The sequence below is a fragment of the Eschrichtius robustus genome, chromosome 8 (assembly GCF_028021215.1).
Source record: "Eschrichtius robustus isolate mEscRob2 chromosome 8, mEscRob2.pri, whole genome shotgun sequence".
In the NCBI taxonomy this organism is placed as follows: domain Eukaryota; kingdom Metazoa; phylum Chordata; class Mammalia; order Artiodactyla; family Eschrichtiidae; genus Eschrichtius; species Eschrichtius robustus.
In genome coordinates, this window is record NC_090831.1 from 103432763 (window position 1) to 103504851 (window position 72089).

Sequence of the window (72089 nt, forward strand, 5' to 3'; positions counted from 1 at the left end):
GTGTAGTGCTTAGTATAGTGTCTAATATAAATGGATACAGCATAACTGCTAATTAACTTTCTGCACCCTAAATTGCTTTTAAGTAATGGTGAATCAACCTCTTTACTGTTCCCCTTTTACAGATTCCAATCTATATGATCACATAACTAACCCAAACAGGGATTAAAATCGGAGCTTCATTAGCAGATTTGGTATAAATGGACACAAGAATTTCAGACCTCCAAGAATCTAAACCTTTTCTTAAAGGGAAGATGGATAAACTATCTCTTTGAGCAGAATAGGAGAAAACTTGATATGCTTATATTAATAAACAAGGCCTCAAACAAGGAGTCTGATGAGATTGCATTTAATAAAGGAAGAACACTTTCTTATGACTCAGTAAATGTGAACACTACCAGGTAAGTCTATTGCTTTTCTAACCACTCTCCTAAGGGGCTAACACTTTTCTAGTGGCCTTAGAAGTAAGAAATCATGGGCGATAATGAATGACCTCAGTGGGAGAAACCAATTTTTCCCCAATCATTCATTGTGACTATAGCTGTCCTGGGAGATGACAGGATGACTTCCTTATTGCTCACATATGCAGCGCTAAATAGAAGACATTAAAGTCAGACAGGCTGGAGCGTCCATAATGCCTTCAGTACTTTCTCTCCTAATAGGAAATTCAAGACCTTTTCGGCTAACAGATAAATCCTAGGGAAGGATTGTTTAAATTATTAAAGTTTTTTCTTTTTCCTGGTGTTTTTAAAGGAAGCTTTACTCGGTGGATTGAATGAACTGGGAGTTATATTCACTCCTACTAATTCTATTATTTCAATTATGAAAAGTAGTGGCTTTCTCTCTGCCTACTATATGAAAGTGTCTAAGACTTTTATTCATAGGGCTCCACATTTAAACCAAGAATTTTGGAATTCAATGTAAAAACATACAAATATGTGAGACCAAATTTTTCAATGGTCTCAGTTAAACTTTAGGTATTGGTTTTCCACCTGCCATACTGACAGCTAAGATTATAACAGCTAATTGTGGACAGATCTAGCTAATTGCCAGACACAGTAAAATGGCAAGTGATCATTTAGTACCTTCATTTTTATAATATAAATAATTGTTTGTATAACAAGAAGGCACCTTGGTAGCTGGCCTATAAATTATCTTGCTTCCCAGAAAGAAACAGTATATATGAAACAGAGCATTGATATTGAGTTACAATCCAATTGATGTCTTCATATCACAAAGAGAAAAATGTCATAATAAGAATTATTGGAGCATTACTATGTTCCTAGCACTGTCCAGTGCTCTTTAGATGTCTTAATTTACTTCATCCTCACAACACTGTATTGTATCAAATTAAGTTTAAGCACAGAGAAATAAAATAATTTGTGTGAGGTCACACAGCCAGAAGTTGTAAAGCCAAGATTCAAATCTAGACTTTCTGAATCCAGAAGCTATATATTTTATCCATTCATTCATCCATCCATTTATTTATTTACACATGGATGTAGGTCTTTGTATTGCATTATAATTTACATACAGTGAAATACACGGATATTAAGTATGCATTTAAATGAGTATTGAAAAATGTGTACACCTGGGCCACCACCTGCCCAATCAAGGTAAAGAATATTTCCATTACCCCCAGAAAGTTCCTTTGTATCCGTTGCTTATTATTTCCATACCACCACCCCCCACCAGAGGCAATTACTATTCTAATTTCTAACACCATAGATTAGTCTTGCATGTTTGTAATCTTCATGTCAATGGAATGTTATAGTATGCGCTATTTTGTTTCTGGCTTCTGTAACTCAACAAAACCTCTGTGCGATCCATCCGTGTAGTAGTCTCCTGTTCTTTCTATTGCTGTATAGTATTCTGTTGTATGGTTATATCTCAATTTGTTTGTCTATTTGCTTGTTTCTTTTTATTGCTGAGTAGTAGTCTATTATATAGATATACCTCAGTTTGTTTGTTGATGACAATTTGGGCTGTTTTCTGGTTTTATTGTTAAAAAGAAAGCTCTCAACATTCTTGCACAATTTTTTTGACATATTTCCTTGTATGTTAAGTAAATTTTTGTACGTGGAGTAGAATTGCTGGGTACTATATGTTTAACTTCATGAAGCTATTGTCCGAAGTGGCAGTACCACTTTACACTCCCAGTAGCAGCATGTATGAGTTCTAGTTGCTTCATATCCTCAATAATTTTGATGTTGCAGAGATTGCACTGCTGCAAATTGATTCTGCTGAAAACATGAGATGACATTATGCATGAACATATAAAAATTATGTCAGGGAATAATCATCTGGTGAAAATCGCTGTGGCCACTTAGGCTTTATTTAATATCCTAATTCCAAACCTTTGACATCTATTGCTTAGTCATCCACAAATTGATTTCTTATCCCCATCTATCTTTAAAAACTCTAGACAAAGAATAGAAAAAGAATAAAACTTGGGACCAAGTTATGGAGCACAATTTAGGAGTTATTTCAAAGCTACTGACTTGAAGGTGTACAGGGAGCATTTTTACCTTAACACTTTTTGCACAATTATAAAATGAAGCTCAAATCAACTCATTGTACTAAATTCCAGAGTAGATAATCAACCAATAGAGCATAAAGATATAGGTGGTAAAAATACACATTTGAAAACTTTTGCTTCAGAAGGAGATATATGAATACTGATTATATAAGCAGTTTGTCTAGTAAATATACTTGACATAAGGACAAAACTATGTGGGTGTTCAGATTCCCATGGGGCTCCTGGTCATGGGTAATAAATATAATTGTCTCAAACTAGTGTTCGCTTTGAATACACCTAAATTTGGCTAAAACATATACTTTTGCAATTATTTCAGAAAGGAAATAACTAATAAATGAAATTTTTTCCTTAAGTCGACCAAATCTACCCTGAAAGAATGATACATAGGTTGATATAAAAGGTTTTCTAATTATGTCAGAAAACCACTATGACTTTTCATTCCGAGGTTCAAAAGAATATAATTCAGTCTGGCAGCTAAAATTTTGAAGTCAATTTGCAAAAGGCATTTAACTAGCAGTTAATAATCACTGACAGGATCTTTGAATCTTCATGATATCAGTAATAAAATTTTTTTTCTCTTACTTGACCATATTATAACATCTTCCTTTTTATAGAAAACAGTAACATTTTAATGATCTTGTTAAAAATGATGTTTTAATGTTACACACACCAAAACTTCCAAAAGAAATGAACAAGTTTTAATGCATTAGATATACTCTCCCTGTCATTTGCTGCAAATTCTTGAGTACTAAGGGAATAAAAATAATAGTTTGCTATAATCTAATATTCTAGAATATGTCAATTTATATGTTCACATAAATAAGTTTTAGTACTTATTAATGGTGTTTTAACAATTGACAGTTTAATTAGCAAAATAATGCTTCCGATCAGCCAAAAAGAAATCCTATTTTAAGTATCTAACTTGCCTTTTAAATTAGAAAACATTATTATATTTTCAGTATCCTGGGGCACAGACTGCATCAACAGCACCCTATGGACCTTGCTAATTAGCCCCTAAAGGTTATAGTGATTGACTCCACAACTGCTTCCTCAGATGGAACTCCCATTCATTATCTTTCTCATTTTCTTTCAACTATTCATGCTCTACTATGGCCTTATTGATGCTGATGGTTTCTATGCAGCCATGGTTAGCATATATCATGGCACATGAATGCAGAAAGCTTTTCTTTTTAGAATGATCATATCCTATATACGTTTGTGTGAATGAAATACGTATTATGAAAGGATGATGACACAGACATTAACCTACCTTTGTGTTACCTTTCAGTTAACTTGGTCATCCTTACAGAGTGTAGCTGCTAAGTGGGTCGGTTATATTTCTATTTAATTGCTGAAGAGTCCTTAAAGATACCCCACTTTGAGCATTAATGGAGAGTTAAAAAAAATAAGACCTATATAATTTTCACCTATCTTTCCCATACTAAAAATTCTACATTTTTAAAAACACACTGAAACAAGTGAGGATTTTGTTGGTTTGCATGCTGGTTTTTCTAGAGACAGGAAAGGATGATTGGCAGGGAATTGCTTTAGCAATCTGTGACAGTGGATTGAATGAGCCTAGTGTCCTGTCTCTTCCAGGATGTAACTAGTGGTTCATTGATTAAATTAACCACCACCTGAAGGTTTTGTGTAAAGATAGGTTTCTGATAGCCCTCTCCCATGATTTTGATTCTGTATGACTGAAGTGAGACCCAGGAATCTGCATTTTTAACAATCTCCCGGGTGACTATAATCAGGGTGGTTCACAGCCATATTTGAAAACACTGATTTTATCTGTAGTATTGGCACACACAAGATAGAGTAACCGTATGAACTAACTGGCTAGAGAGAGATACAAGGGGATGAGGAGAGAGGTTACTGTGATGTCCAGGACACCATTCTGGATTCTTCCTGCCCTCTATTTCTGGCTCACTTTCCCTTTGCCATTCTTAAAATTCACGATTCTCTTGTGTCTTAAGTAGGGGGGTGGGAGTAAATGGTAAATGTCTCAGGACAAGTGCTAAGTGGTGAAGTTAGGAAATAGAAAAAAAGAAGCACCCATTTTGTGATAAGGAAGTGGTTATGGCTATTGGTGGATACACAGATACATATGCAGGTTGGGGGAGAGGTGCTGAAGATGCAAGAGAGGGCAACAAACACCCCAGCCGGGACTCGTCCGAATGGAAAGGGCGGGAAGGCAGGGGGTATCAGCAAGGGGAATCCAGTAGCTGTGACTCCTAAAATTGGGTCTCTACTCTGCACAAGTAAACAGAAAAATACCATACAAAAGGGACGAGTTATATTTCTACTTCTCATCACAGTTAGCATTTGACCACAATTTGATTTCTCCCAGAGCTCACCGGAATTTCAGGTCTTGTGACTGCAAAAGGATGTAAATATACACCATTAAAATGGACTAGTAAATTCATAAAGTGACCCTTTGGCCTTCTAGCTGAGTCTGTAACCACCATCCCCTTGATTTTCTTACTCCCAAGTTAATGCATCTGCCATCCAATTAACACCTCATTTAACTATACACCTGAGGCTTTTGCTTCAGAACTCTATTTTGAAACAATTAGCTGTCTACTGCATAGTGTAGTGTGCTTATAATTAGGTGGGAGACAAAGAACAGTGTGACTAAGCCTTTGTGAAAATTCCCTTAATGCAAGTGGGGGTCACAATAAAGAGAAACAAATGAAGTTAGGATAAAGGCAACTTGCTTTTAAACTGTGAGATGTTCCATACACAATATTACTTACCTTACTTATATTACCAACACATAGAAAAATAAATTTCCTTATATATCACCTCCCAAGCACGAGGACCTTTAATGTTTTGTTTGAAATTATTATCATATATTTTGGTCAAATGAAAACCTGTAAATAGTGCTACCTCTGAATTTCAGTTTTCCCTGGAGACAGTTGGGATTATCTGTAATGAAAATACGGTGGTTTTATAAAACTGAGCGATTTTTACATGTGAACATAAATCTAATTTCCCTGTAAGTTTTGGAAATTAACCAATCAAAAACATGTATTTATATTTTCACACCTATATGGATATTTTATTCTAGTCTTTTTTCGTATTAATCCTTTCTACAGCAGTGTTTCTCAAACTTTAGTGTGCATAAGAATTGTTTGGGGATGTTTTTAAAATGCAGAAGCTGATTTATTAGCCTTTAACTTTGCATTTCTAACAAGCTCCTGAGTGATGCACATGTTGCTAGTTCAAGGACCACGCTGAGTAGCAAGGCTTTGTCTGGAATATACCTCTTAAGTAGCCAAGATAGGTTTTCATCGAAGAGAAATATTTTAGTTTAAATTTTATATTTATGAATTATGAATTATCATTGGAACAGAATTGACGTTACAGTAACATAGCAGAAATAGATACATTAGAGACCTTTGAAAGTATCTAAACTTTACAACACATGGTATCATCAACTGAGTTCAAATTTTTCTCATACTGTACATGAAAAAGCTTATCACTCTTGCTATTTCAGATGAGATGTTTAATTAGAATTAAAGAAATACAAATAACTTGACCATTCATCCTCTCACTTCCAAGCTGTAATCATCTTAACAGCAAAACCCATAAAATATTTATTTGGTCACTGAGATGTAGGAACGAGTGAGGAAAGACCCTTTCTATGCCCTTAAATTTGCTAGTAGTCATTACACAAATATGTCTTCTCTAGGGAAGAAACGGCTCACATGTGCTGATTTGTAAAGGGTAAGACACTTGGTTAACTGGCCAATACAGAAAATGAATAGCAAGAGAGAGAAAAGAGAGAGATAACCCACACATGGTCATAAAAACGCAGGGAGAAAAAAAAAAAAAAGGAAGTGTGAATAAGAGGAAGCCAAAAGTGAGAGCCAGTGAAACAGAAGACACTGGGGGTTTCTAATCCCATGGGTCCCGCATAGATGTACATGTAGGAAGTGTGGGGATTTCAGAACTTACTTATTCTCCTTTCTCTATCCTGGAGAAATAAAAAACCAAGGGGACGAAAACTGGTTTCTTCAGTGACCAGGAGAGTTTAGGGGAAGAGCTTAAATTTGGTTTGGAGGTAAAACAAAGAGGATCTGAGAAAACATAGTTCAAAGAAAACCAAGAAAACATGGGACTTCAGCTGGAGTGAGGCAAGACTTCAGCGTCTGGGCAGAGACTTCCCAAGCCTAAGAGTAAGAAGGAGGAATCACCCTGTGCTGGCCATCCCTGGACCATGTCGACCCTGTATCAGTGTGCGTTACGTAATCAATTCCTCGAAAATTACGTCACTGTTTATATATACTTTTATAGGGTGGACACTTTGTGCAGGAAGAGACATTCAGAATCACCCAGTCCAGTTCTTCCAGGCTGTAATTTAGTGAATTAGTTCCCCAAAAGGCTAGATGACTGGTCCAAGGTCATATTTAAGGCAGAGCTAATTCTGAAACCCAGTTTTCCACACTGCTAGTCTCAGCTTGTGCTACGACATCAAAAACCTCTGAACTGTGCTCCACTCAAGCATGAGATGAGACAGAGGAAAGATGAAGAAGAGAGAACCACATTTACAGGAAACCCCTCAAATTCCCCCCTGTCCTGCCCTGTGTCTTAGAAATGGACCATACAAGACGGCATGAGCTGGCTTGTCATCTTCGTATGGCCTTCAGTGCTTACAAGGAAACTGTAATTAAAGAGATAGAGATACAATAGTTAAGATGAGCTTCTATCATTCTCTTTTTCACCAAGATCTCAGTCAGATTTTAAATCATTTTACGTACTTGCAAGAGTTAGATGTGAATATATACATGTAAACTTTTGCTATTATTAAGGGTACATTTTTCCTTTACAAAGACTTTTTTTAACAGTATGATCAACACTTTCAGTAGTAAAGATATATGTTTCATTTCACAGAACATTCTTATTTTCAGAACACATCTTAATATATGTGCAACTTAGGAGAGTTCTAGTCAACAATTCAAAAAGCAAACCTTTGTTCCAATATGATGTAAGACATCGTGTATTAATGACGGGCATATTTGTTGGTTCCAATACTTGCTTCCCCCAAACAATACAAAGCTGTATTCATTTTGAACACAATTATAAAAAATGAGAAAGGCTAAATTACAGATGAGGAAAAATTGTGGCAATTTTTTTCCCAAAAGACAAAAGTAATTGTTCTACCAATAGCAATTAATGAAGAGCATATAAATTCAGATATTAAACTTTACATTGTAGGCTACATTTTCTATTCAATTTATGGGATAACTGACTAGGCTTAAAGAAACTTCAGACTTTAAAACTGCTATTATTTAACATATTCAGGGTTTAACAGAAAAGTTGTAGTTAGGATATCTCTCCGCTTAGGTACTTAATATGTGTACCTCTTCTTTTTATAAAATTATTTCATATACTTTTTCCTCCAGTAAATCCTCTAAATAGCAGAACCCTCTGAGGCAGAGATTATTCATCAACATTTAGCCTTAGAAAGTTCAAGTGGCCTAAGATGACAGAATTATCCTGGACATCTCCTCACTATACTCGTTTGTGAAAACTGATACATATACCAGGATATTCAGAACAGCTGGCTCTCACAAATGTCAAGTTTTCTTTCCGTATTAACAGGCAGAAATCTAACATTTAGATTTTTTCCGTGGAATAGCCAGCTTTTTGGAAAGGTAAAAGGAAGATACCAATGTTAACAGGTAGGAGAGCATTTGTAAAAACTAGAAAAAAACCACACAAGTTTAAAAGGAACCAGATATATTGAACATCACCCACAAGAACACAGAAGAATCACGTCAATTATATTAACCATATTCTGATGCAGAGTTCAATAGGGCATCAGCACTGGAAAAGAAATAGTTATCCATTTGTGAAAATCTAGTAACTATGAGACATAACCTAGCTTAAGGGGTAAAGATGTGCATTCTGGAATGAAACCTCTAGTTTAAATCCTGGTGTTGTCACTCTCTATGTGACTGTGAACAAGTTACTATGCAGAAAATAATAGCACATACCTTGATAGCAGAATAATGTCTCCCTAGAAGATGGGAAGATGTGAAGATGGAAGCAGAGGTCAGAGTGATGCAGGTTCATGAGCCTAGAAATGTGGCTTATGAGACAGAAAAAAAGTCAAGCCTCCAGAAACAGAAAAAAGGCAAGGAAATGGATTCTCCCCTAGGGCTTCTAGAAGATACACAGTCCTGTTGACACCTTGATTTTAGCCTAGTGAAACTGATTCTGACCTCCAAAACTGTAAGATAATAAGCTGTGTTTGTTTTCCTTTATCATCTTTATTGGAGTATACTTGCTTTACAATGGTGTGTTAGTTTCTGCTGTATGACAAAGTGAATCAGCTATACATATACATATATCCCCATTTCTCCTCCCTCTTGCGTCTCCCTCCCCCCCTCCCTATCCCACCCCTCTAGGTGGTCACAAAGCACTGAGCTGATCTCCCTGTGCTATGCGGCTGCTTCCCACTAGCTATCTGTTTTACATTTGGTAGTGTATATATGTACATGCCACTCTCTCACTTCGTCCCAGCTTACCCTTCCCCCTCCCCGTGTCCTCAAGTCCATTCCCTACGTCTGCGTCTTTATTCCTGTCCTGCCCCTAGGTTCTTCAGAACCTTTTTTTTTTTTTTTTTAATTCCATATATATGTGTTAGGATACGGTATTTGTTTTTCTCTTTCTGACTTACTTCACTCTGTATGACAGTCTCTAGGTCCATCCACCTCACTACAAATAACTCAGTTTCGTTTCTTTTTATGGCTGAGTCATATTCCATTGTATATATGTGCCACATCTTCTTTATCCGTTCATCTGTCAATGGATACTTAGGTTGCTTCCATGTCCTGGCTATTGTAAATAGTGCTGCAATGAACATTGTGGTACATGTCTCTTTTTGAATTATGGTTTTTCTCAGGGCATATGCCCAGCAGTGGGATTGCTGGGTTGTATGGTAGTTCTATTTTTAGTTTTTTAAGGAACCTCCATACTGTTCTCCATAGTGGCTGTATCAATTTAGTAATTTGTTACAGCAGCAATAGGAAAATAATATACTACCTTATAGGGTTATGGATGTAGTAAATATATATAAAAATTAAGCACTTAGAATGGTGCCTAGAATATGCTAGGTGCTGTGTAGCATCAGCTATTTTTAACATAAATCAAATTTTTAACTTCTCTGCTTAAAAATCTGCTGTCTTCCCTATACCCTGTGAATGAAATTAATTTGCTGAATTATGTCCTCTGAAGTGTTTGTATGCTTTAGTTCTTGCTGATCTCTCGAAACCTTTCACTGCCACCTTCTACCTCACTCACTACTGGCCAGCCACACTAACCTTCTTTCAGTTCCTCCAAAAATCTAGTGCCTTTGAACCTCAGGATCTTTGTAACAGCTGTGCTCCCAGCATGAGGAGTTCTTTCTGTCATCCTCATTCCAGCTAAATCCTACTTACATTTCAAATTTATTAAAATAACTTGTCCTCAGAAAGGCCTTCCCTGAAAATAAATATTCTCAGAATATACTATTCTTAATGCCCAATAAGCAAATGAAGAGATGCTCAATATTATTAGTCACCAGGGAAATGCAAACCAAAACCACAATTAGACCCCACTGTATACCAACTGGGAAGGTTAAAATATAAAACAGACCATAACAAGTGAAAGCGAGGATGTAGAGAAGTTGGAACCCTTATATACTATTGGTGGGATTGAATATGGTGCAGCCACTTTGGAAAACAGTTTGGCAGTTTTTCAAAACGTTAAACTTAGAGTTATCATATGATCTAGCAATTCCACTCCTAGGTATAAGCACAAGAGAAATGAAAAATATATGTGCACACAAAAACCTGTACATGAATGTTCATAGCAGCATTATTCACAACAGCCAAAAATTGTTAACAACCCAAACGTGTATCAACTGATGAATGGTTAAACAAAATGTAGTATATCCATACAATGGAATATTATGCAGCAATAAGAAGGAATAAAGTACTGATACATGCTACAATATAAATTAACCTTGAAAACATCATACTAAATGAGAAAAGCCAGTCACAAAGGCAACATAGAGTATGGTTCCATTTATATGAAACGTCTAGAGTAGACAAATCCATAGAAGCACAAAGAGGATTAGTGGTTGCCTGGGGATAAGGGGCGTAAGGACTGAGTGACCGGGTGCTGGAGTTTTTGGGGGATGTCAACAATAGTCTCAAATTCTGGAAATGGTTGCATAACTCTGCGACTATACTAAAAAAACACTGAAATGTATACTTCAAAATAGTCAACTTCATAGTATGGGAATTATGTCTCAATAAAGCTGGTTTTTTTCTTAAAGATTAAAAAAAATGCCCCATTCTGTATCATAGTAGCAATTTGTAATCACTTGTAAGGTCCAAAAGGCCAGGACCATGTCTGATTTTTCTTCATTGCTATGTTGTATTGCCTCTGCCTCTTATCATGCCAAATGTGTAGTAAATGCTCAATGTTCGCTAAAGAAATTGAAAGGGTTCTGATTGGTATGTGTAAATGACAATGATGATGATTATGATGTTAGGAAAGCAGCCATTAGCTGTTTGTGACTAAGTGAGGAAACTGAAGGTAACCTTGAAAGCCAACTCTGTTTCTACTTGTTTCAAAATCTAATTCATTTGGCGTTATCTGACTCCTATCCACAATGTTCATTTCTGAACTAGTTTCAGAGAAGCATAGAATGTTCTTTACGGTCAGAGAGTAATTTCAGGCATCATCGTCCCCATGACCCTATTGACAAGGATGTTTAGAGCCTCAATCTTCAGGCAGGGTTTTGGCTTACAGAACAGACCCAGAATAGCTGGGTCTTGGCTGTCTATCAAAGTATTCTTTGTTCTTTCACATATTTATTCATTCAACATTTATTGCATACACCCTTTCCCCAGGTGATAAAAATATGAAAATTAAAATCACCATATGTGCCCTCAAGAAACCAAAACATGTCCTAGGAAGACAGATAAAGGATTGAGATCAGTTTTGTAATAGAGTTTCCTGTGGGAGTGTAGAGGGAAACACTTTTAAAGAAATGCCTTAGTAGTTTTGCCACATCTGCCACGCACTTCCAACCAGGCATAGTATGAAGTACCATTCATTTATGATTTAAGACATTTTATTAAAGGCCTACCATGTGCCAGCCACTGTCCTGCTGGAGCTACAGCAACAAAGGAAAATGACTGAAATTCCTGCCCTCATTGAGCTAACACTGCAGTGGTGGAGAGTGAGTCCAAAAGTTAATAAGGAAAAATATGCAGTATTCCAGATCGTGATAAAAGTTGAGAAAATGAAGCAGGAGAGGGAGGTAGGGAGAGTGGCAGGGGCTGGGGGCAAATTTAAATGATGGTCAGGGAAGCCTTTAATGAGAGGGAGATATTTGATCAAAGACCTGAAGAAAGTGAGCTAGCGAGCCTGGTGAACTACATAGGGGAACGCATTCCAGGCAGAAAGCAAGAGAACAAGGGCAAAAACTCAGAGGCAGAAGTGTTCTGGAATGTTAGAGGAACATCAAGGAGGCTGGTGTAAAATGAACAAGGGAGAGATTAGTAGGAGAAAAGAATCAAAAAGTTAAGGAGGGGGATCCAATCCCACAGGCCATTACATGGACACCGGCTTTTACTTTGAAGAAGGCAGGAAGCACTGGAACACTTTAATCGGTGATTAGCTTCATCTTACTTTTTTAAAAACTCACTTTGTTGGGGCTTCCCTGGTGGTGCAGTGGTTGAGAATCTGCCTGCTAATGCAGGGAACACGGGTTCGAGCCCTGGTCTGGGAAGATCCCACATGCCGCGAAGCAACTAAGCCCGTGAGCCACAACTACTGCGCCTGCGCGTCTGCAGCCTATGCTCCGCAACAAGAGAGGCCGCGGTAGTGAGAGGCCCGCGCACCGCGATGAAGAGTGGCCCCCGCTCGCCGCAACTAGAGAAAGCCCTCGCACAGAAACGAGGACCCAACACAACCAAAAATAAATAATAAATAAGTAATAAATAAATCTAAAAAAAAAAAAAAAAATCACTTTGTTGTATTGAAAACAGGTGTTGTAGGGAGGGGCTATAATGGGAGGTTGAAGCAGGGAGACATGTTAGGAGGCTATTGCAGTAATCCAGGTGGTTTATAATCCAGGTGACCTGACCAGGGTGATAGCAATAGAAGTGATATAAAGTCATGAGATTTCGGATACACTGTGAGGCTGGATCCAACGGGATTTGCTCACTGAGTGGATGGGGAGGTTATTGGTGACCATAACAAGAAAATTTTTAGTGGCATGGAAGGAACAAATGCCTATTTATAGTGGGTTTAAGAGAACTGGGGAGGAAATGAATTAGACACAGATTATAGACAACGCTTCTGAAAAATTTTGCTTTAGAAACACAGTAGATGGAGAGGAAGTGAGGTCAAGGGAAGGTTGTTTGTTTTAACAAGGAGAAACAACAACATTTTTTATATTTATGGGAATGATATCACAAAGAGGGGAAACTGATGGGAGAGAGAGGACATGATAGCCAAAGCAACTGACTAGATGAGAGAGGATGGGAGCTAGTGCTCAACAAAAACAGCTGTTCAATTAGGAGCCAAGACAGTGGATCCATAGTGATGATGGGAAGACAAAGGATCTAGGCTGTGATGATGTAGATGAGCAGGAGTCGTGTAGTTTTGGAAAATTGCCTTCATGTTAACTCACGAAATAGGAATCAAGGTTTTCATTGGAGAGTGAGGGTAGTGGAAACAGAGTTGGCCATGTGAAGAAAGAGGTTAGGGTAAGAGGTAGTTATCTACGAGAGAGAGAGAGAGAGAAAAAAAACTCAATATCCAGGTGTAAGTATGGGAGTAGGTGACTGAGGTTGTATGAGGGACATTATTGATAGATAGTCAAGGAAATTAGAGTCCAGAATGTCATGTCCGGTTATATTGAGATCAGTCAACAAGCATCATAATACAAAGAGTATTATTAAAGACAGTAAGCCAGAGCTAAAATCTTCAAGTTTTGCTATAACTGTTTGATTTGATTTTAAACTTCTGTTTTTATTTTTATTGAACACTCAATCACAATTTCGAAAATGTTTATCTTTTTCCAGTTATTGTCTCGCTTTCTTTTGTAGTCCTTTAAACAATTAAGAATGGGGCTTTACTGGGACGAAGTGAGAGAGTGGCATGGACATATATACACTACCAAATGTAAAATAGATAGCTTGTGGGAAGCAGCCGCATGGCACAGGGAGATCAGCTCGGTGCTTTGTGTCCACCTAGAGGGGTGGGATAGGGAGGGTGGGAGGGAGACACAAGAGGGAGAGGATATGGGGATATATGTATATGTATAGCTGATTCACTTCGTTATAAAGCAGAAACTAACACATCATTGTAAAGCAATTATACTCCAATAAAGATGTCAAAAAAAAAAAAAGAATGGGGCTTTATGACTAGCCTGTGCCTAGTATGTTAGATGAATTCGTTGAATTATAAAGCATACCCTAGAATGAATCCAAACTTGAAACTGGCACCCAGCGATTTACACCTGCAAAAGAACAATTTCTATAGGCTAGATGAGGAAAAAAAACAGTTTTATTTCTCTGATTTAGAGGAAAGAAAGTTTTAAAACGATATGGCGGTAAATGTGTGCAAATTTAAAATGTTGCATTGAATGAGTTCAGTGACTCCAGCTGGTGAATTTCCAGCTAGAGAAGAATGTTAAGTGAAGTAGTCAAAAAACAGTCATAAGTGAAATCCATCACAAACCCATCATTTCACATTGGGCCATTAATCTTCAGCAAGATGCCAACTGTGAATCACATGAATATTTGGATGTGAGAGGGCATCATCTATAACACCCAGTGTTAATAGAAAACTGTCAGGCCTACGCTCAATTGCCCACTGGTGATGGTCATTGATCTGCTCTTATGGCAAGACAAAGACTTATGAATTCTGGACACCGTTTTGAAGCTGGTCTCTACTTACTGACCCTTCAGACACCTGCAGGATATTAATCAATTGATAGCTATTTTTAGTTTCAGATGGTTTAGTCCTTTCCAAATTGGATACTGGGGAAGGGATATATAAGATTAATGAGGGACCTCAGTCGATACTGAAGTGCTGAAAGCTAAACAGCAGAACAGAGATAAAATTACTTTGGGCTCTATCTGATGTCTGATCCCTAAAGTGAGAAATACAAACCAAATATAGTAAGATTTATTGATAGTTGAGGACCCCATGGACCAATAGAACTCAAATATCTTCTTTGTGAGGGATCTCAATCTCAACTTAAAGCATGGGGAATTACATATACTGTGAAATTTCTAGAATTAATCTTTAGTCCATACATGGCAATGACTAATTTTGTTTAAAGTAAGCATTTTCATTTGCTATTTTTAGAAAAAGAAATTTAATGTGAAAGAAACTCAGGACAATTTTACACACTAAAATTAGTGTACACACTAAGAGAATCAAACAAAAATTCACCACGTTAGAGGAAAACATAAGAGATTTGGGGAAAGGGAAGTTTGATGAACACTACAAACCTGTGTGCATGGGTGGAGACAGGCATAGAGTGGTTTACAAAGCTTGGAACACATGGCCCACTACCCATTATTTCCATCTGCACTGTAGAAAAAACTCCAAAAATAAAATCACCTGTTGTTCTAACAAAATCTCACTAAAATTGATATGGTAAATAAAATGACCATCATGAATAGCTTTTCTCCAGTTGTGTATGAGGAGACTGACATTATCTCATGAATATTATATGATGTTATACATTTGTGGTGAAGCAGCCTTAGTCAGGTCTGGCTGCCAGAACAAATCATCATAGACTGGGTGGCTTAAACAGCAAAGGTCCATTTCTCACGGTTCTGGAGGTTGTAAGTCTGAGATCCCGGTGGCAGCATGGTCAGGTTCTCACGAGAGTGCTCACCTGCACTGCAGATGGCTGACTTCTCATTGTATCCTCACATGGTAGAAAGATGAGTGAGCTAGCTCTTCGGCCTCTTCTTATAAGGGCACTAATTCCATTCATGAGAACTTCACGCTCATGACCTCTAACTAGCTCTTGAAGCCCCCCACCTTCAAACACCATCACGCTGGGGATTAGATTCCAACATATGGATGCAAATATTTAGTCTATATCATAGCTGCTGATCCGTAAGAGAAACAGAGACAAAAATGTATTAGAACCAAAGGGAAAATCAGAGGGAAAAATGTGAATTGGAACAAAGCCGCTGGAACAAGAATGTTGATGTTTGTTCCTACATGCAGAGGGTAAGGGGGAATTGAGTCAACCAGGAAGCAGCTGCTAGAGGAATGGCTTCTGGATTTTGACCCTGGGTTGAAGGACAAGGAAGAAACTGATTGGGAAGGCTCTTCATGTAAAATTAAGGGTGAGGAGCACCTAGTTCAGTTTTGTTTTGTTTTGCTTTTCACTGAAGCTGAGCTTGTAGGTGCAGAAATAGTAGTGTTATTTCAGGTTAGTTGTTGCACTGGGAACCCAGTCAGAAAAGGGCCTTTGTTTTCCACCAAACACTGGTAGCTAAGGGAAGCAGACTAGTGGGGCAGAGAATGAGATACATAACAACCAAGAATTCAGAAATCTAGTTTAATCTTTGCAACAATACTATCAAGCTATGCTCTTGCCTACCTGCATATACTTTGAATACCAACATTCCCCCACTTATTCTCCCCTATTCATGAAAAGCTAAGTATATGATATTCCAAAAATACTCCTGGGAGTCAGTGAGAGGAGGTTGAGGTTAGATATGGAAAACTACTATCGTGTTACTTCTCAAAATTTCCTATCTTCATTCTGGATACACAGGGTAATTACACTTCCTTGCCTCCTTAAGTTTAGAAATAACCATATGACTTTTTTTTTGAAAATAGAACGTGAGTACAGGTGATGTGTGTCTCCTCTGGGCAGATGCATTTATTTGCCTTTGGAGACTTTTCAGAACTCTCTTCCTGGCTACTGCAATCATGGAAGCATGTCTTGATATGGAGATGCAAAGCTGAGCCATCACATGGAGGACAGGAGCCTGGGGGTGGGGAGCGGTCACTAGACGTACAGTACACTTTGAACAAGATTTAAACCTTTGTTTTAAGGCCACCGACATTTGGAAATTGTTTATTGCTGCACCATAACCTAGTCTAGCCTGACTAATACAAGCTCCAACCTCTCTGAAGACTTGGAAGAAACAAAAGAAATGTCTTAATTCTTTGGCATCAAAATTAGGGGACAGTTATGTTGACAGGGAGCTCTATGTTAGAATAAAGCAATTTGCAACTTTATCACCAAAGCTTACAGTTTTTTATTAGTTTAATATTTTTTAGTAAAGCATAGCACTCAGTGCAACTATTTACTGAAAGTCGTGTGTCCAGTAAGGTTAGTTAAAAAGCAACGCTCTACTGACTGCATCATGTCATATACTCACCCACCTCTACTTACCAGGTTTTCTTTGAATTGCAAGTCCTTCAAAGGAATGCCAAGTTAGCCTATGACCCTAGGAAAATTTCTTCCCTACCTTTTAATTCAGATGTAAAATAGGACTGCATCTGCATCTTCTGCCTTGAATTCATTTCATAGGACTTCTTTTGAAATACTTCTGCTATAGATCTAGGGTCAAGAGGAAAAGTGGGCAAGATAGTAAATATTTTCTTTGTGGGTCATATGATCTCTGTTGCGACTCCTCAATTCTGTTGTAGCAGGAAAGCTTCCATAGACAATACACAAACCAATAACTATGTCTCTTTACAAAAATAAGCAGCAGGCTGATTTTGACCCATGGGCCATAATTTGCCAAATCTTGCTTTAGTCATTATTTCCAGTTTAACTCACAACCATATAATTCCATATTATCAGCTATCATTACAGCATATTTGGGGACTATATTAATTAAATCGGCATTCCATCTGACGATTTATCTGATGCTCTCCACAATCATGAAACAAAATACATACGTTATTGATGCTCTGGGCTTAATATTCTTTTTTAAAAAATAATTTCTCACAATACTAGTTCTGTAGGGCTAGATGTAAAAGAAAAAAGAAGAAACTAAAATAAATGTTATATCTTTGTAGGATATTCAAAAGCCCATTTTTCCCTGATGTTATAGTTTAAATGGACTTTTTAAAAATGGAAACATATTTATTTTTGGTTCCTTACAAATACCAAAAGATAAAAATCTTAGTGAGGTAAAGGAAAGAAAAAGATGATAGTAGCCACTGCAGAACAGAAGTAGATCTGTAAAATTGTTTTTCAGAAAATGAAATCATGACTGACATGATCTAACATCTCTCCACCGGGTAAACACTAGCCCCTGCCAAATTTGGTCTTTGTTTATTAGTTCAAAATAAAATGTCACTAAAATGCCACATATACAGCAGACTGTTGGAAAGAAAAGGAAGGGAAAGAAAAAAAATACATGCATGAATACCTGCATCTCCTAGAAGGAAAACAAAACAATTTTATCTTTTAAATTTCAGTCTCAAATTAATTTCTTTTAATGCAATATATTTTGAATTACTGGGGCAAAGAAGCAAACAAGGAAGGCAGCTATGGCAAATGGATTCAAGCACATAGTAAAATAAGGAAATGAATTATGAGAAGACCGAAGCCTATCTTTGTTTCCTGCTTTAAATAGCATGTGTGTGGAGGGGGAGATATATGTATCATACAATAGTAGAGTGTCTCAGTGAGCACATCTAGCCCACTAATTAAAATCAATTTTATTGGCTTATAAGAGAGGTATGTATGAACTTTGTCTTTTAATGGACTTGGTTAGTTTTTTCCTGTATATACTTCTGAATATACTGGTCAGTTGGTTTCTAAAGAAAGTGGGATAAGTTCTCCTCTTGACTGTTTCATTGCTCACTCGGGATGTATAACCAAGGACAAGACCTTATTGAAAGGGAGGAAAATTGATTGATGCTGACTGAAATGGTTCAGGCATGAAATAGATTGTAGTGTGTCCCTGTGTCCCACCAGAAGGCGGAAGTGCTTCTGTGTTCAAGTGGTTTTGACTGCGGTATAACTGCCAGGTAACTGGAGCTGTCACTGAGACACTGGACAGAACTCAACACTGAAAGTCAAGTGGCCAAGAGAAGGTGCATATGGACAGCCTTCGGATTAAAGCTGGCTCTGCCACTGCAATCCATATGAGCTTGTACAAATTATTTACTCTTTCAAAGTTTTGGCTTTCTCAACTCTTAGGCTGAGCTATATGAAACTGCCAATATTTGACTGTTTTCGTCTATGAAATTGACAATTTCATGACTCATCATCTGTGGCTACATCATTCTATGGTTGTGATTAAATGAAATGTTTCTATAAACTTATAGGTACAGTATAAGTGCATTTATAATTTTTTTACTTCCTCCGAGTAGAATTATTGATTAAAAGGTATTATTTAATGATAGTTGCAATTAATCACTTTATTGATTTATATAGACAAATTGATAACTGATAATTTAACATTTGTCATTAAAGAAATACAAATTGCACTATAGAATAATCTATTCAGTTGTGTGTATGTACTGTGTGATCCTGGGATCCTAAAGTTTACTTCATCACTGGTAGAGCATTTGCCCATTGTCATACCATCAGGTTGGACAAGTTCTGGCCCAGCAATTATGCTCCACTGATACATACTCTTAGTGCACATATTTGATACCTGTATTATTCCAGGTTGCCTTGCATTTATAAAATTAATTTAATGATACTGGCAAATTCTGTCAAGATGTTCCAACAATCTCCTTGTGACCTCCATCTCCGTAAGCAAGTCTCCAGGTGTAGAGCAGAGCTCCACTATTACTTGGAATGGGATCTGTATCTTACACGTGCACGCAGCGCCAGTAAAACCCAGCAGTGCAGCTCTGAAATACCCAAAAGATGCTTGCTTAAAACATACACATCCATAAAGTTATTTAACTCTTAAACTGAGTGTGTATTTTTACAATATTACAAAACCTGAGGATTTTGATCAATTATTCATTTGATTTGTCTTAAGACTGAATAAACCCAGGGTGAGAATTGAGTGTTTACATGGGGAGAGGACAGAAGCCTAACAGCAGAAAACGGTCACTGAGTCTCTAACTGTTATTAAGTTTATTAAGAAGCCTCTAATGGGTAGTTTTAGAACTGAAGAAACAAAGCATACTTCATAATTCATAATGAGATGTGACAGATTTGCTGATAACATTTATAATTACTATTAAACTACTTAAGCAATCAGCTTCCGTTGGAATGGGGCAAGTGTATTTGAGTATGTAGCTGCAGTGCACCTCCTACTCAGATGTCTCAAAATGTTTTTTAGATACTTTATTAAATTAAGAACACTCAAGAAAACCAGTTAAAGTTGGGAAGTACACTTGACCCTTCTCTTTCATATGTGGAGTTGACCGAAGGTGACATCATCGAGAGAGGCTATAAACCTCAACAGTTTCAATCATACACTGATTACAAACTAGACCGTGCTATATATTTTATTGCTCTTTCATTCTCATCTGTTCCATAGACTGCAGATTGTTCTCCTGGAAATAACCGGAGGTGTAACCTGAACCTTGGTAGATTTTCTGAAGCTTTGAGATCCACTGGAAACTATGCCAAGACCAAAAATCTTGACAAACTTTCAAGAGAAGACAAATGTTCATGGACACAATTTCCCTCCAGACAGCCTCTTCTTGTCTTGCAGTGAACATCGCCTACCCTTTAGAGTCCCGGTTCCAGTTCTTTCTTGCTCCTTAAGCAGCCATTGTCCTGAATGGGTCTTTGGTATCTATTTTTACTTTTACCCATTATTTCACAATTATTTCATTGTTTAAAATAATGGTAGCTAATAGAATAAAGCGCACCTCTCTTGGTAATAATTACATTGTATCTTCAGAAGAAAGTCCAAAAGAGTGACTAATGATGTAAATTTTAAGTACCTTAGTAAACTGATAGGACAAGATATTTACAGGTAGATATCTTGAGGAATTTTCAAGGTACCCTATTGACATGGTCCCATATTTCTGCTTTACGTAAGGTCACTCCTCTTACAAATCAGTCAAGAAGCATTTATTCCATGACCAGTACTAAGCTAGGTGCTGTGGAGCATTACAGTATAAGATAAAGCTCTGCCGAAAAAAAATTCTAACTTTCTTTGACCCTTCTAGATATCACAGTGTCATTTGGGAATGCCCATCTGTTGGAAGAAAATTGCCCAGAAGCCAAAACTTGCAGCTTGAAAAAATCTAAGCAGAGTACAGTGGGAGCCTTTGGTGTTTATCACTGTATAAAAATCCAGCAGAGATTTCATTCAAAAAGCAGAAGTAGTCCAGAATAGCTTCACAGAGAGAAGCTCAACAAAGAAGGAAGGAAGGAGATGTCACAGAAGAAAAACCTGAACATCATAATGTGTCTCTTACCCCAATTCTCAACTCACAAGTATTTTGTGGAAGGAGCATTTGAAGAGATTTGGGGGGTGGGGGGAGAATTGTGTTTTCCTCCTTTTTCCAAGAACCACGTGCGGCCACCCTCTGCAGCCTGAGTTTCTGGAGGTAGTTTAGCTTCATAGTCTAAGCCTGAGGAATAGGTACAGCAGTGTGAGTCACTGCCTGAGAAAAATTCTCCCCAGGGCTCCTCTTACCTTCTCCCTGACACCTCCCCTCTATAATTAAATTCATGCTAATATGAATAGCAAGGAATGGCAGCATGAGGGGGAAAATAATGTAGAAAATGCAGCAACCCGTGGAGTGCACAACTGTGAGCAAAGAGAAGTTATTTACCGACAATGAGGTTATGAGCTGATAACCTTTCTTGGAACAGAAATGGCAAACAGACCACCATGGGACAAATTTAATCAACAAATGGGTTTTATTTGGCCTGCACAGTGTTAGATGACAAAGTATTTTTTTAACTTTTTGAATTCACTGCAAACTAACTTCACCTAAAAATCAGGATTTCTAGTTCTTTCGAAAATCAAGTGGTCTGACCACCCTACGCCTGCATTTCCCCTCCCACTACGTTGGCTGGAACAGAGTATCAGGTGCCCTCTTGGATCAAGCACATCCTCCCCAAATTGCTGCCAACCCATCCTTCTTATTGGCTCCGTAACCATGCACCACTTTTCTAGCACTTGTACGTATATGAGATTAAGCCTCTCAGCTGGACCCTTATATGCCTTTGCGTATCATCCAGTGAACCAGCTACTGTCTTGCTTGGGTGTCTCCAAAGGAACTCTGGCTCTAAACCTATAGTCACTGCCTACCTAGGCTAGCCTGCCCATTGGTGGAGCTTGTCCTAGTCTAGGCACTGGCTTGGGAAGGAACAAGAGAGACAATTTTTGGTGTTTCTGCACTTGGAGTGCTTAGCTGGTTGGCTTACTACCTGACAACTCTGAATGTGCAGGAGTACATGCATCGGCCTCCTGTGGGGTATATCTTTCTCCCATACAGAAAACCTGATTAATGTTATTGATTTTTCTTGAACTGTATGTTTGATGTGTCAGGCATTGACTGTTGGGTTTTACTTAAGTGATGATTATAATAATAACAACTTTTTGAGCACTATGTCACAGCCATCTCATACGTCTTATCTAATTTAATTTCCCCCAACAAACCTGAAAGGTAACATAGAGAACGTCTGTTGTTTTTAGCTGCCCAGGGTCCTTCTGCCTTCTCTTGGTAAGAATATCCCTGCTTCCCTTGAGAGAATCTCCCACCACTTTCCAAACCCTATTATGGCAACCGTGGGGGGCTGCAATCACAGTACTCTCCCGTAAGCCACAGGGTGGGCACATGACCCAACCAGGGCCAGTGAAGCTCTGTTGAGATTTGAATCTTAGAAAAGTGGTGCTAGTGCAGAAAAGAGTTTGGTCAGATTCATCTCCATGGTGCTTCCCAGAAAAGACCATTAGTTCCTAATCTGGATCCCAGAGCTACCGTGGTTCCTGTATTTTCAGATATAAGCACCCTTATCCTTTCAATAAATTTGTCACTTAAATTAGCTGGAGAATCTTTCCATTGCTGTAACTCCTTGTGTTATTATGAGATAACTGACTTGAAAAAATCAACTGCATTCTTCAGAAGGGCAAATCCATTACATAGTTAGAAAGGCACACAATATGGGATTAGAACTGTCAATAGTTGAATCCCAAATTGAGCCACTTACTAGCTGTTTTAATCTCGAACAAGTTATTTCATTTTCCCTGAAGCTCAGTTTTGTTAGTTGTAAAATGGGGATAGTAATACTATAATGCTCACCTTTCACGATTGTTGTAAAAAATGATTTATACAATACACAAATGATAAGTATTTTTAAATGACTGTAGTGTTAGTTGTAGTTATTTTCGTTTATGTTCTTATCATTACTTTCATTATTTGAAGATTCATCTAAATAGGGTCAAGCCCTAGCAAGCTTTTCACACAACGCAGAGTACTAACAACTATATAATCACGGCAGGCTTTTCGAAAGGATTTAAACTAGTGTTTACTACTCAGTTTTCATTATATATTTCCCTCCTTGAGTGACAGGAAACTTTTTTTCCTCATTTCTAATTTTCCTGGCCATGGATTTTTACATCTGCCATGGATAAAGAACTGAGCCAGTAAGTATATGACCTGAGAGAATGGTTTATTGAGAGTAGGGCAGTGTTATAATTTCATAAAGAAATTGATAGGCTAAATTAGCATAAATTTTGTCCTAAATTTGATTATGAAGAACATTTGGAGGAGAAAATAATGCTTGTTCACATTCTAAACTCAGGGAACAATAAATAAAGAGGAAAGGAAGGGAGGGAGGGAGGGAGGGAGCAAGAAAGGAGAAGAGAAAAAAAAATAAAATAGGAAAGAAATTACTCAAGCTGGAACTTTCACAACAGAATAAAATATCAGATTTAGTTAGCAACGTACCCAGTTTAAGATAATAGTGTGATTTACTTTTAAAAGGTAGTTACTTTAGGCTACACCATCTAAGGTATAATACGTGAATAAGAAGGCTCACAATTTATTTTATTCTTTTCTACAACCTGGCCTGAAACATTGGGATATTGTGTTCACTTTGGGATATCACATTTTAAGTACACTGATAAGTCAGAGTCTATCCATAGGGATTTTAAAAGAAAATGAGGGTATTTAAATAAAGAAAAGAAGGATTCAGTGACAGAATTTAAGTGTATAAAGAGCTGTCATGTAATACACTGTTTATACTATTCATGTGCAGAGAGTAAGGTTAGAGCAAATGAATGGGCTGCTTTAAAGCAGATTTAGACTTTCTGTGACAAAGTGATTTAGTGATTAGAGCTGCCTTTCTACAGGATGCAAAAGAGTGTATTTTCCAAAATGACCACAGTAATATTAATATCTGTGGTCCCATATACTCCCCAAACCCATATTCTGGTCCAAAACTGCCACTCCCCATCAGGAGGTGGAATCTATTTCCCCAATCCTTGAATCTGGGCAGGCTTGTGACTGCTCCAACCCATAAAGTAACACTATATGATTTCTGAGGCTAGATTATAAAAAAGATGTAGCTTCCATCTGGCTCTACTCGGGGTACTGACCCTCAGAACCCAGCCTCCCCACTGTGAGAAGCTCAGGTCACATAAAGAGGTCACAAGTAGGTGTTCAGCCCATAGCCCTAGCTGATGTCTTTGCCAACAGCCAGCATCAACCACCAGATGTGTGAATGAGTGATCCTCCAGATCACTTCTGCCCCCCACCCTTTGAGTCTTCCAACTGAAGCTACAGACATCCTGGCACAGAGACAAGCCACGTTAAAAGAATGCAGAGAAAGAAATATCAACATTACAGTGAGCCCTGATAGTAAGGCTTCAGAAGCATTAAGTTCCTCAGATTTGCAATTCTTTTCCTTTTCCTTTTCTGTACCCATTTCAAACATAAATTTATCCTGACACCCTCCATTGCAGCTGCCTGAAGAAATAACAGGAATGCTGGAAAATGAATGAAGAATTGGATACTACACATTGAAGCTCATTGCCTCTATGAGCTCCACATGGGGTTCTGCAGGGCCAGGAGCTTTTTGGGGAGCGATTACTCAAGAAGCGAAATTTTAGGGCATCCAGTAAAGAAGTCTCCTTTTGGCTCCCTGACAAGAGTATTTCTAGAGAATTAGGACAAAAAGGAACTCTTTTACACAATTTCAATTTGATTTTAAATTTACCCAAACTTAATAAAAATTCTATATTGAGATTGCCCTGCTGCACCTCTTTTTTTTTTTTTAAAGCAACACATTGAATTCCAATGGAAAAGATATTTTTATTCAGTTTGAGAGGTTTGGTGTTTATTCTCTTCTATGTAACTGATATTGACTATTGTGGCAAGGTTTACTTTCTTGTTGATAAATCAATACAAAATTTTTCTCAGACATTTAATTAAAAGCAGACATAGTATTCTAAGAGAACATAAAAAAAAATGTATCCTCCTGGACAACTGATTCTAGGCTTAAATGCCTGCCTTTGCAGTCATTATTTTCATAATATTTATTTTTAAACCATCGTATCTTTAACTTATTCTTATGAGGGAAAAAGCATGAATTTTAAAATATTAAGTGTTAAAACCTAGTTTACCTCTAAGCATTATATGACTTCAATCTTTTGAAAATTTTGTTTGAATCACATGGTAAGACTCCTGCCAGTAGAACTTTTGATAATTTTTTTAAATCTTCCTCAGCCAGCTTGGAAAAAAGTCAATATTATATTATAAGTAGTAAAAATAGTTTAAAATCAAGTTTAATATCACAGTCAACAGAAAAGTATTAGGGATCATAGATGAAGAGATAATTTGTGTGAGGAAACAAAAACTACAGAAACTAATGAGTAGTTTTTTTGCAATATTTTACTAGTGTGTTTCTGAAATATGTTGGAGATGATTATACACTTTTATTATTAAAGATTTTTAAAATACCTGCACTTCTACTTTACTCTTTTAAATATATGATTACAATTTCTATTCTCTTACTTGATTTAAAACATTTGAAAACCAGTGATCTCTGATGTTAATAATAATCCTGGACTTCCCTGGTGGCTCAGTGGTTAAGAATCCGCCTGCCAATGCAGGGGACACAGGTTCGATCCCTAGTCCAGGAAGATCCCACATGCTGTGGAGCAACTAAGCCCGTGCGCCACAACTACTGAGACTGCGCTCTAGAGCCCGTGAGCCACAACTACTGAGCCTGCAAGCCACAACTACTGAAGGTCTTATGCTCTAGAGCCCACGCTCCGCAACAAGAGAAGCCACCGCAGTGAGAAGCCCTCGCACCACAACCAAGAGTAGCTCCTGCTCGCTCCAACTAGAGAAAGCCCGCGCATAGCAACGAAGACCCAATGCAGCCAAAAATAAATAAATTAAATAAATTAATTTTAAAAAAAACCAAAGACCTGTTTTCTAACACTTTATGTTTATTTCCACTTCTGGAATACAGTGAGTACTATAAATATTTGCTGTTACTGATGCTATGTTACCTCTATAATGAGTATCTGCTGTAAATGAGATGGCTCTGAGTTTCTTTCAGCGTAACCCTGAGGTATAAGGAAGACCTTTCTCCTTCTGAAGGTAAAATTAATGTCAACCGTAAATAGGAGGTAACAGATCATTTCTTAGACATGCAGGGACAGTAAACTTGCCTAGAAACAGCATTCGATTTAATGAGTGAAGTGAACACAGAAGTAAATTCTTGCAGCTTCTCTATCACTTTCCAAAAGGAAGAATCCAAGAGACATGGGCATCTCAGTCATGAAAGGACTTTGCCCAGGCATCGCCATGACCTAGGGGGACTAGCCATCCAGACCGGTCATTTCCCTTCACTCACCAAACACCCGCGTGGTGGTTACTAATGTAAAGCCTCAGGTCTTTGATAGCAGGACACAGCACCGTGGAGCAAGTACATACACCCCATAATACACAAACTAATTGATATTCTATCACATCTCAATCAGTGAGTTTGTCAACCCAAGTCACATTGTCCCTGGATTATGCTGAAATAGTTCAAGGACATGAAACAAACTTTAGACTTTAGCAAATTCATCTCTGTAGGATCTCTTACCCGTGGCACTCAAAAAACAGTCTACGATTTGTTAAATAAATTTTGAAGATATAGCCTAACAGTTTCTATGGAAAAGTGTGTATAAAGTTACAAATAACTAATTAAAAAAATAAAAACCCTCTTGGGATAATATCTTTAAAGTCGGGAGTTATCTGTATGTATTCTATAATTTTAGGATTGAATGTTTCTTTTTAAATTCTAATTTTCATGAAACATGGTAAACTATGGGTAGTGGCTATGCCTCTGTATTTTTCAGATTATTTCAGTAATAATAATACATTACGGAGGTTCACAATCTGCTTCATCTGGCACCACTCCATAGCTTCGCTGGGACACTTGGAAATATGGGGGATAGGGATGACAAGAAAGGAGCTTTCTCTAGGACAACTACTCGAAGATATTACTGGTATCTAGGTCCTGGGGGGTCAGGTATACTAAACATGCGGCAATATTAGGAAAGTCACACATAACAAAGAACAAAGAACTGTATTGTCGTAAATGCCAATTGTATTTCTGTAGAGAAACATTGTTCCTAGTCTCTTATGATGTAAGGATTGCTGGAGACTTTCTGAGATTATCATTTAAAACAGACGCTGGAGGTTTAAGTGCATTTACCACAGCTAGATCAGGAAACGGTATGACCAGCTTAACTTTCCATTTCTGTATCATTGTATAGCAGTGTGTGTGTGTGTGTGTGTGTGTGTGTGTGTGTGTGTGTGTGTGTGTGTGTGTGTGTGTGTGTGTGTGTGTGTGTAGCTGGCTTTGTATGAGTTTCTCTACTCTCCAAAAGACTCTAACATAAAATTTACTGTCTCTCCTTTTTCAGTGGCTGGAGCCTGATGACATAGTCCTTGGGTCTGGAGGAAATGAAATAAAGATTCTGTAAACTTTCTAGTTAATTTGAAAAATCGAAGTGGCCGAGTCAGATAGCTCATCTTGGCCACAGGAAGTTGCAGCACTGGAAACAAAGTCACGGTCCTAACTCAACTTCATCTGATCATTCTGTGTTTTTCATAATTCACGTAACACTTCTTTCTACTAGATTTAATCATCCAAAGGTAACAGTATAGGGGAAACCTCTGAACACCCATGCGTTTTCTCAACCAGATTACAAAGCCCAGCATTATATGCATACTTTGCTGATGTAGACATAGGTTGCCTTACAAATACGGGCTGATCAAATATCAGAGGGAGCTGACCATTGACACAAAGGCATTCATTCCCAGACCACTGCAGCTGGATCTCACAGGCCTGCCCTAGACAAAGACTCTTCAGCTAAAATCCTTTATGAGTGAGGTTTAAACAATCACACAATCAGTGGGCATTACAGCATCCCATCTTTTTAAACTCGGTGACCAAAGATCAGTCCCAACCAGTGAACTTTCTAATTGTTGCAAATGCCATGTAAATGCCCGGCTTGTCCTGCCCAAAGGTTTTCAGGAGATAAAAGTTAATTCAGAAACAAAGTTTTATGGAAGTCAATGAAGCCTTGTAAAGAAATACTATTGAGATTTTTTAATCTCTTGCCAAAATGAAAATAAAGAAAAAGTTAAATTTCTGTCCAACAATCTCAAAATCAGCAAGACAAAGAAAAATAATCCACCCCCCAAAGCCAACAAAAGGTCCATTTACTCTCTGACACCCTGGGTGGACTTTCAAGCCACACTTCTCCAACAATCACTGTATTATGCCCATAGAATAATGCCAACCTGTTGATGTGGGGTTTGTGCAATCAATTTGGAATTCAAATCAGAGTAATTCAGGACAGAATGCTACCCCAACACCAAGTCACTAAGGCTAAGCCAAACGTAGAGAAACAAACCAAAAAAGGTCTTCTTTCTAGGAGTAGCGAAAGCAGGAATAAAACTTAATAGAACAAAACCCTGTCCACAATAGCATAACTATCTGGTACAAGAGCATATTTTCAAAATGAAAGAAAACATGGCACACGTGACTTTCAGGGACTTAAGTGTGATTCTTGATGTCCCTCCTGCTCATATACTGGTAATTCACAAAAGAACATATTTGTCTTTATGAACTGTTCTTAAAATCTTTAAACTTGAAATGTCAATGTGATAGAAGCAAGCTGAAGAGTTTTTAAATGTGTCTACATGTTTAAAACATGTTCTTAAAAACACGGGTGTGTTTTTAGAATGACGAAAGCACATAATCATACCTCCCAACATAACTTCCCCATTACCAAAATGCTTCCTGATATAGGTCATTGTTCCATTGTCTTGAAAGCGCTGGTGATCAGAGCCCACTCTTCTTGGTAAACAGAATTAAAAACAATTCAGGAACAAAAGTCATTAGTGAGAGAAGAGGGTCTAAGAAAAAATATGATTATGTCATTTTTATGAACTCTTTTGAAAGCTTCCCTCACACCATCACAATTTCTTCTAGACACCCCAAATGTCCTCTCCTCTCTTCTCTCTCTCTTTCTCTCACTATTTTTCTCTCTCTCTTTCTTTTTCTTCTCAGAGACACTGTTCCCTTAAACTTCCAAATTCTGTCTGTAGCAAACTTTGAAATCTTAGCAAGTTCATCATACTTTATTTGATTAGGGAAAAGAAATTCTGGTAGACCTAAATTTCTAATACATTATCAATACAAATACAAATAAAAGGAATAAAATTACACAAGATTTTTTTCTCTTAAAACTCAGGAAAATAAATATTGATTAGGAAATTTTAAAATGTCTATGGTTATACTTAAATTTGGTGTATATGTAGAGAGTAAAACAAACCAGTCACATCCCTGTCTATACAGGAAGGCATTCAACTCAGAAGGTTTCTATGGATTTCACAGAATGTATTGCATATGAATTATTTATATCTCTTAAAAATTGAAGAAAAATATTGAATTCAGTTTGTGGAATTGACAACAGTTGGACTAACAGGAAATGAAAGTGTTTCATTTAACAGCCATGCAACTGATTAAAGTATTAGTAGTTCAAGAGAATGATCACTTTGAGATTGATTACTATAACTATTTTTTAAATCAATCTTTAAATTCTGAGCACTGGAAGCAAAAGACTGCTAATCCTCTACAAATTTGCAAATGCAATGGACAATTGATTTAGCACCAGAGTTCTAGGAATCAAAGGTCTCATAACTTGATAGTAAATAATTATCTTCTACTTATAACAATACAGTCTCTTCAGTTCATGAATTATTATCCTACTTCATACTGCAATATTTGGGGTGAAAGTGTGGAAACACAATTCAGTGAAATATAATAAAAAATCAAACAATTGTGAGGCTGTTATATTAAAATATAAAAGGAAGTCAGTTTACTAATAACAATGATAAGTAGTCTCCCATGAACCACAGAAGGGCAGTCTAAGATTGATGAAGTGAAGTTACTCTACCCATATATAACCGAAACCCTTTGTAGATGAACAGCAATTTGTTTCCTACCAACTCTGGTCTCATGCTGCTCTATGCTTGCCTTTGCTTTTTGCATGCCAGACTTCTTGGTCCTTCTTGGTTCCTGGACTTGCTCTGTCTGCGTCCACACAGAGCCTTAATACACTCCCTTCCTCTACCTGAGCTCTTTCCCAAGGGAATTTTCTCTGACACTACCATTAGGTCAGGATCCCCTATAACAAACTCTCAGAGCACTTTTCTTCCTGAACTTTTCTTTCTCAGCACTACTCACATTTTCACTAAATACTTGATATAGGGAATAATCTATGAGTAGGGAATAATCTCATGTGTAGGCACTGCACATAATATAAACTCCAAAAGAGACTGAATTGTATCTAAATCACACACTATTCTGTCCCTAGGATTTAGCACAGTGTTTGGCATGTAGGTGTTTTCAATTAGCAATAACTGTGCCTCAGATAAACCTCATTGGCTACAATGCTGCCACAGCACAAAGCCGGCAATAGGCGTTTAACAGAATGAATGGAGTGAATGATTGAAGGAATAAAATGTGCAAAGGACTAACGTGGCTTTTAGAATACCTGGACTTAATAACTTTGGGATAGAGAGGTTTGAAAAGCGAATTATAGCATCCAGTTTTTATAATTTGTCCAGAACATATATATACCATGTATATGGCCATAGATATTTACATAACTTGATTAGTGCTGGACCGCTAATTTTATGGTCTGAACACAGTTACCAAAAAACTATATTTTCTTACTTTTCCTTTTGTCACACCTTCTTAACTCATAGTCCTGGTTTTCCATCTGTATTTTTGCTAAACTGTGTTTTCTGAGTGTTCTTTCATTTAAAGATTTGTTTATCCTTTCATTGAGCAAGTACTTATTGAACACTTACTATATGTTATCCTAATCAAGACAGTATTTCACAGACTGCTGTGAGCCACTGATTAAGTAGAAAAGAATTATTATTTATAATCCCTAAAAGGAGATCTTCTATTCTTAGAATTTTCATGATAAGTCAGTATTCAACCAGGGTCAAATTATGTGACCTTGGGTAACTCAGTTAACTTCTCAGAAAATCAGTTTTGTACATACAAAAAAAGAGCTGGGTAATTAATACTGGAAGACTTTGAGATCACTTTGAGCTCTGAAGTAATGTAATTCCGATCTATTGTAGGCACCAGGCTGAATGCTTTGCATTCAAAAACTAACAATCTAAGTAGCAAAGCAAAACTGGGGTTCAGTAAATACGCCTCAATTGCTTTCACTAAAAGACCAGGGCAAAGAAAATATAGCATATATTTTTCTACTCTCCAGAAAGAAGGAGAGAACACTCATAAAACATGATAGTGAAATTGTAGAAACTTTTAATGTTTTCTCTTCCTCTTTCTTTATGAGAAAGGTTACCATAATCGGATATACTGGGAATATGCTGCCTAGAAAGAGAACAGAGAAAGCCAAACCAACAGAAGTTAATTGAAGAGTATTTAAAAATGCAAGATGAATTCAAATCATTGAATTGAAGAAACCTCAACCTGTTATCTTGGAGAATCCTTGATGATCAGGAAAAGTCCATCTAATTTTTAAAAGTTTTAAAATGACAGGGAAGGGTCGGAGAAGAAAATTTCTTGATAGAAGTATTTTAAATATTTCTCAGAGGAATCAAGCTGCCTACAAAACATTTTTCAGTTCAGGACCAGGTATGAATGCGGGGAGCAGAAGCTGCTATGCCGCACTGCTAATGAACACACTGTATGAGAGTACGGGGGACAGGGAGGGCAGGGCTTCTCATGTGAACACAGAGCATCTGGAATGCCAAAGACATAAAGCCATACCTTTTTATCATATGGTCTCACATATTTTCATCAGTATTCTTCATGAGGCTTCTATTCACACATAGCATAGGAACCAAACTGGACTATTTATTTATTTATTCTTCAGTCACACCCCAGGATGCCTTCTTCTATTCCTCTGCTTAGTAATCTCTCTCCTCCTGAAGTGTCCACTTCTCACACTGCCTTTCATCGACTCCTTCTGAAGGTCTGTCCCTCCAGGTACCCCAGAAAACCTTTCATGACTTCCTCCCATCTGAGGCGCTCTCCCTGAATTATCACAGAACTTTATACCCTCCCAACCGGTCCCAGCTTACATCATAATTGTTTACATATGTGTCTTATTCCTTTCTTCTCATCCCACCCCTGTCTGCCTTTGTAAAGTCCGACACTAAGCTCTATTTACTTTTATTTACCGCAGATTATAACACAGAACCTTTTCTACACCATATGCTCAATCAGTTTCCTGATCTATAAAGTTGACTAAATGTCATGAGAGACACTGTGGAATTATAACTGTTGATCTGCTCAGCAGCCAAAAGCTAATTTAGGCATCCTCAGTGGTTTTCCAAAGACCTATTACAGGGATCTGTAAGAGGACAATGGTGCCTTGTTTTTATTCTTCCACAAACCCCTTAGAATACAGACAGTAGGGGAAAAAATCCCTTTGAAGAGTACTGGACTGGGAAAAAGGAGATATTCTGGGCACTGTCTTTTAGTTAATCTGGGTTTCATGCAGAAGACCAGTGGTCTGAATTAAGTACCTTTAATTTTTCTAGTACTAAAGTTTAACGATTTAAAGAACATGTTATATATAGTCTGGAAGAAAGAAAGTACCAGTTAAGCTGAATAGTACAGAAATTGACAAGCAGAAAACACATAGGGCAGTTTCCAGCCAGAAAATTGGGTTCCCCTATATGATTTTTCTGGAGACAGCAACATTACAACCACGCTGTGTCATTCAAGTCACTGCCTCTGCCATCTGATTAGGCATGTGTCCCACATGGCAGGCATCCTACACAACTGCTTTAACTTGAACTCCTTAAGGGGTTCATATAATTCAAATGGAGAGGGTTAGTTTTTTGTTGGGAGTTTATGGAATATCAACTTAAAGGTAGTATTTGAATATTCAAGTGTTCTAATCAAGATGTAGAAATATTTTATTATTCCACTACTGTAATTTCTTAAAGAAATTAAGTCACACAGATTTAATCAAGTTCATTTTTTAAAAGGAGAAAAATTAGAATTCAAAGTGCTTCACACAGAATTCATGGTGCTCCAAAGGTCAGTGTTTAGATGAAATCAGATGACAAGTGGGTTGCTTTTTAGTCCTTGGTTCTGTTCATAATTCTTCATGGGAAAACCTGTAGCTCTACATGCTAGTTCAGAGGTGAATTTTTTTAAAAAAAGATAGTTTCTTCCTACTCTGCTGTCTATTTATTCATATTTTATAAATATTTGGAAGTAATTTTATATCTCTAGCTGAATATTAAAAATACAATTTTTTAAACATACAGTATAGTTTTATGAATCATGCATATAAAATAGTACTGTTACGAAAATGTCTTTATATCATAGTGATTGCCCACCTTAAAGGAAAATAGAATTATAAAACAATAAGGCTGATTTTGAATTGTGCATAGAATCAGTAATTGTGTATTTAAGGCAATTAAAAGATTTATTGAATCTTGGTTAAAAGTAGATTGACAATGACGTTAAAGAATAAAGTGTAATTTATTTGGTGCTACTTTGTGAATGCTTCTTAACTACAACTCACCTCACGATACCATATACAATATACTTTCGATCACAACTCAAACATAAAATAGCCTACAAAATCACATGGCTATAATCAATATACAGTGATTATATTTTTAAAAGAACAAAAGAAAGTTAGCAATTAATTAAGGTGCAGTCACTTTTTTCAAATAAAATATTAGCACCATACCAGATAAAATGATCTAAAACTATTGGCCTCCTCATACTTCTTAAATAACTAAATATAAACTTTTTTTTTTTCGAAGCACAGATATTAATTTGCAAAATCAGTTCTACAGTAGTTAATATTTCTCTCCTTTTTTGCATGTTTTCCCACTAAGGAAAAATACGAAGTAAAAACTTTCACAGGATATGAAAATGAAACAAATAAAGAAACCTAAGCAAACCAAAGGCTGTGCTTCAGCAATGAGTTCCAACGGACGCGAACGTGGACATATCCCGGCGTATGGTACTGAAAGGTGAGAGCTCCAGTTCTGTGGTGTATTCGTTGTCATTGTCGTCACTGGTCACCGTGGAAGACTTCTGGATGCAGTCATCACAACAGCAGCAGCAGCACTCCATAAAGGCCCGGCTGAAGGGTTTGCAGAGACAGAAAAGTAGGACAGGGGTCACACAGGACTTAAAGAACAAAAGGAACTGGCTGATGATATTAAGAAGGTCCATTGTCTGCTGGGAAACCCCTGTAGCCATGTAAGCAGTAACAATGTTGCAGATATTTTCAGGAATAATGCAAAATCCATATAAAATGGTCAAAGCCACGACTGTACAGTTCATCTGGCTTTCTAGCTGAATCTGCCGCTTATTCCCCCGGGTACAGGCTTTCTCGGCTTTGCGGATTTTCCTTGCAGTCACTAAAGAGCAGGTGATGGTGAAAAGTGTGGGCAAACAGAAGTAACAGCCGAAGTACCACCAGAGTCTGGCGCTGTCGTAGGTGAGCGCTAGAACATAGATGGTGTCGGGGAGATCCGGGGAGATCTTGATGACGCAGCGTTCCGCGGGGGCGCGCCCGCTGAAGCCCGGGTCCTCCTTGCTCAGCTGGCGGAGCGCCACTTCCGGCAGTGCCAACAGGAGAGCACCCACCCATATAACGGCAAGTTTGGCGGTTGTGGAGGAACAGTTTTCTATCATTTCGTAGTACATCTGGACGTTGGTGGCCGCACGGAAGCGGTCTATACACAGAGCACATAAGGTGAATGTAGTAACTCCGAGAGAAGCAGCCTGCGGGAGGAACACAGAATATATTTTTCCTGGGTCATCTCTGAAAGATCAAAACGTTAGGCAATAAATACAGATGGGCAAAAAGTACGGAAAAAAAAAGAAAAAAAGGAAACGATTTCCTGGAATGAGGCATGAGTAACTGGGTTGGTGACTTCAGCTGAATCATTGTAAGGACAACAAATAAAACTAGAAGAAAAAAAAGAAGAAGAAATATAGTGGTTCAGGGTCATGGAGCCAAAAAATATTAAAGCTGGAAGGAGCCATGAAGATCAGCTAGGTCATAGTCAACTTAGAGGGGCGAGGTGGTTGTCAAGTCACAAGATAAACACAGTAATCATCTGGGAGCATCAGATTTACCCCGCTGTTTGGGGGGAAATTAAAATAACTTCATGTTTAATAAATAGAGTCTTTATTTATATATTTAAACAGGGACAATGGATAGGATGTAAAATGTTCATGAGGGTTAAGATAAACCAGGAGACTAAAAGAAAGTTCCCTAGGTGGATGGATGCTCTGGGGTACACCCCAAATGCCTGCATTCATTCTCCCCTGCCCACGAAGTGGGAATGACAGGCATAAGTCATGCCTTGGCAAAGGGGCAAGGAAATATACACATACGTACATATATATAATATACATTAATGTCTACATTTTTAGAACTCGAAGGGATCATGTTGACAAAAGGAAAACCATTTGTCCTAACAATTTTAGTACTCAAAACATTAGTTGTTTATTTACTACATTCAAGCTGTCACTCTCCCCAGAACGATGACAACTTGCCTTGTGGATTCTATGAGGGTTCCAATGTCAAATAATCTCTCTTCTTACACACTACACATTAGTCAGTGTCTACTAGTTCTCGTGTGGGAAATAAAGACACTGCATCCACGTCCTGACTATTCTCATAACTTGGTGGAGACAGTCTGAAAATGAGATGTAATGAGGGGTTAACTCTTTGAAAAGCAAAACTGAAGCAAAATATGACCAACAAAGTCTAGATCAGGGCAAATCAAGAGGTCATGGTTGAACTTATAACCACAGTTCTTGTACTACAAAATTCATGAAGTTTCCCATAAACACCGGTATAAGAAACATCAATCTAATATGCCTGCCATGAAAAAAGAGTCATCTCTACATTCATCTTTTTAAAATTAACTTTCAACTTAGTGAGTTGTTTGACTTGATGGAAATATATTTTGCATCTCTGCTAGAGACTCAAAATAATTCTAAAATTGAAGTCCACACTGTGCAACTGTCTTAAAATCAGATTTTGTTTTAATGTCAGTAATTTTTTTAATGTCATAGTTTGAATGCAGATCTGACAAGGATGTGCCATTTTCTAAAGGTCTGCATTGAACAGTATTATTGGGAAATTGCTGTATTTTATTTTACAGATTTTTGAAAGTTTTAGTTTATATATTAGCTTTTCAAATGTTTTGATTCATCTCTCTATAAGACTGTAAACCAAAACCAAAAAAATTCTCGTGCCATCAAATGTACACAAATCCTCAGCAAGGCTTTCTGCACTGTCTTCACTGAGGCAAATCTTGTGCATGTTTCCTTGTCACTCTGTATCCTGAGTCAGTCCACAAATACAAAGCTACAAAAGTTTATGCTGTGCATTCTTTTTAAATTATGAATAACACTTCTGTTAAAAGGACAGCTTGGTGATTTGAAAATACGAGACTCTGAAGAGAAGCAATCTCTTAGAGGCTCAGAACATCTATGTGCTTGGTAATTTTCTATCATTCCTTACAAAGAACGCACAACACACAGGAGATAGCGTCTTCTCCCCGACTAACCTCTTTAATTTTAAATCTAGAGATTTAAAATCTGGACCAATTATCACAGGAGCTAGCATTTGCATACCTATCTCCAAGTCTGTTACAAAGCATTTCATGAGAGGTAATAGCAAAGAACAAATGAATGTGGGTGGACAGGTACCAAGACAGGTGTGTTAGATTACCACTCCTTAGATATCATAAACGGTGCTGCACATCCACTCTTAATTAAAAGATGTTCACTGCTTCAAAAAGCAAAAAAAAAAAAAAAAAGGGGGTGGGGGGGTTCTAGCTTCTGTATAATTCATCTCACAAGATTTAAAAAAAAAAAAACGGGACAAATTTTAAGCAAGAGTAAGATGTGCCTCAATTTTTCGCTCAGGAAGCCTTCTACACTGTATCTTATTTGAAGACGCTCAGTTCTTCAGCCATACTCCCAAGAGCTTCAGTACTGAGGACCTCAAACATATTTGACGAATCATGGATTGAGGGAACCTTCCCAGTTGTCATACACAAATTTCAGGAAGCTCCTGTGTCCAGCTTCCTATTTTCAAATTGTACTTCTCTCTGATAGGATCCTCTGCAATTAGGATCCAGCTGAAAGGGGGCGAACTGTCCAGGAAGGTCACAAGAGCTACAGAGAGAGTTGTTAAAGGAACCGCTGAGGCAAACACCGCCCCAAATGCAGATAGCACTTACTGCGCAGTTGCCAACAGCAACTACAGCCCAAATGCCAGTCCCACATAGCTACTCCCTCCTGCCGCCACTGCCTGCAGTGTCATTACTCCAGATATTTTTCTGTAAATTCACTTATACACTTGATTTTATGATGTGAAAGAGCAAAAAGGGTACAAGGTCCCAGTTCAGTACTTTCCCAAATTATTTACAGGAGACTGTAAACCTTTGTAAAGGCTTAACTGCATGCCTCAGAAATTAATTGATAAAAATCATCTGGACAATGGGTGGTGGGCTAATTTCTGCCTACTCAGATATGGAATCTATCCATGTAATTAGAATGCTAAATGCTGGGGTAACATGAAAAGATTTCTATCACAATTTTTAAATGTACTTGTTTACATACAGCTCATTAGAAATTCTACCAAGATGCATGGTGCGATTATATACAGTTATAAAACTGTATCATGAAGGCTGGATCTTCTGCATTTAATGACCATATCTGATTGCTAAAATTCAATATCACTAGGAAATATGCTCTTGGGAGTAAAGCAGTTAAGCATTAGCTTAGATGGGTAGTTCTTTGAAGCAATATTCTGAGAGCTGGAATGAGTGAGATGCAATCTGTTATTAATTAAACTGCAATGGAAGGAATAATGAACATCAACAAAAGCAGAACTGTAAACACTTTGAATAGACAAGACTATTAATTGTGAGAATCAAGATCAGAGAAAAGCTGGAAGCAGAAATCTTTAACTAGTGGGGAAAATAAGGTACTGAGAATTTTGAGGGGATTGGCATCAAAATACAGACACTAGAGAATTGAAATAAACAAAATAAACAAAATCTAAAACAAAATCTAAACAAAATCTAAAATCTTTTCTTCCAACAGCAATATTCTGCTCTTCTTTGTGTCCTGGAATAACAACAGTAAAGCTACTTCAGCCCCTGTCCAGTCAACATCCAGAGTGGTAAGGCTGTGGGCAGCTGTGGTCACCTGTGGTCACCTGCAGCGTTGCTTCAAGGCACTGGACAGGCACAGGGCAAGTGGAGACACTCACGTGGGAAAGAGGCAGCTCCAGTGTCAAAATGTTCTCCTCACTGCTCAAGGTGCTAACTCAATACAAACATCCAGCCTTGAGGAAATCCTGGCCACCATCTTTACCTAGTACTATATTAAGTTCATTCAAAATGAGGTGAAGAAAGAGCACGTGGATACTTTATGAAGAACAGTCGGGACGTCCCTGGCAGTCCAGTGGTTAAGACTCCACGCTCCCAATGCAGGGGGCATTGGTTCGATCCCTAGTCAGGAAACTAAGATCCCGCATGCCGCATGGCGCGACCGAAAAAAAAAGAAAGAAAAACAGTCATCTATGGAACTCCTGTTTTAGCTATTGCTCCATTTCTCAGAAGCTTACTGCAGACAGACAAATATGAAACCTTTATGAATGAGGTTAAGCTATGAAGGTACAACTCATACCAAATAAACAGTGTCTTTTGCTAAACCCTCTGATCTACATCAGTGATAACACTGATGGGGAAAGAAAAGACCAATGTACTTCCAAGCAAAAATTCTTTCATATGAAATCAAATCTACATGCTTAAGTACAGTGAAGCGGCTGGAATACACTGATTTTTATAAAACAGGAAAATTTCTAACCGAAGTCATGACAACTTACTCTAGCCTAACTTATATTTTACCTCAAAAAGATGTTTAAGTGCATCTATTTATGTGCTGTCCTTTGTATACAAGTAACTCTCGAAACAAGGGCGTTATTGTTAACAAAACCCATTCATTTGAGCCATGAATGATAACCTATTATAAGTCCATGGTTAGAGACCTAACAATCGGTCAGGAAAAAAGCACGAGGAGCACAGGGTAGAGTTTCCTTTGAAACTCTAAATGGCTTGAGCTTGTGTGCCCTGGCTTCCTCTTGCATTTTCCATAATCCTTATCCTTGCAACACTTCAGGGCAACTTCCCCACCAGAGACACTTCTTTGAGCAACAGTGGAGACAGCATGTTTCTCAGAGCCCCTGTTTATCAGACTGCTGCGAATGAGATGGCCTTTATCAAAAGGTCTTCATTTCAGAGTGCATGCAAATCATCACACTTGCATTAGTGTTTCCAAACCAAAATATAGAGTAGGAGAGATTTGTCTCAACCCTCACAAGGACATACACATCTCTGAAATGAAACAGAGCCCTTCATGGCCACTCTTCCACCGTTGAAAAGAAGGTTTCTTACCTTTATCAGTATCACTGAGATTTAAGCTGATACAGTCACATATCATAAATATGTATCTATTTCTATTATATCCAGGCTATTTCATCTATATGTGATTTCCAGTGAAGATATCAACTGTCATTATTGCCTCATTTTCAACTTTCCTCCCTTTTTTTTTAAACTTGATAACATGCTCTTACTTATTTAAAAAACAATGGAGACTATTTAAAAGCCAGTATATCATCCTAAAATTTGTCTTGACCCTATAAATCTTTCTTTACCTTTATAGTCCCACCTTGACATTCCTACCAATGACAACTTCTGACTTCTGTAGAAGTACATTCCTTTTCAGTTAAAAAAAAATAATCATTTTACTACAACTTATCTAAAATGTTATAATTTAATTATAAATATGCCAATGCTCATTAGTGCAAAAATGCAAATGAAGCAAGATTAACATCATTTGTCCTAAAATGGAAGCCATCTATTGGAATCAAGAGGTCTTAAAGCATTTATATATTCCATATTTATTCTCAATAATTAGAAATTCATTTCAAAATGTAATATTTCCCACAAGCTCAAAGTCCACATTTCAACCGTTGATATTATTATGATGTTTCTAATCAATCTTAAAATGAACTGGAATTTCTGTTTTTCACCTAAGGGTTCTGACAAGTTTCCAAAGAGCAGTAACAAATTTTCACCTATTTTTTTCTTGTGACTAATGAAATTGATTTGCATGATGGTGAACCTAAACTAAAGACAAAATCAGAGTTGGCCTCATCCATTTGTGCTTGGGTAATTATGAGAAACCACATTTTAAGACAAAATTTCTCTGTTCTTAACCAAAATTCCATTGTTGGTAGTAGGTTAAGGAAGTACCCTTTCTTTATTCATTCCTCTTTAAAAGGCATGTATCTCTAAATTTCACATCTTACTGTGAATTAGTTAACAGATGCTTTTCCTATATAAGAGAAATCTGAACCAAGGAGAAGACAGTAAAGGTAGGAGGAAAGTTCCCTGAAGGCAGGGAGTGACGAGAAGGGAATAAAAAAATGGCAGCCCTGAGTACAGTCATAGACCTAATTGAAATGACTCATTCTAGGCTAGGATCAAAATCAGTGACCTTGGCATCATTCACGCTATCAACCATTCAAGTGTGCTGACAGAGCACACTGAAAACCATCATAAATTCACAAACTGAAAGTATTCTGTCTCAAGAATAAGTCTGGAATTGTGATGATATCCGGTTCTTCTGGAGGTTTTGTGGAAAGTATCTGTACCTACTTTGCAAATAGAAAGGGCCCATATTTGAGGTTGTAGCAATTCCATTCTCCACTCAACCTTGAAATTTTAGGTGAGATCATCTCTTCTGGCTCAAAGAATACCATTCTCATAAGGATACTTATGAGTTAGTCTTGGCAACAAGGTTGAGTTAATTATGGGACCTTGGCAGGTCAATTTGTGGTTAAAAAAAAAAAAAAGACAGAGGATCCCTGGAGGATGGACACAGAAATGCAGTGCCAGAGACAAACCTCCCTGCATAGCTGTCTGCCCACCCTCTCCCCACACAGTCCACATCCCAGACTCAGGTCCCTGTGCTTCCAATGGGACACTGTTAAACCTAGTTGCAGCACGTAGGAAGAGCTATTAAAGGTGGGATCACTCTCTCAAGGCCCATGCAGTACAAGGGTGAAGGGCAAGGTAGACCCTTACTTCCTCAGCCTTGGGTACACTCATAAGCTCAGATCTATTTTGCTTCTGTGGAAATATTTGCTTCTTTTTCACTCTTGAGAGATATTTTGTTGATATAACCAGATACACTGGCAGCCCTCAGGAACTGAGGATACGTCCTCACTTTGACTGTGGGCTTGAGAAATTAATCCGGTTCTCAGGAAGGTCCATTCTTTATGCTTCCCTTTCCCCGACTCTATAATAGGGTCTAAAGTCAGCCTTTCTTCCTATGTTCTCTAAGGTCAAATCAAACGAGAGGTACGTTTTAGAGATTTTCAGAAGAAAAGGACTCAATTTAATGTACTGTTATTACATTGCTAATTAAACAATTCATTTAAATAAACTTTAAAAAATTTGATTTACTTAATGTCCTTATGGCTAATAAGGACGACTAATTCTAAAGCAGAAATGGTTATCTCAGGCAGTGTATTCTAAATAATAATTTAATATTTAATAATATTTAGAATAATTCTGTATTCTAAATGAAATTTCTAAGACTGTCCCATCTGCCCAATTGTCTTATAGACCTCCTATCCCAGGAAGAACTGAGAAAACAAGAATTAAAAGACTTTCATAGTTGTAACTTTTCACCATGGCTCTAGGCTGTATGCATTTATGAAAACTAAGCGTAAGACTATGCTTGAAAAAGAATGAGAGGGAACATAGTTTTCACTTGAATTTCTCCATCTTTGGTCATAACTAAGTATAAACGTGAGCTGACCCATTCCAGAGCATGCCTGAACTTCCATAATACCTTGTTTAAGCCTATTTTATAGTATTCATCACACTGTAGCACATGATTTCACCTGTCTATAATAGCAGTATCATATCTATGTTACTCATCTTTGGAAACTTTTTCCTCTCTTTCCCTTCTTCTTCCACTCCTGTTCCCTCCTAACATAGTATCTAGCATAGCAGAAAAGCCCAATAAATGTTTAATGAATGAATGGATAGTATATAAATGAATGAATGATGACATCTATGGAAAAGAACTATAGAAAATAATGAATTATACAAGCTGTTCTTTAATCAGTTATTGGGTGCTGCTGTTTTGTGTATAATCCTTAAAAGCTGAATGCCAACTAATATCTCTAGAAGGCAAGTAAAGAAAAATCCATGCTCCTGTTTATACTTCATTGGCAAGCTTTAAAAAAGGATGACATTCTTATTACAATCAATAGTCAAGGAAATTATTTGAATTTCACATTTGAATATCATAAAGCTTTTATTTCTTACGTGGAACCCAAACTCAGTAAACTTCACCGTACACTGTTCATGAATGGAGTTATACATAGGAGCACACTTTATACTTTTTTTGTTTTCTGCTGGAGTTATCAGCCAAATACTGTCACTTGCATGGGAATGTGAAAATTATTATAAAGGGATTAATAGGAAGTCATACAATATTTGTTAAGCACCATTCTCACACAGTGTGTCTATTTTCCCTGATAGTATTATTAGCAACTTTCAAGTGGCTCACAAAACTGTGTTTCCACTTAAAAGTCTATCAGAATACCCAATGGCTAATCCACCCCTCAAGCAAATTTACTGTCTGCCGTGATCAATGTGCTAGTACTTGAATCTAGGAGTTTTAGGGAAATCTGTGTAGACTCACAAAACTGTATAGCAATATCATCTTCAGCTTCAGTACCCTTCTTTTCGTATCTGTCAGTGCCAGCTACAATCTAAGACTATGAAAAAGTCATTTGCTCACTCAGTTTAAAACCAGTATTTCTAAAGCCATTGGAGAATCCGGCTTTTTTCATCACGAAAGATTCTAGACCTTTCACAAATCATCCCTGGTCCAGAGGCCCTGGTGAGATGCATTCCCTTTATCCACCCCCCACCCTCATGCAGGAATCTTGTATCCCAGGAAAATAAAAGTACAGTTAGATCTGGGGTTAACTTAGAACTATTTGAAGCCTTCTTCCTTCCCTACCACTCACCATGAAGGTGTGAGTTCTTTAAACTAAGGAGCTGTCTATATTACTCAAAATGTCCAATTAACATCCAAATGGAAATAAATAGTTAGCAGTGGATCTGGATCACGTGATACACTGACTCTGGTTGGCTTTCATCAAATAATTAGCAGAGAGCTGTTCTAGTAGCCACATTCGATGCCTGAGTTATTTGGCTTTAACCATTTTTTAGATCCCTACGAGAATGGTGTGGTAGGGAACTCCTCTGCCATTCTACTACTGCAATCTACACCCAGACCTCCATATCCAACCCACATCTACATGCTCTCTCTCTACATACAGCTATTGCTTTGAGTATAGTTTTTTCTGGTGACTCTCTGACAAACCAGTTTAAAATGACGTGGCTGTTAGGATGGCCACCATCCACCCAGATTTCCTTCTCTCCTATCCCCCTTTCCTACCATTCCATCTGCTTTATGGGACTTATCACTAGGCCACAGAGACATCATAATCCTGGAACAGAAAGAGAGAAATTATCAACTACAAATGTTCCTACTATGTTTCTCACTCGTAGCAGTATTATAATAAACCTCCCTTTCTAGAGATAGACTCTGGAAGCTGGGTGTTCTCCTTAAGCTTTGGTCAACAAATTGAAATAAAAAGAAGAGTTGAACGCGAATTGCAAAGACCTATAATTTCTGCTGAAGAAACACCTATTTTTCTACACAAACCCAACTCTCCCCCAAATTCTACTTCCTCCTTAAGATTATGCTAATACTCAAGCTGTAGAAAAAAGAACTGTGCTAGAGAAGGAAAAGAAGGCAAAGGAGAAGATGGGAGAGAAAAATTGTAAAGATCAATAAAAATTAATCGTGGTTAAAGTTTTTAAGTAACTAAGAAAAATTTAAAAATAAAAACATTGAAAAAGGCAAAAAAGACTACTAGAAAAATGGTAAATCATACATTATAAATCAATAAGAAGGTGTGTGGTGGGAAGAAAAGAATGTCCAACAAGTAAAATAAATACAAGAGACTAGAAAGTAAAGAAAAGGCAAAACCTAGATAATAAAGGAGATAAAATGTCAAGTAATTTTCAGAAGTCTTGTGGTCAAGAAGAAAAAGATTTGGAATGAGGGCAAATCAGGGAGAAAGTTTTCAAGAAGATTTGTAATGTCCTCCCCAATCTAGAACACTTTGTGATTTTTAAGAACATAAAATATAACCTATGTATCTTTATTTGATTATCAAAATAATCATGTTTGGCACATGAAAAAATGCCATTGTCTCAGATTATTGCAATTTTTTAAAATTTAATGAGCTACCAACTATGGAATCTATGGGAAACGATGAAATTTAAGAATATAAAGAGCTACAAATTTCATCATATAACAAATGATGTTAACGGGGCTTATTAGTTTTCCTGTCTGTTGGATACAAAAATCTTTTTAAAAGATGCCAAGGAGCAGAAAGAAAAAGAAAACACTCACTGGACACTGTTTTGCCTCATAGATGTTTGCCTACTAAACAAATATCAACATCAAGTGTTGAGAACAAGGGTCTGGTTGCCATTGACTAAATATGTATACGTAGGATGGTCATTTCTCTTTTCTGAGTGTCATGTGTCATCTTTAGAATGAAGGGGTTGGGTTAGAATGCCATCTGGTTCTAATTTAACGTGGTAATTCAAAAGCCACTGTAGTGGCTGCTATGGTTCCCCACCCAGATTGCTTCTTCCCAAAAGTCCTTTAGGAATGAAATGCTGATCTCCCCCAGCTGCTGGGACTATGGGTGGTTGATGGCTCTTAGCTGCATCCCTCTCTAGGAATTGCCCTTAACCAAAGAGATCCACCCAGCTCAAGGTTATGCCCCCTTCCTGGGAGCAACTTGCATCCAATGACTGGTCTGTTAGGGGCTATAAAGGCTGGGCCGTCTTGCCTCCATTCAGGACCTCCCTCTAGGACCACCCCAGGCCTGAGCTCCCTGTGGTGTCAGCTGAGGTCTCTGTGGCATCTGCATCACAGTTCAACGTCCCTCTCTGCCCAGTCCTGCTTCCTTCATTCCCTAACAGGTGTTGAACCTGAGCTCACACCCCAATAAACTTCTGAAGCAGATCTCCACATTAGCATCTGGTTTTTTTCAGAAACCCAACATGGAATAGGCATTAGATTCCTCTTACTTCTGTGAAAACAGCAGTGCCTCCTGGAAGCAGAAATGCTTTATTCTGAGATTTGGATTGTATTTCTTGTCCTCATAATCAGGAAGTATGGAGCTGATACTACTGTCTGATCATCATTTTCACTGAGTATGATGAAACATTACAGAATTATTTCAGAAGACTAGGATTAGGTATGAATATAGAAACACTAAATCTTAAGGTTTTTATTCATTATTCTAACAGTAAAAATGTACATTATAGTTTAATTTTCAAGAAAAAAAAATGAGTGAATCTTTTTCTCCAAGCCTTTGCTTTTCCAGGGGAAAAAAGAGCCTAGTACCAATAATTAAAAAATAGAAAAGGGCTATGAAGAAGGGGGGAAATAGAGAGCAAAAAATAATAATTGTTTTTCTTAAGGAGCTGAGAATTAAATTTAAAAATGAAATACAGATGAAAGTATACATTTTTTAAAATCCTCAGAATTAGAGAGAAAGAAAATTAAAACACATACATGATAAATACCATCACTCAAAACTCATAGGTCTCATTAAACTAGCCGAAGTTTGTATATTCTTTTCTGACATTGAATGGGATTCTTTTCTTTTAAAGTTGTTTTTCAAGAACTTTGGTAATTTTTTTTTCTTTCCCCAGTTTCTTTTTTCTGTCCTTTTTATTGCTTTTCCCTCTAAGGTATAATGATTTCATCCTGTCCAGTACATTTAAAACAAGCCAGTATGCTTCCCTCTTATTGGAGGTAACTCTCCTATTCACTTTATAGTTTACTTTTGTCTCTTTTTTGCATATGTCAATTTCTTCTGCATTATTCAAACAATCAGAGAAATCTTAAATTGAAACTGACCTTGAAAAGGCAATTGGTGGACACATATTCTCTTCCATAAATTTCACTTCCTTCTCTGCAATTCAAAAATGAGCTGTCTACCAAGTATTTCAATGTTTCAGAGCTACTTGGAGCTTGGCAACAAGAGAAATCCTAGATCTTGGTAAAGTAGCAACAGCTGATTTAGCAAGCATGGAATGATCCTGCATCTGATTCCTGCCAGGATAACAGAGGGTCTTATTTACAGTCTCTTGCCTTGGCCCTTTTAAGTAGGTATGGTTTTCTGTTTACTTGTCCCCTAGCATTAGGCCCTGGAACAATGTTGAACATAGTGTCACTGGCCCTGGTGCCAGACAGGATAAGGGGCTCTGGAATATTTACAGTTTCCCTTCTTCTGCTTCCATAAATGAAATGGGCAGTGTGAATGGAGTAAATCAAGGGCCAGCTGGCTAAAAACACAACTGGCAACAAAGCACTTGGGCTCCTTCCAAGAGCTGGTGTTTAAAAAAAATGCCATTTAAAGAGCAAATTCCAACTACCATAATAACGGTTAAGGACACTAGCTGTAGGATGTTAACAGTCAAATTTTACTCAAAGATTTTCGTTTCCAAAGTTCGGAACCTATTATGTGTCCCCTTCTTCTTAAGAAATTGTCTAGTCTTGGAAAAATAGCCAATCCCTTATACTCTAACAAACGACAAATATATACTATATACTTTGAGAATGTTAAATAAATTCTGTGCCATGATGTACAAAGTGTTATTTTTGCTTAAGCTCATTCATACAAAATAAATAAAATGGTTACAAAATTGAGAAGGAAAAAAAGAGAAACAGAAATGACATACGAATTTAGGTGGGATAGCATGGCAGACAGCCAGACAAACTAACTTGGGAGGTTACTAATAAATCCAGGCCAAGTGACAAACAAAGAAAAGCAGATTTCTTTTGTTAAATAAAATATTACTCCAATTTTGATATTTAAGAAGAAATGTGATAATATCCTTGGGGAAGAAATCATATTGGAGCACTAGAAACCTAGTAGATAAGTGAGGCAGGGTTTTTTTTCTTGCTAGGTTCTAATAATGACAGTCATGGACTGGCTACTTACTAACTCTAGAATCTCTGATAGTCTCCAAATCAGAAATCTATATGTATAAAACCATAATTCAGAGAGATAAATTTAAAATCTAAACAATTCTATACATTATGAGATCATAATTATTTCCCAATCCAGGAGCAGATGAGTTTGAAAGTGAGTGGACAAAGCTGCTCAGGTCCGCCCCTGTGCCCAGTATGTAAATACCAATGTCTATAAATGATTGGCAAGAGAAATGAGGGAGGGACCCTGAGAAAAAGTGAAGGGCTTCAGCAGCCAGGTAGGTGCGTGGAGCAGCTGGTCTGATGCTATAAATCCCGGAAGTGAATAAAGCCCGTAGCTTGAGACCCCCTGGAAGGCATTACCTCTACATAGGGCACGACCTTGCAGGAGAAGTCCTCCAGCAGCCACTTCTTGGTCAGCTCGTGAAAGATGACGAGCGGAAGGCAGAAGAAGATGATGAGAAAGTCCCAGAAGGCCAGGTTGGCCAAGAGGGAGTTAGAGATGCTCCGCATGTAGTAGTTGTGACACACGATGCACATCACCGCCAGGTTGCCTATGATGCCGGTCCCGAAGATCACCACCGACAAACACATGACCGCATAGGCTCCGTATGACTCCTGGGTCAGTGGGTAGAAAGGGTTCTTCAGTCGCAAGCGCGGGTTCGTGCTGTTCCCCCGCCGAGGACCCCCGCGTTCGTGAACTCCTTCAAGGGAGGACCCATTCAGAGCCAGCGCCCTGCCAGGGGGTGCAATCGTCCGCCCTTCGTGCCCCGACGGTCCATTGACCGTCTTGGGTTGGGGGTCGTGGTGGGAACCCTGGAGTTTCCCGGCTCTCCTTGGCCAGTAATAAAGGTCGCTGGCTCCGGGTTCCTTCCTCACACTCTGCTCCTGACTGCGCCCAGAAATGCCAGCGCCTCTGGGACCCTTCTCCTTCTCCTCTGAGGTGTGAAGGAAGAGTTGGAGAGCCGTGGGGTTCCCTCTCCCCAAAGTACCCGGGGGCTTCTGACCCCGGGCACCTTTCCACCTCCAGGCGCCAGGTGGTCTGGCTGGAGGTCCCGAGGGCTCCGCTGCCGACGCCTCCGCCCCTCCGCCCGCACCTGGGTCACCGCCGCGGGCCGCGGGTGGGTCCCATGAAGGCTCCAAGCGCACCGCTGCCTCCTGCTCCTCCTCCCTGGGCGCACGGGTTGGCAGAAGGTCTCCTGCAGAATTTCCCGGTCCCCAAGCGTCCCTGCTGCGACGCTGGATCAGTGTAGGTGAACAGCTTTCCCCCAGACAATTTTCGTTCCCGGGCGCAGGGGCGGACCCGAGGACAGGAGAAGCGGAAACCTCCAGCAGTAGCAGAAGCAGCAGCCGCGAGGTGCGGGCGAGAGGCGCGCCCGCGGCCCGCATGGCTGGGCGAGGGCGCACCCGGCAACGGCGGCTCCTGCTTAGGACCGACACCTGCTGCCAAAGTTGCCGCTGAGAGTTAGACACATGTCACATACTAACCCCCGCCCCTGCAGCGGGGGACGGGAGATTAGGGGGAGGTTGGGGGGATGGGTCTTGGGGGGTCACAGCCCTTCCCCTCTACAATCCTTCCTCGTTTGGTGTCCTGTGCATTTCTCAGCCAAAGCCAACCCGAGGGCTGCGTATCCCCAAGATTCAGAGAGGGAATCGCTGCTGCCGGTGGCTGACCTTGAAAACTTGCAACCAACGCCTGACTGTTGATTAATGTTGCGACTGGGAGAAGCCCGGACGAAGCCCCACGCTCCTCCCTGCCTTTGGGGCGGTTGCCTTCCTGTTAACAGTTGCTCTGCCTATTTACACGCTTTCGATATAGCTTTATCCAGCCAGCAAGACGAGGGCGCTTCAAGGGAAAGAAAAACGAGCTCCCCACCTTCAGATGACTAGCAGCCACACTCCCGCTCCCGCTTGCTGGAAACAGGTTGCCCACGGCCAGACGCCGCGCAGACGCGCCGGGGAAACTCTCGCCCCACCTAACCCCAGCGACTCGCGAGGCTCCTGCGGACCAGGAGAAGCGGGATGCGAAGCCCGCGGCCACGGCCAAAGTTGTTTGTCCTCTTGCTCAAAGTTGACCAGGGGGCGGCGTGGGCTGCCGGGCGGCGCGTCTCCGCGGAGAAGGGAGTCGGTGATGGGGAGGGCTAGCTCTGCTCCTCGGTGGACAGTGCCGGCGGCCGCAGGAGCTTGTGGCGGCGACAGCGGGCGCAGCCCGGGCGGAGAGTGTGGCGCCCGGAACCGCCGCGGGCGAGGCGGTGCATGGCCAGGAAGCCCCTCGCCGCCGCTCCAGCCGCAGCGCGCGCCCGCGAAACCCCGCGCTCCGCTCCTCTCCTCCTCCCCCTCAGCCTCCTGCGAGAGGTGCGCTGGTTTGTGGGGAGACGGGATCCCCTGGTGGCTTACGAGGTCACTAAACCCACACACGTTTCATTCAAGCCCTTTGTAGCGGCTTCCACGCGTAGGAGCTGGAAGCGGCGAGGGAACAAGGGCGGAGGCGCGGAGCCTGCGCGGCTCGAGGTTAGGGATGGGCGGGACATGTTAATTCCCCAGATGTCTGAACCAGCTTGACCGGTCCCAGAGCCGGGTTGTGGGGAGAGATCCGTGCGTTCGCTTCCAGGCCTGGGTCCTCGAGGGAGTCGTAAGGTGAGGCGCTCGCCTCCTTAGGTATTTCCAAGAACTGAGGACGGGAAAGAAAGGAAGCTCAGAGGCTTCCATCATAGAGAATGAGCAGTTCTGGGAGTGGGACGCAGAGTGGGGATGCGAAGGATACCCCTTTCCCTTTAACACGGGGTTAGGAGGCATCCTACCAGGGGTTACTTTAGAACCACTCAGACCACAATGAAAGTAGTTTTGTTTGATGAAGTAGAAGGAAATGATAGGTAGGGGGAAATTAACTTGAACAGAACTTCCAGCCTGGCTGACCAGGCCTTTCCAGCCTTTTATACTATAAAACCCCACACTCAGGCCACAGCTGTCAGGGTAAAGCTAATACGACAGACAAATATCAGACAAACTGATTAAGAGAGAGCAAGTGATAGAGGAAGAAATAAACACATTTTGAAAAAAGGGAACATGTAGAGAGACAGGAGAAAACACAATGAGAAATGATGCCTATTGTGGTAGGTAGAATAATGGCCCACCAAAAGATGTCCACATCCTAATTCTTAATACCTGTGAAAATGTTACTTTACATGGCAAAAAGGACTTTGCAGATGTGATTGCTCAAGGGATTCTCATCCCCTTGAGATGAGGAGAAGATCATGGATTATCCAAGTGGGTCCATTGAAATCACAAGGGTCCGTGCTAGAGGGAGGTAGGAGGGTCTGAGTCAAGTGAGACCCTGAGCTAAAATAATGCTGGAGAGCTCTAGAAACTGGAAAAGGCAAGGAATAGGCCATGCCTGATCATTTTTAGAGTTCTGACTCCCAGAATGATAAGATAATGAATTTGTGTTTTTTAAGCCACCTATCAATTGCAATGGAGTTTCTGGGAAGGGTGCAAAAGCTATTTCCTTGTTGAACTTAAATTTCTCTCTGGGTAGAGGTGGAAATTAGTGACACATTAATGTGATCTAGAGTTAAAAAAGGGATTTAAAAAATAGCTCACATGTATAACCAAGACTTAAAATTAATGAGATGAGAAGGGGGGCAATATCTCTGGTTTTATTTTGACAACTTTTTTTTTCTTGTTCACAACTAACCCAGATTACCCCCTCCTGAATTTTTTTTTAACGAAGTATTACAGTTAAAGTAGAAGATTTCTCTCACCCTATTCCCATCTCTCTATCACCTGAGGTGACTAATATTCTGAAGTTGATGTGTATTTTTTCATCCACATATTTTGTACTTTTATGCTAGATCATATATGATTTATCATGCTGTTCTGTGTGCTTTTTAAGAGTTACACAAATGGTGGCATAGAATAGTTAAGACACTGAATTTTGCACTTTTCCTTTTACACTTATAATTCTGAGATTCAGCCTAATTGATACATGTAAGTCTAGTTTGTCCTTTTTATGAATACGCTATAGTTAATTTTTACATTCCTACATTGGTTAACATTTGTGTTGTTTCCATTCTTTTTACTCTTAAAAGCAAGCATAGAAGTTTCCTTGTGCCCACATGCAAGAGCTCCTCTAGGGTTTATACTTACGCATGATATTTCAGGTTCATAGGATATTAACACCATCAGCTTTTTAAGGTATTGACAAATTACTTTCTCCAAGAGCAGGATATGAAAGCCCCCCTTTTCTTCCTATCCCCTCAAAGTTTTGTTTGGATATTGTCATTGTCATTCATTTTTGCCAGTCTCATGGAGGTAAAATAGCATTTCATTGTTATTGTAATCTGTAGTTCTATAATTATTAGTGAGGTTGAGCATCTTTCCACCTTTTATTGGTAAGTTGGGTTTCTTCTTTTGTGACATTCCTGATCCCATCCTAGATAGACACTGGATCTCACTACTTCTGCACCACAGTCTGCTTCCAACTTGTCGCTTGATTTTTAGTTTGTTGATGGTGTCCTTATTGGTTCAGAAATGTAAAACTTTTAGAAATACTTAGCATTATTGTCCTTTATACTTTTGCTTCTTGAGTTTTGCTTATTAAATCTTTCCTACTCTGATGTCATAATGACATTTTCCTAAAAATTCTTCTCAAAGTTTTAAATATTTAGTGTTCATATTGAGGTCTTTAATATGAAATATATTTTATATATAATATGAAGAAATATATATAATTTTATTTTTACCTATATGGGTTGTCAACTAGCCCAACCATTCCTACCATTTGTAATGACAGTTCTCTTATTTTATTGAACTCCCACATAAGTTTACATATGCTTTCCTGCTTTCTGTTCTATTCATTGGTTACATTGGTCTATTTGGCTATCCCTGTACCAACATCATGCTATTTTTATTTCTGCAGTTATATAAGTCTTCATATCTGGTAAGGTACATATGGTAGCTCTAAAATTTGTTAATAACTTTAAATTTTATATGTAGACTTAATTAATCTACAAATAACGCCAAATTTATTTCTTTACGACAACCATTTGTTTTCCTTGTCTTATTTCATTGTTAAGTACTTCCAGTACAGTGCTGACTAAAAGAGGTGATCCATGTCCTTAAATATCTCAATTTCATAAATTATTTTAAAAATGTTCTGAATGTTAAGCTAGCCTAGCATTCCTAGGGATAAGCCTTACCGTATGCTATAGTATTTTTTTTTAAATCAGATGGTGCTGAATTCAATTTGTCAGGATTTTCTTTGGGATTACTGGATATATGTTTGTAAATACTCAAAAATCACCTTATTAGAAAGGCTTTCACTGACCATTCTTTTAAAAGGACAACCTTTCCCCATCCATTACTCTCTTCTCTTACTCTCTATTTCCTTACACATTTTGAAGTGGAAAAAAAAAAAAAAAAGAATATCTAGAGAGACAGGAGAAAATACAATGAAAAATATGTAATTGGCTTGAGTTGGGCATCATTCTCCAAGTGGTAAGCTGAAGCACTGAGGTAGCCAGCTTGGAGAGAGGTTTAGGAAAATCCTGGTGGAGGGGCTGTCCGTGCTTGTCTGAAACAATACCTTCTTATTCATAAGTAGCTCCCTCCTTAACCTGAACAATGATGCCTTCCAGCTTGGATGTGCCATGCTCTGGCTCCTTAAGACTTATTGTGACCATGAATAAAATCACAGAGACCTCCAACCACCCTGTTGGAGTCTGGGACAATGTCAATCATTTATCTTTTGGGAAACACAATTTTCTTATCTGTAAGACAAGGCTACCCATATCTCCTCTCAGCTCTGCCCACCCAAGTTGTTATGATGATTACACAGATATGAAAAGACTTTACAAATGGACAATATTTGTGTTGTTGTTTTTAGTAGTTCAACTATTTGTTGCTATTAGCAACATTTAAATGCCGTCAAGAACATGAAAGCCTTGAAGGAGATCACGCTTGATACATAAAAGTCTAAAGTGGGCTTATTATATAAGAAAAGTTAGAAAGCATTCACTGCAAAAGAAAAACAAGTCTTTCAAATCTTTTCTCAAAGCTTATCTCATATGTAACTATAATTTTTAAAATTGGAATAGTCACAATTTATCTATTTCTGTAGTTTCTGTTTTAGAGAAATAGATCAGAAAAGATGTTGGCTAATCATTGTCTGGTTTACATCAGAGGTCATTTATCTGTACAAGAACTGATTTGAACATGGATTTTTCTGTGTCAGCATCCCACAGGGTTTATAATATATAATATTGACTTTATATACAAAAGAGAACATGTAAATTGTTACCTGTCTTGGCATTTCTATACAGTCTATTACACTTCATTTAGTGTTTGAAAAAAGGCACATGACAAAATAAGAGAAATTACTATTTCAGGTTCTAAGATACATCACTGAACAAGGGAAGAAGTTTTACTCAGCACCCAATTCACTTTTCAAGTAATTTTTCTTTCCTTTTGTTTGGCTTCATAGAATTCAAAGGGACCACTTTCTAAAAGAAACTGTAACATGCAACCAACAGATTATTATGTTCTGAGATTCAAAATACCTCTTTTTACAAACAGTTTGTGGTTGCAAACTCTCTGTCCCTAAACTGCAAATTGTTAGTTTAGACGCCTCTATTGACTACTTGCTTCATCCCCTCCCCGTGCCACATATGAGAGCTCAACTAGAATTAATTAATGGGAAAAATGGTATTGTTTGGGATAAAACACTAACATGATCATGTCTATCTTAAAAATCAAATATCAATGTTAAAGTATTTAAATTTTTAAATGAATCAACAATAATTAAAATAGTCCTTTAGCTATGACAGAAGAAAATGTAGCTGTTGGGATACATAAAATGTTTAGAAAACTACACTATATTGCATAATCAAGTCTTTTTTTTTAATTGGAAAGAAATTTGAGGACTTCCCTGGTGGCGCAGTGGTTAAGAATCTGCCTGCCAATGAAGGGGACATGGGTTCGATCTCTGGTCTGGGAAGATCCCACGTGCCACGGAGCAACTAAGCTCGTGCACCACAACTACCGAGCCCACGCACTGCAACTACTGAGCTCGCATGCTGCAACTACTGAAGCCTGCGCGCCTAGAGCCCATGCTCTGCAACAAGAGAAGCCACCGCAATAAGAAGCCCATGCACCACAATGAAGAGTAGCCCCCGCTCGCCGCAACTAGAGAAAGCCCACGCGCAGCAACAAAGACCCAATGCAGCCAAAAATAAATAAAATTTAAAAAAAAAAAAAATTTGAATGTAACAAAGGGTAAAATTGAAGATTCATTGACACATACATAAACAAACATTCTAACCTTTCTCAGCTCTTTAGAGGTGAATTCTCTGTGAAATGCAGCCCCACCTTTTGATGGAAATGTGTTGAGAAGCAAAGGTACTTGGTTGGCACTGAGTCAATATGATATAGCAGGAGACCAGACCACCTCGGGCTTTTGTCCCTCATAACTTCTCAAATAATACATTTTCCCTAGCAGTTACATCACATGAGTTTTAAATCCTGTAAATAACCACAGTAGGCAGAACTTTTCAAGTTACCCAAAGAAAGTGTGATATTATAAAGGTACCTATTTTACTTCCTTCTTCCATTATTTGGATCCAAGCTGTATTTTGTATCAGTAAGACTCCTTCTAAGACTCTCCTAAACAAATCATCCTATTCTACTTTTGCTCCATCTCTGACCAAGCAATATTCTGTGTAATGTTGATACTGAATGATATTCGAGTATAAAAGCAAGTCAAGCTAAACCACAGAAGCATGGTCTTTGTTTAAAATTTTAAAATACTAGTAAATTTGAATTTTTAGCAAATTCACTAGAATGTAATTTTTCTGTACAAAGCCAGTGAGGAAGAGCATGCATTTCTATATGAAAAGTGAAACACTGAGATAGAATCATTTTTAAAAAGAATGCATCATTGATTGGCTCTCTTGGCAAGCTATTAAATTTAGATCCAGCAAAGAAATCGATCCAATGGATTCATCTAAGCCTTGAGTCTTGGCACTTTTAGCCATTATTTTCTTGATTAGTAGTTGAAATATACATGGTGCCAAAACAATGTTTGCTTTGTGAGAGTCATAAAACTCTCCCGCAAAGATTGGTCAACAAAGAGGAAACCATGGTCTTTTCCAGTATAAACTTTCTGATTTGTGTTCACTTGTTTTAGAAGGAGATCTGCTTTATATTTATTTTTAACCTAGTGTGTGGAGAGGATGGGACTGGGTATTATTACCACAACAAATTGGTCTGATGACAGAAATTTTGAATGATCAAGTTAACAAAATGTTAAGATGTGGCCCAAGGTAATCAAATTTGGATACTTGAGACTACTGGTTCTTTAGTGTTTGCATTTTCTGGTTCCCATGCACAGCTACTTCCAGGGCCCCAGCTGGTCCACAGAGTGCTTTTTCAGGACTGGCTTCACGTTCACCCCTTTATGAACTCAATCTCCTTCCCTGAGCATCCCTTTTAGGAGAAGGGAAGGCTTTCATTTCCACTTGCAGATAACAAAGAAGCTGAGTAGCTCCTCTTGCATCAGAGAGAGGACGTTTAAGTGACAATATGACCAAGGCCCCTTGCAGTGGTCTACCTTCTGAGAGAAGCACCCCCTGGTGATCACAAGGGTGGCCTCTTTTAGGCAATGTAGGCTGGGGTAGTTTCCATGATTCCAAGATGATTCTTAGCTCACTGGAGAGAAGATACATTCACTCTCTGACAAGACTTCCATTAATGGATAGATTGGACTTCATAAAGGAATTTCATGTATAAACTAAGAGAATTTGGCTGCTAAAAAAGAAATTAAAGATGATTAATCTAGTTCAACCCCTTCATTTTAGAAATAAGGAAACTGAGGCCAAAGTGGGTGAGTTACTTGCCCTATATCATGCAGTGCAGTAGAAATCAATTTTGAACTAAAAACCAAGTTCTTTGAGAGTGAAGAGGAAGTTCCACCAGTCAGTGGTTCAGAGAGGCTTCCTGAAGGAGATGGAAGGCAATAGGGCAGGAGGGTGGGCGTTAATTACTGAAGTGTAAGAGGAAGAAACCATGTTGTAAGCAGAGGGACTGACTCCAGCCAAGATGGGGAGAAGATAAAAAGAAGGAAGTGTATACAACAAGTGGTTCAGTGTTGCTAGGAATAGTGTATGAGAATTTTTGTTCTTAAAAAGAGCTTAACATCAATTTTATTTTTTGAAGAGTGCTCAATCACAATACTTAGGAATATTTGACTTAGAGATCTCCTTACTCTGTGATATTAAAATATATATTAATCTTTTATTTATTCAAAGATACTTTTTGCTTGCCTGCTCTGTGCCGGAAACAGTGCTATGTGTGCTAGATGTATAGCAGTGAGAAAAACAGTTATGATCTGTATCTTCGAGGAGCTCACACTGTAACAGAGAATCCAGTCAAGTATATAGGCATTTAATTAGAATATACAATAACAAAGTTAGCTCTAAAATAGGCAAAGTGAGGGTTGCTTAGGAAAACATAAAAAGGTGTTTTACTCTGACTGGAGGAGGGGTCAAAGTTGATGCCCTTGAAGAAGAAAGTTGTAAACCTGCAGATTAATGTTGGGGAGGTAGGGAAGGCAGGGGAGAAGGGGAGGGTTGGACATCCAGGGAAAACTAGGGCAGAACTAAAACTCAACGTGATAGACTTAAAATAGTGGCAGTAGTACAGTGTGGCTGGGAATAGAGTTGAAGGTAGAAATGGGGAGAGACAGGTCAGAGAGGCAATAAAGAGAGGTATTATGAATGGACTTGAGAACCAGCCATTTTCAAAGGGCACATCCCTGCAAGGAGGCCTTACAGAATACCCTGAGGACGGGATGGGAGTGAATGGAGGCACAGGAAACTAACCCGAACCTTGATCCATCCTTTGTCTCTGCTTCTTCTGCCGGTTGCCATTTTTTCTTTATTCCAGCATCCCAGCTCTTTTGTCACCTCAGACATACGGTAAAATACACCTGCCAACACCTTACACATTTACACATTAAAGAATTCAATCATTAGAGGGAGAAAGATATTAACTTCCCTTTTCTAGTTCCAATATCTGAGGAAAGGACCCGGCATGGTCAGATAATCATACCTGGATCTCTCAGATGTGGTCAGAGAGCATGCACAAAACTGAAATAAACAGCTTCCACAGATTTCTGCAAGTTATGTTAGACAGAGAAGGGAGTTCACAGAAGAACTATGGGGGCATTTCCCAATATGAGAAGGGGTTCTGACCAGGAAAAGTCAGGGGTGATCACTTCGTTGACTTGCAAAGTTGCTGTAATGATTGAAAAGGGAATGTATATAAATTCAAAGCACACCTTGACCTGCAGCAGGTCCTCGGTAAGTGTTGGACTGAGTTGTTTTAGTTGCTTGAATATCAATGAAGAGATTGAAGTTCTTACAAAGGCCACTTGTTTCTCTCACCACCAGCTACACACACTTTTCCAGGAAGTACAACCACACGATTTAATTGTCCCAGGTCCTTAGCTCAGGACAACAGTTCTACCTGACTCTGGCACCGAATATGGGAGGTGTGTGGAGAAAGCATTTCTTCCTTCCAGGCTCAAGATGAAGAGAAATAAAATACATACAACATTTAAGAAAGACTTGGAGATTCTATTAAAGAAAAAAAATGACTGGAGGCAGTCAGTCAACCAACAAGTATGCACCATTTTATGTGACGCTGTGCTAGGTGCGTGATGAAGTGAGCTGAGCCGAGGTAGTTCTTAACTTGGAGTTGTCTGCAGTCTAAAACTGGGCTTCAAAATTATGTACCAGACTTTGGAGGCAATAACACATGGCTCTTTTACTTCTAACAAGTTTGAAATTCTTTTAATTTCAGGTACCATTTTGAAAAAGCAATTCAGGGTTTTGTTTTTTGAAGATATTTTATTGCTGTTCTGTAACTGCTTATAAAATTGCTATAATTTTTAATTATTAATGGGAAATATATTTAAAGGTATTAGAAATCTGCCATTTTATTAGAGGAAAGTACATTTAGGAAAATACATACCCTCAGACCATTACAGCAGACTGTTCACCTAGATCATGAAGACTAGACTTTTCACAGGTACCAATATATATTACAATATGGAGAAGAGATCTGGGTTTTAATTCTGACTCTACCATTAATTACCTAGCAGGGTAATCTTGGGAGTGTCTCTAATGTTACCCATGTATCTTCATTTGTAAATGGTTAAGGCACTGTTTAAAGAATATAATATTCAAAAAAGTAATAAGTGTTTTAAATGTTTATATAATTTTCATATTAGTGATTCACATTCTTTATATAGTTTATAAAAAATCTTTCTTTTGTATAGGATGTTTATGGAAAAGAAGGAAATCTAGAAACTCTGATTTTAGGTCCAACATCACTACTAATATTTATGAGCTATGACAGGCTCATTATAAGTACATATTGTTATATCTTAGGGTATATTCATACATGCACTATTAGCTAAAATCATGGACTATTTTTTTAAACTATTGTATTGTATGTGATCCATGCATAAAAGAACTTTATGGATTTAGAATGACTGAAGTAATGATGGAAAATATTTAGAGTGATTTTCCAGGTGGTGCACTGTGTTTGTGTGGTTTTTATTTTCATATTTTTTAAAATTTCTATAATTAACATGTTATCTTTAAAGTAAGGAAAAGTAATTTTTTAAAAGAAAACTGTTTGATTAGAACTAACCAAAGTTGGACTCACTAATGCTCTTCATTCTACCTGTAAAACACAGGCTGCAGATGACCTGTCCAATCGCTGATAGACTGTCCTCTAGGTAACCTGGGCTCTTCTGCTCTCTCCTTGCTCCTTGACCTATGTTGCTTACCAAAGTCAAAATCAGTTGTGCTTGTTTCTTTCCCTGTGAAAGCCAGTTGTTCTTGTCACTGTAATTACATAAATTAACATTATATAAAAATTGAGATGTTTCTATGAAATAAAGATGTTTCTTTGAATATTTTATAAAGAATTGATTAAAATGCTGTTAAATTAAGTGCGAGTGAGACAACTGTAAAATATTATGATAAAAACTTAAAATGCTTACACTTTTAGATTGCTTTACAAGTGTTAACTTCTTTTTCTACTATGATGAAACTCAAACTGGAAATGTGAATGATGCATTATGGGTGTGGTTTGTGTAAAAAAGAAGATGAGGACCTTCAATCAGAAGACACCACTCAAATTCTTGGCCTCATCTCAAAAGATTGGTGACTAAACAATATATTTGTATGTTTTAATATTTTAATATTTAATATTTTAATATACAATAATATACAATATTTAATATACAATAATATACAATATATTTGTATGTTTTAAATTAAAATACAATATTTAAGATATGTATTAATCACTTTTTAATGCTTCCTCACATTCACTGCTTTTCAGTGATGTAACCAACAACAGGTTCTACTCACCAGATAAGAGAATTTCTATTATAACTATTTATTTAGATGTCAGTGTATTCAGTAATCATTCTGTGGCTCCTTTCTTACTACGTCTTACACTTGAATCTCTAATGTTTTCATTCCTTTCAAGTCCTTCTTTAATTATCAACGAAGCATAGATACACCCTGAAGTATAACAACCTGAAAGAAAAGATCCTGAAGACAATTATCTCAGAAGTACCCATTAACAATCTGCTTTGAATCTTGACTATTATTCTCATTACTGTTATTTTCAAGAGAATTCATTCTTGGTCAAATCAGTCCATTCACCCAACTTTGTTGCCCCATACAGAGCAAAGGATTATTACTCTAGTTGATAGTTTTGAATAGTAAAAGACATTTTTGTCTTGACCAAATTAAATGAAATGTTACTGTTTCTCAGAATGATTTATTAGAGGAGAAATGTACAGATTATGTAACTATTTTAAGTGCTTACTAATTCAACAAATATTCACTGACGGTTATGCACAAAACAGTGCAGTGTGCTTGCACGTACATTTAAAAAAAAAAGAAAAGAGAGATCTTATCTCAGGAAGCTCCGTATACCTATTGTCCTAGCTTTAGGGAAGGTTTCTTTTGATGATTTTAAAACAAGAAATATGAAATAGACTATGTAAAAAGTGAAGTGAAATAGTATAGCTAAAAAATTCTCTGATGAAAGCATCTTTCCCTGAAAAATATGGGGGCAAATGCATTAATTGTTTTAAATTGGCAAGAAAAACAAGAAACTAAAAATGACAAGGGGAACTCTCAGGATTTAAGTTAAAGGTTATTGTTGTTTTAATCTGTAATCAATATCCTGAAAATTCTTCATGGTTTTCTGCTAAAACCTGTACGTTGAAACAATGCCTGCCATATTTTCTCACTGCATGTCTTCAGCATTGCGTGGCTGCAAGTGACAGCATTTGCTCAGGCTTCCCTGCAGGAGATCTTCAGGCTTCCCTGCAGGAGATCTACAGCCTTCGGGGGGCGGGGGGGGGGGGAGAATTTTCTATAACAGCAGACCTGCCATAGCTGATCTGTCAGGCGGAGTCAGACAGGCATTCCGCTCCCCGAGGACAACAAGAAAACAAACAAAAATTAAGCAAAATGCAAATATTTTCATCCAAGGCACTCGGCAAATGATTCCCTAAGGAATCAAAAGCAGGGGCAGGAACAAATCACACTTCATTCGCTGAAATCTTTACATTTCAATACTCCAAACAGATAAATCAAACCATCTATTATGTCTTCTGACGTTCAATTGCACTAATATATGAGCTGGAAATTTGGCCAACATTACATGCTTTCACACACGGCTCGTATTCACCTTTCACCCTTTCTACAAATATTTATCAAGCTCCTCCAAAGCACAGTGCTGGGCTCTGGGGGAATGTGATGGTGAGCAGAAACTGACAGGACTCTCCCCTACAAACCCCACGGTCTAATGGGGGTGGGGAAGCTGGCACAGGAGGCGTTTGCACAAGCAAATGTGAAACTGCAGTGGAGACAAATTTGATGGTGAGCTGTGTGATGCTTAGACTCTATGAAATCCTGAAGGTCAAAGAGAACTTCTCTAAAGAGGTTCTGAAGAATTCTTAGAAGTTAACTACTCAACAGGGGAAGGGAGGATGCACCAGGTAGAAGAACATCCATGTCTTGAAGGTACGGTGGCAGGAGAGGGTATGATCAGTTGAGAGACTGAAAGGAGGTCACTGTGGCTAAAGCAGAGTGCCAAGGAACTGCAGAATGCAGTGGGGCTGCAGAGCAGTGATGGAGCCAGATCATGAAAGACCTCACAGGCATGGCAAAGGGATTTGACTCTATCCCGAGATACATATAAAGTCAACGGAGTATTTCAGGTGTGTGTGTGTACATGATGGTGTGTGTTTGTGTGAGGTGTCATGCTATTTGAGTGGCGTGGCATGATGAAGTTTGCATTCATACTCTATACTTTAATCACTCCTTAATTTTACTGACAGACAGCAGTCCTTATTAACAGTTTCTTCATATTATAAGAGTAATTGGAGTTGAATATAAAGTGGTGTTATATCTAGATTGTGGAAAACATAAATATGGCATCCTATATAAAGAAAGTACTGGGCTTCCCTGGTGGCACAGTGGTTGGGAGTCCACCTGCCAATGCAGGGGACGCGGATTCGAGCCCTGGTCTGGGGGGATCCCACATGCCGCGGAGCGGCTGGGCCCATGTGCCACAACTACTGGGACTGCGCTCTGGAACCCACGAGCCACAACTACTGAAGCCTGTGCACCTGGAGCCTGTGCTCTGCAACAAGAGAAGCCGCCGCAATGAGAAGCCCGTGCACTGCAACGAAGAGTGGCCCCCGCTCACCACAACTAGAGAAAGCCCGCGCACAGCAACGAAGACCCCATGCAGCCAATAAATAAAATAAATTTATTAAAAAAAGTATTAAAACCGTATATATAAAAACACAATCACAAGTTTTGCATGTTTTCATTTGTAATGTAATGCAACTGAATGGCTTTTTAAAACATATGATTTGCATTCAAAAATAGTATAGTTTGCTATTCTTAACATGAAGAAAATCAAGAGGAAGCTCCTTCTGACTAAAACCAATTAAATATTTGAATAATCATCTTTAAACATACACACTGTTGTTCCTGAGAAAAATAATGAATAAAATATTATGTAACCACCAATATTAGTTACATTCAAAGATGAAGTATTGTTTTAAGAAACTTGGGATACAGTAAATGTACGAGGTTGGGAATATGAAAAATCCGAATATACTCTAAGTATAGTATATTAAATAATAATATACAGAATAACAAATAATAATAAAAATAACAATAATAACTTGCTGTTAGGAGTGACTTTAGCAATAAAGAGAACCCAGTTCACAGACTATTATCTTTTCTTGTCGTTTTAGTAATATAGTAATATGACCAATATTATTCGTGTCACGGAATTCTAGTTTTTAATTGACTGGGTGCCCATCATGGGCCGGGTGCTTTAAACGTTTCCATATCGGATCTTTGTGAGCTAGTTGTTTGCGGGAGGGACCCTCCTAGAGCTTGAAGCCCAGGCCTGCTGAAGCTTGATCATGGGTAATAGAACCTCGCTTCATCCCACCTCCATGTAAACACTCAGGAAGGTGCTAATTTTGTTTTGTGCTAGTTATTTGCAGCTAGTCAGGAGGCAGGCATATAGCCAGAGTCTCCAGGACAGCCTGACTGACACCAATAATAAGGTATTAAAAAACTCTTGAAAATGGCAAAGCCAGTTTCTCCCAGCTAGCGGGATCCTCACTCCATTCAGGCGGCACCAACCGAAGCTGCATGATCTCATTGGAATGTGGGGCCATATGAGAAGCCATCCCGGTCTCTGAAACCTCACTGTGTAAACCCTTGCTTTACGTAACTATTCTCTGTTTTTCCCGTTGCTGTAAATTTCCTTGCCATTTGCCACTAAAACCTTACGTCTCTCTGTCAATCACATTACCATTCCATTGTGACAACATAGAAATTTTCACACTCGCTTTAGAAATGAAGACACAGAGGCTCTGAGCATTACAGTAACTCATCCAAATTAACGAGTGACAGTGTTGAGGTCCTGATAACACAGCTGTGGTCTTTGCGGATATAACTGTTGGAAAAAGTCAGGGAAGCTGATGGAACAGTTATAGGATAAGCATCGTGAATAAAAGAAGAAATCAGTTTCATAAATGTGTACCTGTGACACTGAGTGGAGAAATTTTCAATTGTTTCTTTTCATGTTGCACATAAAAACCATATGATCTCATGAATATGTTTATTTTACCATCAAACTAAGTTCTACGAATATGGGAAATCTGTCTATGTCATTCATCTGTGTAAGGCCAGTATCAAGCAAAGAGCCATGCACATCATAGTCATGTAATATGTACTTAAATTCTTAAATTTTCAAAATGTATTTGATCTGAAATATTTCATTATTTAATTAAGGTGTAAAGATGTAGTTTGTCATTTGGGGGATATATTAAATGTGATGTTTCTGTGAGGGTGATTTTGGATTAGATTTCCACGTCAATCGGTGAACTTTGAGTAAAGCAGACTGTCCTCCATACACTGGGTGGGCCTCATCCAAACAGTTGAAGTCCTGAAGAGAACGAAAGACTGACCTCCCCCAAGCAAGAGGGAATTTTGCTGCAGACTTCAACTCCAACTGGTGGACCATGCTGGTAGCTCATTAGTATGCTCCTGTCTGGAAATACCTGCCCCTGCTGCTCCCACATGTACTCCAGCAGAACATCTATTAGGAAGTATTCTAAGGAGATAAAGCAACTGCTTACAATGCTTGGAGTGTGACTTTTACGTTGAGTTTGAGCTAGATTTTATCGAGTATCAAATGAAAAAAAAGATAAGTTCAATCAATGTCGGCCACCCACAGTGGTGGGAAAACATGTCCAAACTAAATTTTCATCTCCATGAGGTCAGAGGCTGTGACTGTTTTTTGCCAACTACTTATCTCCCTGAAGCTCTGTGCCAAGCCTGACACTTAGTGGGCACTGAAAAAATATTTACTAAATGAATGACTACATGAGTGAAGGTTGCTGTGTCCACCAGGTTTCCAACAGGCTACCTATGACACGCTTGAACTAGGATAATTTGAGAAGGGTTTATTTATCAAAAATCTAATTAAAAGGGGAAGTGAAAGGACAGGGCAGAAACCCAAGCTAAAGAGATGGTGGGAAGTAAAGTTACCAAAACTCAGAAAGAAAGAGTGGGTCAACCGGCACAGAGCAGTGACCTTCTTCCTGCATCCTCCCAGAATTCCCATTTGCTAATCCTGACTTGAGGGAACAGGATGTCTGTTGACTTCGTTCAGGCAGATTAGCCTCAAGGGGGTGTGACCAGCGGAGAGGAGGGTGGAGCGTGGATCCTGAAGAGCAAACAGAGACACTGCATTGTTGTCTTAACGGAAGAACTGCACTGCTCTCCCGAACAGATATCCGATTAACAACACAAGTGCAGTGTGCACGCTCACACACTCACGTGGGTGTGCACACCCGCACGTTGCACATAGCCTTCTTTTAATTACTGTGGTTTGATTGCTGTTTTAAAAGAAACATGGAAACAATTTACCTTATTTTGAAATTAGAAGAGGAAACACAATTTTATTCATTTATTTTTAAACTATAGGTCCATTTTACATTGTCCTCAGTGAAGAAACAAGAAAGGAGATAGACAAAGGGAAAGGGAGAGAAAAAAATAGAAAAGGCAGAGAGACAAACTAAGAAACAGATCAAGAAAGATGGTAAAGGAGACTCATGGATCAGGGGACTTCCAGGAAAGAACAGTGTGGGCCTAAGGAGAGATGGTCGGGGCGGGGGAGTGAGCCAGGGAAAGAGAGGGTAAGGATGAGGGGGAAGAACACAGGCAGGAGGGGGAGGAGGAAGGGAAGAGGAGGGGCCGTAAGACATATCCTTGGACCCAGGAAATAAATGGGTCAGTTGTTAGGAGCTGTGCAAAAGTGTAGGACTGCAGGCAAAGCTGCAGCCTTTTAAACTTGAAAAGATGTTGGGGAAAAGTGCTTTGTAAAATTTATGTATTCGTTTCTGGAAAAAAAATATCCTTGACATTTTGACTTAAGTAATTAAGTCAAAGTAATTCATTCAATTTGGAAATGGAACAAAACGTATTTCCATGGGACGAAAATAATTCTTACATAATTTTTTTTCCTTTTAACTCAAGAAACTTGGAAGCAACTTTGCCAGGAAAAAATAGAAGAGCAATATTACCCACAAATTGTTTTTCTCCTTCCTTTCTTACCCTTTACTTCTTGTTTCACCACATTGCCTTACTGGCCACGTGTGTGTATCTATATCTATCTAAATCTATCATATAGGCATTCGTTTCTTTATAGCTATATAAATATAGATACATATATATAGGTTTTTATTTGTTCTAATAAATACCATATAAGTGTGAATAATTTTAACTCCTCAGATGACTTTTCCATCTGCAATGCCCCATCCTGCACATTTGACAACTCTGTAGCCTAAGACTCAGAGTTGGAAATAAACATCACAGTGATACAGCTAATTAATGGTAAACCCAGGACCCAGGTTTCCTCACTTTCCTGCTTTTTCCTCTAGGGCACAAACTGCCTCCCTAGCTAAAGATTTTAGTTGAAGAATAGCTGGAGGTCACTTTGCCAATAAATGCCTTTTCATTCCATTTTACTTACTTTTCTTTGAAAACATACATAACCCTTCAATTATTTTCTGAATGTTAGAAACCTATTGAAAGATGTATCATTTCAACCTGATAATCTATGTTTATAGATGATTTTTTCATTTATTTCTGAGAACAAATGTGAGCTATTTAACTCATCCTATCACAATTAAGTGTCAACCCTGCTTTTATTTTCAGCCTATTGTTGAAACTAAGAAATGCCCACGGATTTGCTAAAATCAAGGGCATAGTGCTCTTTGGGCATTAATAACAGTGATTGGGATAAAAGGCTGAGCATCTCAAAGCCTCCGTAATGTAGAGTTACATAAAACTAACTCAGAGGACAGGATTAAAGGTAACAGTTCAGTTAAAAATAGACCTAAAAGTTATTGGTATAGTCACTCACTCTTAAGGCTGGGAGTATGCGAATCTCCCTCTCATTGTTAACTAAAATAAATAAATGTTTCCATGCTATCAATACTACTTTAAGAAATGAGGCTCATGACAATCATAGTGCAATTTAAGGGAGGATAAAAATAATGCGGGAGAATTCTAGCCTGTTGAGTTCCCAAAACATAGAGCCAGAACCATTCTTTAAAGGGCAGAGATAGTTAAAAGCTTCAACCCTCCAGAGATCATAAGCTTTAATGTTGTATTTCAAACTGTTAAAGGACATGTGAAGGAAGGGATCCAGAATTCAATGTCTACTGCATTTTCAGAGTTGTGAATTCCTCCACCTTCTAGAACCCTACTCAGGAGTAAATAAATGCTGCCCTAATTACCTAGGGAAATCTAGTCAGAAAGCATTCATCGAACACTTAAGATTGCTGGCTGGGAATGCACTTGGATGCACTTACTGGGTTGAAACCCTCCTTTTTTTAGTTCTAAATGGACATTGTAACTTCAGTATTCCTCCAAAGCCGTCTGGAATCTCTGAGAACCTCAACAGAACTGAGAAAGGTTCTCCCGCCCGGAGCTGTGACAGGTCTAATTTAGTTTCTCAAGGTCTCCAATAGGACTCCGCCAAGATGCTGCTTGAACTTATGCGGTGTTTCCTCTGACTGGGCTGGCTTCTCACACCTGATTTGCCCCTGGAGGATTAAACCAAAATACTGTGGGGAAGAGCGCCCTCTCCTGCCTTACAGTAGGAAATGCACTGCGTCGGGTTGCCAGGGTGGATCCATTTACCGCGTCCCGCTGCCAAACTGTTGAATTTGATCGCATGAGGTTTGCGTTTTAGTTTGGCTAGATCTTTTTTATATTTATAGTCCTTGATTTGGAAATCCAAGTTTTAAGTATAAACAAACGCATAATTAAAACATCAACTATATAAACAAAATGTATAATTTGCACACTGGCTACAGATTTTCTTCAGAAAAACAACTATTATTTCATATGAGGTTTTGGAATTAATAGAAATCTGTTCAGTTGTGACTTAAGTGCAATTCCAATCTGAGATTGTTACAGAGGAGATTGTGACAGTTAATCAACATGCAAATGACATGTTTATAGATGAGTTAAAATGAATTCTGACAGATGTACTAGTGCCAAATATTAAAATTTAAAGCTTTAATCTTGTAGTGAAAATGACACAAACCACAGAAAGATCTGCTTACCTGTAGACATATTGAAGATCAAGAGAGTTTAATTAATACGTGTCAGATAATTCTTCATTTATTGATAACAGGTGAAATATACAGAATAAATACTCAAAATGCTGGAAGTAAGAAAACACTCTAGTATTCAAAACCTCACCTGCCACCACCATCACAACTCATTGTTATAAGATTTACTCCAGTAAATAGAGGTTTTGGACTTGTCTGCAGAATTAAAGTGACTATATTTAAGTGACCATTCTGTGACAGAATCATTTTTTTCAGTTCATAAATATTTGCAACTGTACTACTCTTTGTGAATCTTAATCACGAAAGTTCAACTTTCATTAGGAACATTACAAGATTCTGAATAAAAGCAGGGAATTGTTCTGGGAAAGTATGAGATTAAAAGATAAACACAAAAGTAATTAATGTTCACTAGTGTCACTCATCTGTTCTTTATTTAATTCTCATCACTTGTGGAAGATCCTCAAATTAATATGAATTAACACTGAGTGCTCCATAAATATTAGCTGCTATTATGTACTGTGCTCATTGCATTACATTCATTATTTCCTTTAAACCTTGGGATTTCAAGAAAATTTAAGCAAACTGAGATCAAGCGAATGAAATAACTTGGCCAAGTTCACACTTCAAGGAATTAGTGAAGCTGTGTTTTCAAGCCAGGCCTGGCTCCAGACCCCATGCACTTAACCACTACACTGTACATTTCAGACTGAAAAATGTGCTAACAACTGTGCTTTCTCCCACAATCCTTTGCCATTCATTCATACTGGTTAATGAATTCGGTGTGGGACTGAAGTTGGAGGTAAGGTCCAGGATAGCATCTACAATGCCAAGAAAGGGTTCAAGGTGGAGAAATACTAGCTTTTGATGTGAAAGACAAGAGAAAGTCAAAAGAGGATAACTAGAAAGAAAATAAGTGGATCTGGGCAGAGATTAACTTAAATGATAGGTCTTCAGTGAGATAGCAAGGTATGAAGTAGAGACTGGAATGGGTATTAAAAATGCAGAATGTCAAAAGTCAAATGTATATTAAAGAAATGTAACTCTGAAGTGAAGAAGAAAAATGAACCAATAATTGGAAAGGGGTGATTGGAAAGAACAAAGAGAGAAAGGAAAGGATGGGAAACTAAAATGTATTTAGAATTCCTCACGAGATAGGCATTTTTAATATCTTCACTCCATTTAATTTTCATATTAACTGCTCCAAGAACAAAATATCTTAAAATATTTTTCTTCATTTTTGTAGGCGGAGGTACTAAACAACATTTTGGAGACCACCTAGCTGATAGAATTTAAAGAGCTAAAACTTGAACCAATGCCTTTTGATTCCAAATGCGGACATATGTATAAGCACAAGGAGAAAGGGAGTTAATAAAGAGAGATGTTGTATATGATCTTGAATAGATATCATTTGGTTGCTATATTGGAAATAGTCTCTGTGTTATTTCTAATTGTAACCATTGTGCATATTTATTTAAAGAAATGGGAAAAAGAAACATTTTCTAAAATTTCCTACTGCTCATTGCATTCTTTTTGAGAAGAAAATATTTGTACTTTTCTTTTTATGAATTGGAATGTATTTTTATAAGTCAGGTGATGACCTTTTTTGTTTCTGTTTACTCCATCTTTTTAAAGGAAGATCTATTGAAATGGGGTCTATCAGATGTTCGTATATCCCCGTCTCAATCTTTTGGGTCCAGAGGAAGAGGAAAGGAATAAATCTAGGCTGTACGTTTACTTGACCAGCTAAGAGATTCAACAGACTGGAGGAGGTGAAGAGGTGCAGACTTTTTCTTTGAAGATGTTATTTTCCTTGTTATGATTGGCAATGGGATGTTAATAAGGATAGGGCACTAGTTTATGTGCATGATGAACCAGGACACGATAAATCTGGAAGATGCATCATATGCACTGTGACTTTAGCACCAAGAAGACCCCAGGTTCCCCAGATGGTGAGCATCAAATATTTCTTTGAGCTCACCACTTATTCCCAGGTAAGCTTTCGTATAATGTGACCCCCTAGGTTTGCCCTTCATTCTTCTTCTACTTGCCCTACATGGAGTAGAAATCTCAGTTTCTGAAGAGTGGCTAACACTATTCCATATTTAACCGCACTAATGAAGGGTTTCTTTCTTTCTTTTCCTTCCTTTTAGGTTAAATAATCCATTGGTCATTTTAATGGCAATGTCCATAGTGGGAGTTAGACATGTGGAAATGCTGCCATCGTAAATCTAAGTCTCTTTTGAGAGGACCATCCTCATACATTTTTAATGAAGTAAACTTTAAACCCTTCAAAAGTAACAAATGTCTGTGGGAAATCATCCGAGTAATTATGTTTTTGCATATTTGCAAACTTAGAGTATATCTGAAAATACTTTTAAATACATTGTACAAATGAAAGAATCAGATTGTAAATGTTTTGTTTTCAAATAAATGGATCGAATGTTTTTGTCTGACATGTAATTATGTATCACAGACTAAAATCTTATGGGACCTGCCTATTTAGGGATCCAAACATAGTGGGTCCTCAATACCTGTTTTTGCAGAGTCTATGAAAGAGTAGGAAAAAATTTTTTTCCTTTATTTATTCAAATTACATATTATTTAAAAGATTATTTTTAAAAAATCAGTTTAAAGAATTTTAAGAAGGAATTCAAATCCTATAAAAAAGAAAAAGTTCTAAGCAAATATTATTTTTGAAAGTTTGTTTCACTGCCCATGGGAAGGTTACTGTTCACTTCCTATCCATTTTGTTCCAGGCTACTAAGAAAAAACCACTTAAATTCCCTGTGGATGGATAATCAGTAAGTTCCCCCAAAGGCTGGGAATCATGTTGTTTGGAGACATGCATAAACATTGTCACAACCAATCCAAAAGCCACAGACACACACTTACTGATTACAATTCCTTTCCTTCCTCAGGATTTCCATTTCTCATCTTTCCTCTGAATTCTTTTCCTTTTTTAATTTTCTGTTCCTCCACCTCTATATGTTTTTTGGTCTATCAGTTTTTTTTTCTTCAGGCAGTCTCTTAGTTTTTCCAGCATCTGCACTGTGTGTGTTTCTCCTAGTCTTCTTTCCTTTTGTATTATCTGACATTTACCCTTTTGTTCTCTTTTTGCTCATGATATTACCTGCCATTTCTATCTTTTTAAAATGTTATTGAAATACAGTTGACATACAATATTGTGTTAGTTTCAACTGTACTACACAGTGATTTGACGTTTGCATACATTATGAAATGATCACCACGATAAGTCTAGTAACCATCTGCCCCTATACAAAGTTATAATATTATAGACCATATTCCTTCTGCTGGATATTCCATCCCCATGGCTTAATTATTTTATAACTGGAGGTTTATACCTCTAATCCCCTTCCCCTATTTTGCCCCTTCCCAGCCACATCTCCTCTGGCAACCACCCTTTTATTCTCTGTATCCATGAGTCTGCTTTCCTTTTGGTTTGTTTGTTTTGTGTTTTAGATTCCACGTATAAGTGATATCATACAGTACTTGTCTTTCTCTGTCCTATTTATTTCACTTAGTATAATACCTTCTAGATCCATCTATGTTTTCACAAATGGCAAGACTTCGCATATTTTTAATGGCTGAGTAATATTCCATTGTGTGTGTGTATGTATATGTGTATATATATATATGTATATATATATATATACACACATATACATACACACACACACACCACATCTTCTTTGTTCATTCATCTATCAATGGACACTTAGGTTGCTTCCATATCTTGGCTCTTGTAAATACTGCTGCAGTGAACAAAGGGGTGCGTATATCTTTTGTGAAAAGGTGAAACTGCTGGATCATATGGCAGTTCTATTTTTAATTTTTTTGAGGAGCCTCCGTATTGTTTTCCATAGTGGCTGCACCAATTTACACTCCCACTAACAGTGCAGGAGTGCCCCTTTTCTCCATATTCTCGCCAACACTTGTTTGTTGTCTTTTTGATAATAGCCATTCTGATAGGTATGAGATGATATATCACTGTGGTTTTGAATTGCATTTCCCTGATGATCAGTGTTGAGCGTCCTTTCCTGTGTCTGTTCACCATTTCTATCTTCTTTCCTTGTCGTTCATACTCCCCATTTTCTCCTTCATAACCACAGCCACTCCCTTTATCTCTCTCTTTTTTCCCACAAAGATGAAGCAGTACCATCATTTTACTTTACGTCCCATGTTAAGTTTAATTTTCACTCTAGTTTCTTCTGTTTTTATAGCTCTTTTTCCTTTCCAAGGAATAAACATTAAATTCAAAGATAAGATTCAAATTTATTAATTACTTTCATATTAATTATGATTAGCATATTTTCTCCTGTTTAATAAAGGAAGGATATTTTACTGAATCATATAAAATGCACTCAATTTAGATCTCTGTCTAGATCAGATCTCTCAATCACTTGTTGATGAGAGGCAATTTTTTCTCCATGATAATATAAAATGCACTCTTTCTGCGAGGCACATTTCATGTTTCCTTGACACAAGCCAGCCTTTTCTTTTTTTTTTTAAATTTTATATTGGAGTATAGTTGAATTACAAGGCTGTGAGGCCAGCCCTTTCTTACCACC

The 72089-nt window shown here is 38.2% G+C and overlaps 1 protein-coding gene and 1 non-coding gene across 2 annotated transcripts; both read right to left on the reverse strand.

Annotated features, from left to right (window-relative positions):
• Positions 1-30319: 30319 nt before the first annotated feature.
• LOC137768948 (U4 spliceosomal RNA) lies at positions 30320-30466 on the reverse strand. Its single transcript, XR_011074868.1, has one exon. It is a non-coding gene; the product is annotated as a U4 spliceosomal RNA (small nuclear RNA).
• Positions 30467-33983: 3517 nt separating this feature from the next.
• GPR37 (G protein-coupled receptor 37) lies at positions 33984-48617 on the reverse strand. Its single transcript, XM_068550105.1, has 2 exons — positions 47592-48617; positions 33984-34802 (listed from the first exon to the last, which is right to left on the reverse strand). Exons 1-2 carry the CDS (start codon positions 48615-48617, stop codon positions 33984-33986), a joined length of 1845 nt encoding a protein of 614 aa, XP_068406206.1.
• Positions 48618-72089: the final 23472 nt, after the last annotated feature.

Bases quoted from the DNA above. Each gene is read 5' to 3' on its own strand.
- GPR37 (XM_068550105.1), bottom strand. From the start codon at position 48,617: ATGCGGGCCGCGGGCGCGCCTCTCGCCCGCACCTCGCGGCTGCTGCTT. The intron at 34,803-47,591 runs GTAATGCCTTCC...TTCCTCCCGCAG, and splicing joins AGGTCGTGCCCTATGTAGAG to GCTGCTTCTCTCGGAGTTAC.